General features: G+C 34.9%; 3 protein-coding genes, 1 long non-coding RNA gene, 1 other non-coding gene and 1 pseudogene across 5 annotated transcripts; 5 read left to right on the forward strand and 1 right to left on the reverse strand.

Moving 5' to 3' along the window:
- Positions 1 to 1,623: 1,623 nt before the first annotated feature.
- LOC18435842 (alpha carbonic anhydrase 5) lies at positions 1,624 to 4,788 on the forward strand. The gene is made up of 7 exons (XM_011625699.3): positions 1,624 to 1,752; positions 2,291 to 2,508; positions 3,265 to 3,374; positions 3,718 to 3,820; positions 3,920 to 4,090; positions 4,484 to 4,537; positions 4,630 to 4,788. The coding sequence occupies exons 1-7, from the start codon at positions 1,677 to 1,679 to the stop codon at positions 4,702 to 4,704; spliced, it is 807 nt and encodes a 268-aa protein (XP_011624001.2). The 5' UTR covers positions 1,624 to 1,676; the 3' UTR covers positions 4,705 to 4,788.
- Positions 4,789 to 20,091: 15,303 nt separating this feature from the next.
- On the forward strand, positions 20,092 to 21,755 carry LOC18435843 (alpha carbonic anhydrase 5). The gene is made up of 2 exons (XM_006845881.3): positions 20,092 to 20,388; positions 21,162 to 21,755. The coding sequence occupies exons 1-2, from the start codon at positions 20,146 to 20,148 to the stop codon at positions 21,300 to 21,302; spliced, it is 384 nt and encodes a 127-aa protein (XP_006845944.3). The 5' UTR covers positions 20,092 to 20,145; the 3' UTR covers positions 21,303 to 21,755.
- Positions 21,756 to 25,926: 4,171 nt separating this feature from the next.
- LOC110007395 (alpha carbonic anhydrase 7-like) lies at positions 25,927 to 30,272 on the reverse strand. Its single transcript, XM_088865331.1, has 5 exons — positions 29,980 to 30,272; positions 29,601 to 29,818; positions 29,423 to 29,532; positions 28,957 to 29,059; positions 25,927 to 26,222 (listed from the first exon to the last, which is right to left on the reverse strand). The coding sequence occupies exons 2-5, from the start codon at positions 29,718 to 29,720 to the stop codon at positions 26,196 to 26,198; spliced, it is 360 nt and encodes a 119-aa protein (XP_088721457.1). The 5' UTR covers positions 29,721 to 29,818; positions 29,980 to 30,272; the 3' UTR covers positions 25,927 to 26,195.
- Positions 30,273 to 49,557: 19,285 nt separating this feature from the next.
- LOC148782496 (uncharacterized) lies at positions 49,558 to 51,222 on the forward strand. The gene is made up of 3 exons (XR_016054557.1): positions 49,558 to 49,698; positions 50,662 to 50,771; positions 51,115 to 51,222. It is a non-coding gene; the product is annotated as an uncharacterized LOC148782496 (long non-coding RNA).
- Positions 51,223 to 51,320: 98 nt separating this feature from the next.
- Positions 51,321 to 52,201, forward strand: LOC18435844 (alpha carbonic anhydrase 7). Its single transcript, XR_016054556.1, has 3 exons — positions 51,321 to 51,488; positions 51,868 to 51,921; positions 52,015 to 52,201. It is a non-coding gene; the product is annotated as an alpha carbonic anhydrase 7 (transcript).
- Positions 52,202 to 66,911: 14,710 nt separating this feature from the next.
- On the forward strand, positions 66,912 to 68,068 carry LOC110007394 (alpha carbonic anhydrase 5 pseudogene; annotated as a pseudogene).
- The last annotated feature ends 4,021 nt before the right edge of the window (positions 68,069 to 72,089 follow it).

Here is a 72,089-nt window from a genome sequence, read left to right on the forward strand (position 1 = left end):
CCCGTATAAATATGCGGCTAGGTTTTGGACCAAGACGTGACTCATCAGGTGCAAAAATTGGACCCATACCCATATATATCGGGTCCCAGGTTTGGTTGGATCCAGTGCCACCCTCACTATGAGCTTCTTTTTTTGCTGCCTACAATGGTGAACAATAGAGAACTGATCTTTGAGGGGTGGGTGATTAGAGTTAAGTGAGAGAGAGACATTCGAGATCCAGAGAGAGAGAGAGAGCTATATCTTTAAGAAACTAAAACAGAGAGAGAATTGCAGATAGGGAGAATGGCGATGGGGTTTGGCTGATTGAGGAATCAGATAAAAACAAAAAGTATTGAAACAATTTTAAAGTTAAGGCTTTAGCTTTTGGGTAAATTAAAAATTCGAATCCAATACCCGTCAAGTCGAGTATAAGATGACCCATATCCGGATCCGAAATTATCCTGACATCTTTTATGAGATATCCGTAAGTCAAAAACTTGGTTCTATACCTGAAACCGTGCCGAATATACCAGACGGTTATGGGCGGGTCCATTGCTACCCCTAGGTATGACCATTAACTTCCACGTGATATAAAAGTTGGTACTACGGTGCAGGTTTGAATTCCGTGCACATCCACAGTACGGAATACAATTAATAAACCCCAATTCAGAAAAGTATCAAACACGTGCTTCGATCCAAGGTTGATGACGATCATGATCCCTTGTGAATTATTCCTATTCTTCTTTTGCGCACCTGTGCTATGATCCCGTAGGAGCAACTTATCCATTTGCTCCCTCATTTAAAAGATATACTTGGATAGTTTGTTTACCAGATAATTGGGGACCTCATATCATCAGTTGATATTTCTTGAAAAATAAAATTGGAGTTTGAACAATATTTAGATTTTGTTGTCAAGATATGGGGCAATGTAAATTCAATTTTGGGATGTTATTTTTCTCTAGCTCATACATTGTTTGTTAGAATTCTCTCTCTCTCTCTCTCTCTCTCTCACAGTTGAGTTGGTCTCTAAGTTGTCCTAGAGGATAAATCCCCATGATTTGGGTTCCTAAAGATACCCGTATCTTAGTTTTTGCCTGAGGGAGTGAATGGATAATTAGATCCCTCAGGAGCACAAAATCCTTTGGCTTTTCTCTTTTTCTAATCGCGACCATGGTATCTAATGCTAATGCGCGAGTAACACTATTATATTTTAAAAATAATGCACGAGTAACACTCCTATATTTTACTAGAGACATGGCGTCTTTAGACTTAGTCGAAAGAAAAAATTTTAATGTAATTCTTTTCCACACAAGTTAATTAGGACTTAGGATTTGAGATTAATATGTCAAACTCTCTGTCATTGCCGAGCCAAACCAGAACGTGTACAAAGATTTCCTTGTGTTTTTTCCCCTTTGTTTTTTTGAATATTTAATGGAAGGGCTATTCTAGAGGCAGAACTATAACAAAATATCGTCATATTCTAATGAAAAAATCACCCAATGAACCTTCTTAAATTATAAAATAATCTCCATGGTAAACATCGGCTAGCTTGTCATACTTTTTCCAGTTACCGTGTGGCTAAAGTCGTCTCATACTGTCCAACCTCTCCTCTCTATAAATAACAAAGATCTCAACTATAACCTTCCACAAACTCACTGTAAGCTTTCGTGAAAACAATAAGCTTTTGTTTTAGAAAGATGAATATGAAGCTCTCTTCTTCCTTCTTCATTCTCCTTTTCTTTTATCCTTTTCTGGTCTCCTGCGAAGATCATGGTAATCAATCGCATGGTTTTATTACTTAGTAGAATATCCATTAAAACCCTTTAAGCCCTCCATTTTCTTGGTTGTGATTCTCTTATAGCCCTTGTTGCTTTGCCCTTGCTTCACTCCCTCTTCTACTATTATTTTGACTAATTTCTAATCTCTAGACCACGAAGTAGTTTCCTTTGTTTTTGTTTTTTCTTGACAAATGAAAAATTTTACAATTTTTAATTTTTTTTCTAAGCATTCATTTAAAAAATTAATCAAGGAACCACAAATCACCTGAAAATGAATCTTAAAAGTCAATTTTCAAGATGATCATATTATTCAATTGCCCACTAGACAAAATCTCTCCTGTCTCTCTCCCTCTCTGTGTGGGGGTATTTTTATTCATTCGTTATTTTACATCATTTTCTTCTTCTTTTCTCATTCTGGTTTATTTTTATTGTGTTCTTTTCTCATTCTGGTTTATTTTTATTGTGTACTTTCTTTTTCTCAATGCTTCTCTCGAAATGCATACTCAAAATGATGTGGTTTGATGGTTTTGCAGTTGAGAAAGCTGAGTTCAGCTATGTGGAAGGTAGCAGCAATGGACCAAAATTTTGGGGCAGGGTCCGCCCTGAATGGGTGGCATGCTCCAATGGCACCACGCAATCACCCATTGATATCATTCATGCAAATGCCATATACGACCCCAACTTAAAGAGCCTAAAGGCTCGATATGAGCCTGCACATGCCACACTTGCAAACTCTGGCCATGACATTGGGGTATGAGAATCCGAAATATGATTGAGTTGATCCACTATCTTGGTTTTCATTAGTGGGGGGCAAATGTTGACTTGAAACAATGTTTTTTACAACATTGAAAACAAAAGTCTTTTACTTATTACTCACCTCTTCTTTTGGGTAAATTCAGTGGGTGAATTTAGGCCCCTACCAGGTTTTTTAAAATCCTTAGTAGTTTTCGAACTCGTAAGTGGGAATGGAAGCCACAATGTATACTGAAATATAAGGGGTGCTACCAATACGACCCTAACCCATTTTTCAAAGAGGTAAGTCAGTGGGGATTTGGGCCCTAATATTTCATGAGAATAGAGTCAAAGACTTCATCATGAGGCTTGACAGTAGTACCGCTGAGGCTCCATCCCATTCTCAAATTTATTGTTGTTGACCTTTTCATCAAAACTTTTAGGCACATCAGTTGGCGACGTTTCTTTATTCACTCCACCCTTTTTTACCCAAATCCATATCCAATGTACTAACCCAAGTAGGCATCAACACACCACAATATGCCTCACCTTGGGTGAGATTCATTGATTAAAACGTAAAAATTCAAGATTCAGCCAAATTCACAAGATTTTTTCATCCTTTTCATTACAATTATTTAAAATCAATTTCTCATACATCAAGATTTTTTCATCCTTTTCTTTACAATTAATTAAAATCATTTTCCCATACAACGTTCATAGTTATAACTTTTCTTGGATATTCATAGAGTTTCTATGTTTTGCTTGCTGACAACAGTTGGAATGGGAGAAAGGGAGTGCTGGTGCGATACACATCAATGGAACCCAATTCTTACTTGAGGAGTTTCACTGGCATTCTCCATCTGAACATACTTTAGATGGTTACAGGTCTGCCCTACTACTGTTGTTCAAGTTTTGAGTTGCTTTTTGTTCAATATTTACGATTTTTATGGCACTATTACTAAAACAACCACCACCAACTTCTTGTTTATTTAAAGTCTTCAAACGCTATGAAAGTATAGTATCGCCCTTGTTAAACCCTTAGTAGTCTAACCATTATGTTTTATAACAACAGCCTCATGTTCTTTTTGTAAAATGGCAGGTAGACCTTTTATTTTCTCAATAGATGCAAAAAGGGTCTCTGAACTCCACCATGCATTTAAATAAGTCTCTTGACATGAATTCACATGATAAGTATGTAGTAGCTGAATATTGTAGCCTTTGTCTGTAGATATGACTTGGAGATGCATATGGTCCATCGCAGCGCAGATGGACGAATTGCCGTAGTTGCAGTGATCTATAAAGTTGGGCTGCAAGATCATTTCCTATTGAAGGTGAGGTGATTTAGATTTATGAAAGCCCCTCTGGTTTCAAGTGGCATGAGGATTGAGCATTTGTTTATTCTAATGTTTCTGTGTGTTGGTTGTTGAAAGGTGATGGATGAGATTGACGATATCAATGATGAAAAGGGATCTGAAGAAAAAGTTGGATTAGTGAACCCGGATCATGCAATAGATTTGGAGAGAGAATCATACTATAGATACTTTGGTTCCCTCACCACTCCTTCCTGCGATGAGGGAGTCACTTGGACTGTCATAAAAGAGGTAAACATACCCTAAGGAGGCTATAATTACTTAATTGGGTTTGCATCCTCTACTTTTACATGAACCAATAGCCAAGTACATGTAGATAGGCCTAGCAATGAGCCATGCGACTCAACCTGGCCAGTCCCGGGGCGGGGTCAATACATGTGACCTATTCGGCCAGGACAAGTCCAGGGATTTCATACCTCAACACAATTTGCAGTGGCTCAGGCCCACACTGCTTGTTCTTTGTCGAGGCTACCTATTGTATTCCCCCCACACACACTCAAAGTGCCAACCATTACCCACTTTATCATTTGCTCCTTGTTTTCAAACTATCTGTTCCCCTATCTCATGTGAGTTGTTTAATGGCAAAAGGTGTAGACTTCTCATTTTTCTATTTTCTTGTTGCAGGTGAAGACTGTATCAAAGGCGCAGCTGCGAATGCTAAGGGCCGCTGTTGAAGAAGTGCGAAATTTCATTTAGCTCATGCTTTATTCACCAAGAAAAAACAATGGAAAAATTCTTTAGACTGATGTTTTTTTTTTTGTATTCGACAGGAATTTGAGAAGAATGCAAGGCCTATACAACCCCTGAACCAGAGACAAGTATACCTCTTCAAGAATGAGTCATAGAATGTGACACAAATATTATGTATTGTTTTCTTTTATTTCGATGTGTTTTCAAATTTTTTTTTCTGATGTAATTTTTTTTGATTAATAAATTCAATAACATTTGTCAAAAAAATGATGTATGTTTAAAATTTTAAAATAAGTAATGGGTAGGTCTTTTCCCACCCATTAATTAGGTAGTAGGCTGCATTCTATGTATGCAATGCTTTGATTTCAAGAAGCAAATACCACAAGATACATCCATATGATTATTATTTGTTGTAGAACAAGTACGTAGAGTGGTGGTAAAATAGAGGAATGTATGCTAAAATGGTTTGATTTTGAACCATTTATTGAACACGTCTACAATATTTTTTGGTTTTAAGATTAGATGTCCTGGGAAGTTGATGCTTGTCGAAGTATCAACATATAACAACGTACAATAGCAACCAAAAAATGTAATATCATGGTGAAAATGGAACACTGCCACTAGATAATGGTACACGTATGGGAATTAGATTTATTTGTTTGAATTTTTTTTTAAAAAAACGCGTGCAAAAGCAAATTGTCCATTTCCTCCCTCAGGAAAAACCCTCATTAGAAGTATTTAGGACCCCAAGTTTTGGGGATGTGACCCACTCAAACCAGTGATCAACATAGAAAAATTTGATAAGGAAACTTAAATTCGCACCCGATCTACATGAAAAAGGACATGTATTGCATACCGACCATTTTAGTTTTGGGCATTTATATATTGGTTTTAGACTTTGGTTTTCCTTCCAAGGCTGAGGTAAAGCAATGATATATATATATATATATATATATATATATATATATATATATATATATATATATATATATATATATATATATATATATATATATATATATATATATATATATATATATATATATATATATATATATATATATATATATATATATATATATATATATATATATATATATATATATATATATATATCTATAACATAGGCCAGTGGGCCTACAGCTACATACGACTTCAACGGTCTGAATTCAATCTGGGCCTACCCAATGATCATGATTGTATTTCATAGTTGAATTTTGGGACAATGTCGATGCCTCAGATATTTGATCAAGCCATTTTTAGAGCATTCTGATATTGGAAACATTAGACTATCCCATCATTCTTTATGATGAGTTTGAATTGGGCGTCAGTTGTTCGAAACATGGACCATTTTGACTTATAAAAGAAGAAAAACTTGGGTGGTCTGATACTGTTAACACCGAACCCGATACTCCCTCTATTTCTAATCTGGATCCCATGTAAAATATTTGGATCCTATCGGATTCAACCATTTTGATCCAATCATATCCAGATCCCATGTTACTTTTCAGATCCAGATAGGATCTGAGTGGATCCGGACCCTCTAAATTCTCTGCCCTATTACCACGCGGTTTTTATTGTTCGATTATTTCAGTCAATTATGCCGTTATACAAGTTTTTTTTGGCAATTAGTATTAATTTGATAATTAATCCATATTGGAGTGTTAATTTAGTCATTTAATGTAAAACACAGAAGTATGTAACCCGAACCAAAGCCACCAATAAAAAGAGGAAAATTTTTGTACGTATAGTTTTTTCCCAATTTATTATTGTATGCTCCATATTTTCTGAAAATTACATAGACACCACTCTGCCAACCCACGTCCTTTTTTTAGTTTTTCCTCCAGCCTGATATTTCCAATATCAGACAGGTAAGAAATTCACTTTTACTTTTTATCTTATAACTTTTCATTTTCAAGGCCTATTGGAAATCGGAAACGTAGAACACCCCTATTTCTTTGTCTTTTTGATATTGATAATGTTGGATAGCCCTAAAACCCACAACACATTCGACTTTAATGATACCGGACGTCTCCAAATGTTTGCCTTTGAGTTGTTTGATATTTTCAACCCCTCGAAGCTTTCTCTAGCTAAGAAACGAGGGGTCCAGTGTTAGCAACATCAATCAGCCAAGCATTTCCAAATCCTTGCCTTTGAGCGGTTAAATATTTTCAACACTGGTTAGGGACTCTTGCCTAGGAACATTGTGTTCGGTGTTAGCAGCATCGGATAATCTAAAATACCCAATTCATTCCCCTTGGCTGCCCGATATTTTCAACACTGGGCAAGCCTCTTGCTGAGGAATGAGGTGTCTAGCATTCGCAACATTGGACAACCTAAAGGCAAAGAATTAGAGATATCGGACATCATTAACATCGAACACACCATGGTTTTAAGGTTCCGACATTTTCCTTTGGGAGTGTTGGACAGGGCCCAAATCTAAGAAAAAACAAAAAAAAAAAAGAGTGGGCTGGTGTGGGTGGTGGTTTTACATTTTTCAAATGATAATGATGTGTTATCAATAAGTTCACAATGTGTAGTTTCGAGGTACAAGAACTTTTGACAATAATTAAGTGTTTTAGAAACTGGATTAGTGGGATACAGCCGATCACCTGTCCGTTCTGAGTAAGGTATCCAAGACTTATTTTGTATTACAAATAATAAAAAGCCAAAAAAGGAACGAGGGAGAATATGTGGGAAGCGGGCAAGACTAGGGTGATCACACTCCCTTATTCCAATCTTGCTTGGGTGGTTTTGACAGGAAAGTTCTTTTGTTAGTTGGGGATGCATACATCCCCGGACTATAGAACGTCCATCTTTAAGATGGACGTTAACGAAACAACAACCAAAATAGATAATGCAATAATAATAATAATAATATATTTTGGAAGTTTAAAATTTTATTTTCTCATTTTCATTTTCATTTTCATTTTCAAGATCACCCTAGGGTAGAACATGGATGTCTGAAAGTTTGAGTCGATGGAACCCATCTTTCTTAAGAGTGGACGATGCCTTGTTCTGTTTTTTTCAAAAAAAAAAAAAGTTATTATGATTAATCTCGAAATGACAAGGACTGTTTGGAGATTCTTATATTTAATTTTTTTTAACAATCATTATATGAACATTTTGTTAATGAGTTAGGTCTTTGAGTTGTTAATTAATAATAATAAGGAAAGCTGAACTAACGGGTAATCTCCCCTTAAAATATAGGGGCCGGCGGCCCATATTAGGAACCAAATATTTACGAAAACGATATGACTCCCTATATTGAAGTTGACTATGCATAGAAAGCCCATCCAATTAGGAATTACGATTGATAAAATATATTGAAATATGGAAAAAATTGTGTTTCTATGTGAGCTCTCCTCTCTCTGTCCGTAGAGGAAGGAACTGTAGTCAAACTAGAAATTCACAATGAGTTATATTCTATGGAATAAGGCTTCATAACCAACTAAACTTAACGCCCAAGAGATAAGATATGGAGATTGTCAAATCAATTTTTTCAAAATATGTGAAGTGTTGAACCCATTAATTGACAAATAAATTGTGTTTTGTGTAGGGCAATTTTAGTACTTGAGATGGACCTCACCATTTCAGAAAGTGTCGCATCTACCACATGGCTAGAGTATAACAACATGGGGGATATTGTAGAGTCCATGGAGCAAGATCCCCTGCTTGCAACTTTGCCTCCAATAAGTTCAAGGGGTCTGAAATAGAGCCGTGTGGGAATGAGATTTGGTGATGAAAATGATGCATATGAGTTTTACAAGGCTTTTGCATTAGTGGAAAGGTTTGGTGTTAGAAAGGAAAATACTCACAAGAATAAGGATGGAAAGAGAATTGATAGGGAATATAAATGTTCTAAGGAAGGATTCCGTATGGTGAATCAAGTGCAATCTAGAAAAATTTTGCCTCAGAAAAGATGTGGATGTGGAGCGAAGATGTGCATAAGCATAATTGCCAACAATGAAGGGGTTGTCAGAAGGTTTTTTAAGGAGCACAATCACAATCTTGTATCTCCAAGGACAGCTTGACTCATCCGTTCGCACCGAACAATATCGGATGCGACAAAGTTAATGATAAACTCCATGAGCTCTGCTTTGGTAAAATCTCATAATATATATGATAGCTTATTAGAGCAGGTTGGAAGGATTGGTAATTTACCTTGCTCCCAAAAAGACAACGAAAACCAATTATGAAACAAGAGAAGAAAATTCAAAGGGGAAGATGAAAATCGTGCGATGGAATGGTTAATCGATATGAAGAGATCGAAACCATCTTTTTTCTATACAGTGAAATTAGATGAAGAAGATTACATCGTCAGCCTACTATAGGTAGCTGCCAAGTTAAGGGTGTTCTACCATCACTTCTCGGATGTGGTCACCTTTGATACTGTCGTTTCATCTAGGAAAAAGTTTATATAAGATTTCAACCACATATTATAGAAGTGAGGTGAACCTAAAAAACCCATCCAAAAAAGTTGTTCAACTCTGAAATACTCACCAATAAATCATGTCAACTTTGAGATGTTGGATATGAAAACGGGCTCCAAAGCTTAAAAATAGTGCATCTTGTGAGCACCTAACCTAGATCACCTGTTTTTTTCATAAGGCTCTTTGATATACACTTCATTCCCAACAATTGAAAGCATGCTACTGAAGATTGGAACACTTACATTGCCAATCTGCATATTGTAATTTTCTTTGACCTACAAATGTTCTACAACTACAACATGAACCATTTTCTTACTTTCAACTATAACATTAAACGTAATAGGAAAATGAGTTGAATTCCACAATAGAAATAATTACATTAGTAAAAAAGGAATACAAAAACTATAACATATTTTGAATAAGGACTACAAAAATAAAAAATATGAGTGCAAGCAAGCACACATTTATTATACACAAGACATACAATAATTGCTGCAAATGCCCAAGGGGCACGGAGTAAAAATTGTTGTCAAATCAATTTTTTCAAAAATATGTGAGATATGGAGATTGTCAAATTAATTTTTTCAAAATATGTGAAGTGTTGAAGCCATTAATTGACAAATAAATTGTGTTTGATGTAGAGCACTTTTAGTACTTGAGATGGACCTCACCATTTTAGAAAGTGTGGCATCCACCACATGGTCAGAGTACAACAACATGGGGGATATTGTAGAGTCCATGGAGCAAGATCCCCTGCTTGCAACCCCGCCTTCAATAAGTCCACATTCTCGAAAACGGGGAGCATGCGTTGTCCTCCAAGGGGTCTGAAATAGAGCCGTGTGGGAATGAGATTTGGTGATGAAAATGATGCATATGAGTTTTAGAAGGCTTTTGCCTTGGTGGAAGGGTTTGGTGTCAGAAAGGGAAATACTCACAAGAATAAGGATGGAAAGAGAATTGATGGGGAATATTAATTTTCTAAGGAAGGATTTCATACGGTGAATCAAGTGCAATCTAGAAAAATTTTGCCTCAGAAAAGATGTGGATGTGGAGCAAAGATGTGCAGAAGCATAATTGCCAACAATGAGTTGGTTGTCACAAGGTTTGTGAAGGAACACAATCACAATGTCGTATCTCCAAGGAAATATCTACTCATCAGTTCTCACCGAACAATATCGGATGCGAGAAACTTAATGATAAACTCCATGAGCTCTCCTTTGGTAAAATCTCAGAATATCTATGATATCTTATTAGAGTAGGTTGGAGAGATTGGTAATTTCCCTTTCTCCCAAAAAGACATCGAAAACCAATTACGAAACAAGAAAAGAAAATTCAAAGGTGAAGATGGCAAACGTGCGATGGAATGGTTAATCGAGATCAAATCCATCTTTTTTCTATACAATGAAATTAGATGAAGAGGATTACATCGTCAGCCTACTATAGGTAGATGCCATGTCAAGGGTGTTCTACCATCACTTCTCGGATGTGGTCACTTTTGATACTGTAGTTTCATCTTGGAAAATGTTTATATTAGATTTCAACCACATATTATAGAAGTGAGGTGAACCTAAAAAACCCATCCAAAAAAGTTGTTCAACTCTGAAAAACTCACCAATAAATCATGTCAACTTTGAGATGTTGGATATGAATACGGGCTCCAAATCATAAAAATAGTACATCTTGTCAGCACCTAATCTAGATCACTTGTTTTGTTCATAAGGATATTTGATATACACTACATTCCCAACAATTGAAAGCCTGCTACTGAAGATTGGAACACTTACAAGGCCAATTTGCATATTGTAATTTTCTTTAACCTACAAATGTTCTACAACTACAACATGAACCATTTTCTTACTTTCAACTATAACATTAAACGTAATAGGAGAATGAGTTGAATTCCACAATATAAATAATTACATTAGTAAAAAAGGAAAACAAAATAAGTATGACATATTTTGAATGAGGACTACAAAAATAAAAAACATGAGCGCAAGCAAGCACACATTTATTATACACAAGAAATACAATAATTGTTGCAAATGCCCAAGGGGCACGGAGTAAAAATTGTTGTAAACGCCCTATGACACCGAGTATCGTATCATGGCCAATACTTGTTTCTGGATTGACCATGACACGTCCTTGTGATTCATGCATTGAATTCCACTGTTGTGTATTGCGATGCCTTAAATTGACATTTTGCACAGTGGTAACATATTCATCATACCATTGGAAGAACCCACATAATAGACACCTATAGTACATCCTATTTGGGTTATTAGGGCTTGTCGATGCTTTCGTAGCACAATCTAAACTTTATTTAGGGCATTGTCGAGGTGTATATCCTCGATTACTTGTAGAATCATATGACATTAATAGGGCCCACTATAAAAATGCAAAGATCATGACAAATTGCAAATGCAAAGCTAAATATGTAAATATTTATTTACTTCACTATGTGTATATCGTTGTGTATAGCAAATGCAAGGTCAAAGATAATGAAGGGACCAATAACACATGCTGTGAAATATCACAAGCCAAAAATGAAATTTAAAATTTTAACAAGAAGCCCTATTTCGTCATTCACAATCATTCAACTTCAAATCTCAAACTAAAAAACTTTAATTTTGTTCCAAAATGATGATAATGCCAAAGGATGTACAACGTATTATTTATCAACATACATACTGAAATTTCGTTGAAAGAAAAATACAAATCTACCTTTGAACTTTAGTCCAAAAGAATGGTATCAAATGATAGTAACCCATGAGCAGTCGTATTTATTTTTCTTCTGATTGATAATCTTTTAAATGGAGTTATTTTTACCACACATTTGAACCTCCTCTTATAAAAGTTCGGATGCACCCAAGATGAGAGAGATAGAGAGAAAAAATCTAGATGGCGATTTTGCAGAGATAGAACTGTGATGGCAAAGCAAAAGCAAATGTTGGAATCATTTGCAGGTAGTTTGGAGAGAGAGAATGGTGAAGAAATATTGGTAAATAAATCATAGTAAATATACAAGACGAAGAAATAATTTAATTCATAAAAATTTCAACCTAAATCCCCAATATTTGCTACTGGTGTACTTGATTTTGGGCGTCACAATCAAAATAATCGGCACAAAATGCAGAGTAAATGTACAAGATGAAGAAAAAAATAAATCCATAAGAATATAAACCTAAACCCCAAATAGTTGATACTGGTATATCTAATTTTGGGCTTTACAATCGAATTAATCGAAATCAGATCATACAAAATATACAAGATGAAGAAAAAATTAAATCTATAAGAATTTAATTTTCTGAATCAATCGAAATATGACCATACAAAATGTACAAGATGAAGAAAAAATTAAATCCATAAGAATTTAAACCTAAATCGCCAATATTTGCTGAATTAATCAAAATTAGATCATACAAAATGTACATGAAGAGGAAAAAAAAATAAATGCATCATAATTTAAACCTAAATCCCCAATTTTTGTTGAATTAATCGAAGTCAGATCATTCAAAATGTACAAGACGAAGAAAAAAATTAATCGATGAGAATTTAAACCTAAATTCCCAATATTTGCAACTTGTCTACCTGATTTTGGGCTTCACAATCGAAATAATCGAAATCAAATCATATAACATGTACAAGGAACACCAAAAAACTATCAAATTTAGATCCATAATAATTTAAACCTAAAATCCCCAATATTTGATCATACAAAATGTACAAGACGAAGAAAAAATTAAATCCATAAGAATTTAAAACTAAATCCCCAATTTTTGCTGAATAAATCTAAGTCAGAGCACACAAAATGTACAAGATGAAGAAAAAAATATATCCATGAGAATTTAAACCGAAATTCCAAATATTTGCTACTGGTGTACCTAATTATGGGCTTCACAATGGAATTAATCGAAATCAGGTTATACAAAATGTTCAAGGAACACCAAAAAACTATCACATTTAAATCCATAAGAATTTAAACCCAAAATCCCGAATATTTGATCATAGAAAATGTACAAGACGAAGAAAAAATTAAATCCACAAGAATTTAAACCCGAATCCCCAATATTTGTTGAAATAATCGAAATCAGATCATACAAAATGTACAAGACAAAGAGAAATAAATAAATCCAGAAGAATTTAAACCTAAATCCACAATTTTTGCTGAATTAGTTGAAGTCAGATCATACAAATGTACAAAATGAAGAAGAAAATAAATCCATGTTTTTACGGTAAATGCGCAACGGCCCAGATTCAATCTGGGCCAATTTGACGATCACGACCTCATTTCGTGTTTGAATTTTATTTTATTTTTCTGCAAATCCAAATCACATAAAATTTTAGATGTGCCTTCTTAATAAGGCCATGTTCGAACTTCTATGATTTGATATGAGGATTTTTCCTCTTGTTTTTATTAAGATTCGATTTCAGATAAACATCTGGCTTTGGTAAGCTACCTAATCACTAGATCCATCTAATTCCGACCCCTAACTACGCTTGCTAGCTCAAGAGTTGAGTTAAAGATCTCAATGATTTGATCAGGGCTGCTCAAAGTGCGAAGCTTTGATTTTGCTGAGTTGATCAACAATGGGTTTTTGAGGCATTTTCAATAAGAAAGCAATCATGGGAACGCATTGCTCAATGTCTTCTATGTTGTTAACCCTAGGAGCTGTTGGAGTTGGTAGAGTGAAATGGGAGCAGAAAGTGGTACAATTTCAAACAATTAGATCTCAAAATCTTTTTGTTTTTGGGCATGTAGGAGGGTTTTCTCAAAACGATATTTGCCCCCTTTTGATATAGTATTTGACGTACATAAGGAGAGCAATTGGTCCTCGAGATACATGAAAACATACTTGTATTTTTAAATGTTTCTAAAGTCTATGCACCTGAGCTCGGAACCCACATATTAAACACCAGAATCTTGATAGTTTGGAGAGAGATATAGACAAAATAAAGTAGAGAGAGAGAGTTTAGCTCAATGGTTTCCTTGCAGGTATTGCAGAGACAATATGTTCTTGAGAGGCTCAATAGTTGTTCTAAGTATCTTTCTCGTGTGGGATAGAGTCCCCATTATATAGAGCTATAAGGTGGCTGCTCATTAATTGTAGTGGTGTTTACTTGTACCACCAATAGCTACAAGTTACATGCAGCCCCTTAACTCACTTATTGTGATGGTTACATGTAACATCAACGACTATAAGTTATATGCACTTTACCTCTCTTGGTTATAATCTCCTTTTGTTTCCATCTCATCAACGTCTAGATGACCATTGGATGTCCCACACGCATCAATAGCTAGATGATCATTGGACCCCCCTACGAAACAGATTCACAAAAAGATAACGAGCCAAGAGCCTGACCTGCATACGTGCTCGGGCGAGGGGTGCCTCATGTGCGTATACGAGTGAAGTGTAAAGTGTGCCATTAAGTGCCATCGGCCTCACCAATGCATACACATATGCGTGTCGCACACATCGCATACTCCGCGCATGCACCTTCTCTCTCATTTATACTTAGAGTATATTGTATGGGAATGTGTACTCTTAAATACACCTCAATAAACTCTTTCCTCTTCAATTTGAGACTCAAACCCACATCCTTCTCTCTCTATAAAAACAATTTAGGAAAGAACAAGAAAACCAAATTTGTAGTTTTGAAATATGCTTAAGCATTTTTTAAAACAAAAATACTAACAGATCTAACAAATTCACTACTATACTACCCTTACCTAGCTCAAAGAAAAATTTATGATCCACACCATCTTTGGCTTTTATTTTGATTCATCACAGGGAAAATGGAGGACGCCCAATATTTTTCTCAATTCCTGTCTAAATCTTTATTTGAACACTAATTCTTGGGCCGATTTTTGTCTAAAATAAACTTATTGGTATTAATGGATCTTAAAATCATGGATTCAAATAGCATTAATACCCAAAAACCCAGTTTTTGTTTCCCCCAGATATGGTGGAACCATGATTTCATCTGAAATTGACTTGTTTTTAACATTGTTTTTGTTAAAAACTAGATTTCTAGGTTTGTTTTCATAGGTAAATGGTTTCTCACCCAATTTTCTTTTTTCCTAGATTCTCAGTTTCAGGCAAACTCTGTAGAAAATTACACTTGGAATATAAGTTTGTTTTGCTGAACATAACGTTTTATATAACATTGATATATTTTTTCTTTCCTTAAGCCATCTAGAGTGTTTAACATCTACAACTTGACCTTCCACATTCTTTGATATTGTATTCCTCATCCTCCCTTCAAATTCAAATTAACATTCGAAGCCTTTCCTTCATGAAAGTACAAACCCTGGTTCTACATATGGCATGGCGCACATCAAAATTCAAAACAACCATGCTTTCAGTAGATTTTTTTGTGTGCTTCCCCCTCTTTCTTTTTTTCTCTCTCTTCATCTTTTTTTTGCCTTTGAAGCCTACTTTTTTTTGTCATTGTTCATTTAAAGTGTCAATTTCTTCAATAAATACAAAAAATAGAGAAAAGTAGAAATTAAAAAGGGAAAAAAAAATCTTCGAACCATTCTACAACTAGAGAGATAAAATTAGAGTGGTTAGAGAGAAAGTGGTTCAAGAGAGGCGAGAGAGCGAGGGGAATCAAGGCTCCAATATATGTTTGCCCCACACTTGGAATTTGGGCGAGATCCATACTTTTCAATTATGTATACATTGTAGATCACTGGGGACGCCATATAACAATTGCGTCATTTGACATACCCCTATTATTTATAACTAATTAACTAGCTACATTATTAAGAAATTGTTTAGGGGTGGATATATGTAGCAAGAATAAAAATGGATTCTATTTCTAGAGAGATAGTAGGGAAGGTGAGGCGACTGTTGTGTGTTGTAGTAATTAATTGCATTGGGTCGTTAAACTCTCTTGACCACCTAATGAAGAATCACATCTCTCTACTCAATAGTTATTTCCTTACTCTAGAAATATTACCTATTTCTCACATTTGACAAGCAATTTTCACTACCTAGGTTTTCAACAATGATTACTTTCTCTATCAAGAAATAAATTTCTTGCAATAATTACTGTCCCTCTCTAAAACTAAAATGCTCCCTCTCTAGAATTAAAATGCAACTCTAGTGCATTGAACGATCGCTAGGTTAGTGCACTAAATAGGTGAGACACTCTATAATTTAGAACTTAGACACTCTTTTAAGAAGGATTTGTTTAGGGTTTGTGAATAGGATTTTTATAGTTGTCTGCGTGTGCGATTTTTTTTATTGAAATTGAGCTTGTCTTATAGTTCTTTGATCATTGCTGCAAACGATTTTTCATTGTACCGTGACCAGTTATACAACGATTTTTCATTGTACCGTGACTGGTTATACCTATAATTGTAGACATTTTCTTGTATTTTTGTTGTGAAATGCAATTTTATAAATGAATGGTACCCAATGGTGGATATCTAGCTCTATCTATATGCATTAAAAGCCAGGATCCCATCCCGTGGTTTGTTGAGGTTGGATTTTTTTGTTCTTTGTATTTTGTCGCTAGGCTTTCAAGAACTTCACAATTGTGGTTACATATTTCTTATTTGTAGTTGCAATATGTCCATGATTCTAACAATAGGATGAGTTATTGAATTTTATTTGAAGTGTATCATTGGAAGTCTTTGAAAGTGGAAATACAACGACGTTGTTTTTTTTTGGGCATTAACTCGGTGTACCTCAATCTATTATTACAAGGAGTGAGAAACTAGACTAATTATATGATTAGAGAGAGAGAGAGTAATGAACGGGAGACAGAGAGACAGAGAAATAAGAAATTATTACTGCAAAATATAGAAAGACAAAAGCGAGAGACGAGAACAATATCTATAGGGAGATAGACAATAAGAGAGGAACGAGAGATAAGAAATTCTAACAGCACGATGGAGAGAGACGAATTCTTATAAAATCTTAAAAAAAAATATCCAATGGTTTTTTCCTAAAAAAGTCCAAAAACGTTATTGTTATTCTTTTAGAACCTAAATGTTTTCTCGATTGCTAAGGACTTCGAAAGTGTAAGTATAGAGGCTGGCAATGAGCCGGTTAGCCCAGCTCGAATGGGCCTCCAAGCCCTAAAACCATAGCACATGGGATTCAAAATGGGGCTAGAGGGCCGAGCCAGTGACAGGTTAGGTTTGTGACATGGCTGGCCCGGTTTGGGGCAGCCCGACCCTTTTTTTGTTTTGTTTGTCTTTTATTCATTTTTATTGTAATTTTATTTTTTGTGGCATGCCTGGCCAAGACAAGGCCAATGCCAGGCTTGGACCGAGCCGCTTCGGCTTTGTTAGGGCTTGGCCAACCGGCCCCTTGGGGACTAGGGACGGCCCCAAGGGCCAGGGCTCGCCCGCTGCCCATTGCCACTCCGATCCGAGTACATCAAATGGTCAAAATTAATTGCAACCAACTTATACCATAAGTTAAAGGAAAAGGTTTATACTCACCCCTAAAAAATAAAATTAAGGTGAACCTCAAAAATTCACTAGAAGAAGTTGTTTCGTTACCTAAAAATATACTTTTTTAGCAAATATCTCCCAACCTAAAGAAAATAAAAAAGTCTAAACTACCCTCCTTTATTTTTACCCTGGCCTCTCTCTCCTCTTTCGTACAAAAAGGCGGTCCGACAGTACAAGTGGAAGTCTGGCACTGACAAAGAACGGTCTTGCAATAGGTCCATGCGGTTTGGCACTGTCAAAAGGCGGTCCAGCAATAGCCCTATGCGGTCCAGCAACAGGCCCATGCGGTCCAGCAACAGGTTGAAAGTGCGGTCCGGCAATGTCAAAGAGTGGTCCGGCACTTTTTTAGTTTAACGGGGTCCGGAAATGTCAAAGAGCGGTCTGCCAGCCCATGTGAGCCCACATGAATGTCCGGCCAAAATTAAATTTTTATGTTCGAAAAATGGTGTTTTCGTAAAAACATATACCTTTTTTTCCTTGGGGGATATTTACTAGAAATATGAGTTTTTGGGCAAAAAGTGAGAAAAAAAGTTTGGTTGGAAATAACTTGCATAGAAAGCCTAGTTTTGGGGGTTATTATTAATTTTCCCTAAAATAAACCCCCATTCCACATTATTAAATTATTTTGGATTTTCACCAAATTAGTGAAAAGTATTAAACGCGGGTGTTTAACCATATTTATCTAATTGGAGAAAAGTATCAAACACGTGCTTCTGTCGAAGGTTGAGGGGGATGATGATGCCCTCGTGTATTATACCTATTTTTCTCTTGGGCACGTGTACTAGGATCCCATAGGACTAACCTATCCATTTGCTCCCTCAGGTAAAATATACGCTTGGATAATTTTTTTGACCTGAAAATTTGGGTTTCTCTTAAGTTGATATTTTTGAAAAAGAAAATTGGGGTTTGAGCTATTTAATACGTAGATTTTGGTGCCATGGAACAATGTAGGTTCAATTTTGGGATGTATGTTTTGTCTTGCTCATACATTGTTTGTTAGAACTCTCTGTCCCTCGTCCTCTTCTTAGAGTTGATCTTTATGTCCTCCCACAGGATAAATCCCCAAGATTTGGGGTCCGAATGATACCCCTAGCTTACTTTTTGTTGAAGAGAGTGAAGGAAAATTGTTTCATGCAGGCTTGACAACATTTCTATATATGTGGTCCATAGATTATACAGCATCCATTTTAAAAATAGATGCAAGTAGGTGTTCCACCTAAAAACAATGGAAACTAATGGTTCAAATGTTTTTTTACTAGAATTATTATTTCTAGTTTTTAAAATTTATTTATTTATTCATATTCATGATCTCTATGTTAGAGATTACATGTTCTTAAAAATTAAGTCTTAAAATCCATCTCAAAAATAAATTCCTTAAGAGGCCCGCATTTCTACATATGCGTGCTTGGCCGCATAGAAATCGGGTCCGAGAGTGAATGGGATGTAAGCTCCCTCGGGAGCACAAAATCATTTGGCTTTTCTTTTTGCTAGGCTCGACCATTGTACCTAATGCTAATGCACGTGTAACATTGTTATATTTTAGAAATAATGAACGAAAGGCAATGAATCCACTTTAGTAATGGATTACGAAATGCAAACGTACTCACAAAGTTTATTGTTACTCGAGCAAAGAGACATGGAGTGTTTAGACTTATTCGAAATAGAAACTTTCAATGTAACTCTTTTCCACACAAGTTTGTTGGGACTTAGGAATGGAGATTAACATGCAAAACCAGAACGAGTACAAAGATTTCCTTGTGTTTTTATGGATTTTGAATAGAAGGGCTTTTCTAGAGACAATACGTGTTTGCAATTGAAGAAACTATCGTCATGTTGTAATGAAAAAATCACCCAATGAACCTTCTCTAATTCTTAATTAATCTCCAAAGTAAACTTTGGCTGGCTTGTCATACTTTTTCCGGTTAACGTGTGGCTAAAGTCACCTCGTACTCTCCATCCTCTCCTCTTTATAAATAAGAAAGAGATCAACTATAACCTCACTGTAAGCTTTCGTGAAAACAATAAGCTTTTGTGTTAGATGAATATGAACCTCTCTTCTTCCTTCATCATTCTCCTTTTCTTTTATCCTTTCCTGGTCTCCTGCGATGATCATGGTAATCAATCGCATGGTTTTATTACTTAGTGGAATATCCATTAAAACCCTCCATATTATAGCCCTTGTTGATTTGCCATTGCTTCACACCCTCTTCTACTATATATTTTGGCCAATTTCTTATCTCAAAACCACAAAGTAGTTTCCCTTATATTTTTTTTATTTTATTTTTGACAAATGGAATGTCTACAAAGTTCTCTTGTAGTTTTTTCTGAAGCATTAATTTACAAAATTAGTCAAGGAACCACTGATCCCCTAAAAATGATTCTTACAAGTCAATATTCAAGATGATCATATTATTCGAATGCCCACTAGAAAAAATCTCTCCTGTCTCTCTCCCTCTCTGTGTGGGGGTACTTATATTTTTATTTTTATTTTTATTTTTTGCTTCTTTTAAATGAGTTGAAAAGAACAACAAAAACCACAACAGTTTCTTCACTATATTTCGATCTCAGTTCACCCTCCTATGTGATAAGATAATATTCATTCATTATTTTGCATCATTTTCTTTTTCTTTTCTGGTATATTTTCATTGTGTACTTTCTTTTTCTCAATGCTTCTCTAGAAATGCATACTCAAAATGATGTGGTTTGATGATTTTGCAGTAGAGAAAGCTGAGTTCAGCTATGTGGAAGGTAGCAGGAATGGTCCGGAAAATTGGGGCAGGCTCCGCTCTAAATGGGTGGCATGCTCCAAGGGCACCATGCAATCACCCATTGATATCATTCATGCAAATGCCATATACGACCATAGCTTAAAGAGCCTAAAGGCTCGATATGAGGCTGCAAAGGCCAAACTTGCAAACTCTGGCCATGGCATTGGGGTATGAGAATCCGAAATATGATTGAGATGATCCGCTATCTTGGTTTTCATTAGTAAGGGGCAAATGTTGACTTGAAACGTTGTTTTTTACAACCTTGAAAACGAAGGTCGTTTACCTTTTCTTTGGGGTAAATACAGTGGGGAATATAGGCCCCTACAAGGTTTTTTAAAATCCTTAGTAGTTTTTGAAGTTATCAACGAGAATAGAAGCTACAACGTACTACTGAGATATAGGAAATGCTACCATCACGACCCTAACCCCTTTTCCAAAGGGAAAAGTCAGTGGGGATTTGGGCCCCTACTATTTCATAAGAATAGAGTCAGAGACTTCATCATGGGGCTTGACAGTAGTACTGCCAAAGGCTCATCCCATTCTCAAATTTGTTGTTGTTGACCTTTTCATCAAAACTTTTGGGTGCATTAGTCGGCGAGGTTTCTTTATTCACTTCCCCCTTTTTTACCCAAATCCATATCCAATGTATTAACCCAAGTAGGCATCAGCACACCCACAAAATGCCTCACCTTGGGTGAGATTCATTGATTAAAACATAAAAAATTCAAGATTTAGCCAAATTCACAAGATTTTTTCATCCTTTTCATTACAATTAATGAAAATCGATTTCCCATAAATCAAGATTTTTTCATCCTTTTCATTACATGTAATTAAAATCATTTTCCCATACATCAAGATTGTTTCATCCTTTTCATTGCATGTAATTAAAATCATTTTCTTGGATATTCATAGAGTTTCTATGTTTTGCTTGTTGACAACAGTTGGAATGGGAGAAAGGGAGTGCTGGTGGGATAAACATCAACGGAACCCAATTCGTACTTGAGGAGTTTCACTGGCATTCTCCATCTGAACATGCTTTAGATGGTTACAGGTCTGCCCTACCGCAGTTCTTCAAGTTTTGAGTTCCTTTTTGTTCGATATTTACGATTTTAATGGCACTATTGTTGAAACAACCACCACCAACTTCTTGTTTATTTAATGTCTTTAAAAGCTATGAAAGTATAGTATCGCCTTGGTTAAACTCGTAGTAATCTAACGGGAGCGAGAGCGGGAATGGCTCCGATTCCGGGAGCGGAAGCATCGGAGCGACATCTGCCCAAAGCTTCGGTGCTCGAGGTGCGAGTTCCGGTGAAGGTAAACATAGGCCAGTGGGCCTACAGCTACATACGAGCTCAACGGTCTAGATTCAATTAGGGCCTACCCAATGATCATGATTGTATTTCATTTTTGAATTTTGGGATAGTGTCGGTACCCCAGATATCGGATCAATCAATTTTTAGAGCATTCTGAAATTGGAAACATTAGTCTACCCCATCATTATTTATGATGAGTTTGAATTGGACGTCAGTTGTCCTGAACATGGACCATTTCACTTATAAAAGAAGAAAAACTTGGCTGGTCTGATACTGTTAACATCGAACCCCGATACTCCCTCTATTTTCAATCCGGATCCCATGTAAAATATTTGGATCCTATCGGATTCAACCATTCTGATCCAATCATATCCAAATCCCATGTTACGTTTCAGATCCAGATTAGGATCTGGGTGGATCCGGACCCTCTAAATTCTCGGCCCTATTACCACGCGGTTTTTATTGTTCGATTATTTCAGTCAATTAAGCCGTTATGCAAGTTTTTTTTGGCAATCAGTATTAATTTGACAATTAATCCATATTGGAGTGGTTGTTTAGTCATTTAATGTAAAGCATAGAAGTATGAAACCCAAACCAAAGCCTCCTATAAAAAAGAGGAAAATTTACGTACGTATCGTTTTTTCCCAATTTATTATTGTACGCTCCATATTTTCTGAAATTTACATGGACACCACTCGCTAACCGACGTCCTTTTTTTAGTTTTGCCTCCAGCCTGGTATTTCCAATATCAGACAGGTGAGAAATTCACTTTTATTTTGTATCTTATAACTTTTCATTTTCAAGGCCTATTGGAAATCGGAAACGCAAAACACCCCTATTTCTTTGTCTTCTTGATATTGATAATGTTGGATAGCCCTAAAACCCACAACACATTCGACTTTAATGATACCGGACATCTCCAAATGTTTGCCTTTGAGTTGTTTGATATTTTCAACACCTCGAAGATTTCTCTTGCTAAGAAACGAGGTGTCCAGTGTTAGCAACATCAATCAGCCAAGCATTTCCAAATCCTTGCCTTTGAGCGGTTAAATATTTTCAACACTGGTCAGGGACTCTTGCCAAGGAACATGGTGTTCGGTGTTAGCAGCATCAGATAACCTAACCTATCCAATTCATTCCCCTTGGCTGCACGATATTTTCAACACTGGGCAAGCCTTTTGCTTAGGAATGAGGTGTCTAGCATTCGCAACATTGGAAAACCTAAAGGCAAAGAATTAGGGATGTCAGACATCACTAATATCGAACACACCATGGTTTTAAGGTTACGACATTTTTCTTTGGGAGTGTTGGACAGGGTACAAATGATAATGATATGTTATCATTAAGTTCACAATGTGTAGTTTCCAGGTACAAGAGCCTTTGACAATAATTAAGTGTTTTAGAAACTGGATTAGTGGGATACAGCCGATCACCCGTCTATTCTGAGTAAGGTATCCAAGACTTATTTTGTATTAATAATAATAAAAAGCCAAAAAAGGAACGAGAGAGAATAGGTGGGGGCAAGACTAGGGTGATCACACTCCCTTATTCCAATCATGCTTGGGTGGTTTTGACAGGAAAGTTATTTTGTGAGTTGGGGGTGCTTACATCCCCGGACTATAGAACATCCATCTTTAAGATGGACGTTAAAGAAACGGCAACCAAAATAGACAATGCAAAAAAAAACTTAATAATATATTTTGGAAGTTTAAAACTTTATTTTCTCATTTTCATTTTCTATTTAAAGATCACCCTAGGGTAGAACATGGATGTTTGAAAGTTTGAGTCGATGGAACCCGTCTTTCTTAAGAGTGGACAATGCCTTTCTCCTTTTTTTCAAAAAAACAAAAAACGTTATTATGATTAATCTTGAAATGACAAGGACTGTTTGGAGATTCTTATATTTAATTTTATTTAACAATCATTATATGAACATTTGGTTAATGAGTTAGGTCTTTGAGTTGTCAATTAATAATAATAAGGAAAGCTGAACTAACGGGTAATCTCCCCTTAAAATATAGGGGCCGGCCGCCCAGATTAGGAACCAAATGTTTTCTAAAACAATATGAGTCCCTAAATTGAAGTTGACTGTGCATAGAAAGGCCATCCAATTAGGAATCACGATTGATAAAATATATTGAAATATGGAAGAAATTGTGTTTTTATGTGAGTTCTCTTCTCTCTGTGAGTAGAGCAAGGAACTGTAGTCAATCTAAAAATTCACAATGAGTTATATTCTATGGAATAAGGCTTCATAACCAACTAAACTTAACGACCAAGAGATAAGATATGGAGATTGTCAAATTAATTTTTTCAAAATATGTGAAGTGTTGAAGCCATTAATTGACAAATAAATTGTGTTTTATGTAGAGCACTTTTAGTACTTGAGATGGACCTCACCATTTCAGAAAGTGTGGCATTCACGACATGGTCAGAGTACAACAACATGGGGGATATTGTAGAGTCCATGGAGCAAGATCCCCTGCTTGCAACCCCGCCTCCAATAAGTCCACATTCTCGAAAACGGGGAGCATGCGTTGTCCTCCAAGGGGTCTGAAATAGAGCCGTGTGGGAATGAGATTTGGTGATGAAAATGATGCATATGAGTTTTAGAAGGCTTTTGCCTTGGTGGAAGGGTTTGGTGTCAGAAAGGGAAATACTCATAAGAATAAGGATGGAAAGAGAATTGATGGGGAATATTAGTTTTCTAAGGAAGGATTCCATACGGTGAATCAAGTGCAATCTAGAAAAATTTTGCCTCAGAAAAGATGTGGATGTGGAGCAAAGATGTGCATAAGCATAATTGCCAACAATGAGTGGGTTGTCACAAGGTTTGTGAAGGAACACAATCACAATCTCGTATCTCCAAGGAAATCACTCCTCATCAGTTCTCACCGAACAATATCGGATGCGACAAAGTTAATGATAAACTCCATGAGCTCTCCTTTGGTAAAATCTCAGAATATCTATGATATCTTATTAGAGCAGGTTGGAGAGATTGGTAATTTCCCTTTCTCCCAAAAAGACATCGAAAACCAATTACGAAACAAGAAAAGAAAATTCAAAGGCGAAGATGGCAAACGTGCCATGGAATGGTTAATCGATATGAAGAGATCCAATCCATCTTTTTTCTATACAGTGAAATTAGATGAAGAGGATTACATCGTTAGCCTACTATAGGTAGATGCCATGTCAAGGGTGTTCTACCATCACTTCTTGGATGTGGTCACCTTTGATACTGTAGTTTCATCTTGGAAAACGTTTATATTAGATTTCAACCACATATTATAGAAGTGAGGTGAACCTAAAAAACCCAAAAAAGTTGTTCAACTCTGAAAAGCTCACCAATAAATCATGTCAACTTTGAGATGTTGGATATGAATACGGGCTCCAAAATCATAAAAATAGTACATCTTGTCAGCACCTAATCTAGATCACCTATTTTGTTCATAAGGATATTTGATATACACTACATTCCCAACAATTGAAAGCCTGCTACTGAAGATTGGAACAATTACAAGGCCAATTTGCATATTGTAATTTTCTTTAACCTACAAATGTTCTACAACTACAACATGAACCACTTTCTTACTTTCAACTATAACATTAAACGTAATAGGAGAATGAGTTGAATTCCACAATAGAAATAATTACATTAGTAAAAAGGGAAAACGAAAAAAGTATAACATATTTTGAATAAGGACTACAAAAATGAAAAACATGAGCGCAAGCAAGCACACATTTATATACACAAGAAATACAATAATTGTTGCAATTGCCCAAGGGGCACGGAGTAAAAATTGTTGTAAACGCCCTATGACACCAAGTATCGTATCATGGCCAATACTTGTTTCTGGATTAACCATGACACGTCCTTGTGATTCATGTATTGGATTCCACTGTGGTGTATTGCGATGCCTTAAATTGACATTTTGCATAGTGGTAACATATTCATCACACCATTGGAAGAACCCACATAATAGGCACCTATAGTACATCCTATTTGGATTATTAGGGCTTGTCGATGCTTTCGTAGCACAATCTAAACTTTATTTAGGGCATTGTTGAGGTGTATATCCTCGATTACTTGTAGAATCAGATGACATTAATAGGGCCCACAATAAAAATGCAAAGATCATGACAAATTGCAAATGCAAAGCTAAATATGTAAATATTTATTGATTTCACTATGTGTATATCGTGTAAATATTTATTGACTTCACTATGTGTATATCGTTGTGTATAGCAAATGCAAGGTCAAAGATAATGAAGGGACCAACAACACATGCGGTGAAATATCACAAGCGAAAAATGAAATTTAAAATTTTAACAAGAAGCCCTATTTCGTCATTCACAATCATTCAACTTCAAATCTCAAACTAAAAAACTTTAATTTTGTTCCAAAATGATGATAATGCCAAAGGATGTACAACGTATTATTTATCAACATACATACTGAAATTTCGTTGAAAGAAAAATACAAATCTACCTTTGAACTTTAGTCCAAAAGAATGGTATCAAATGATAGTAACCCATGAGCAGTCGTATTTATTTTTCTTCTGATTGATAATCTTTTAAATGGAGTTATTTTTACCACACATTTGAACCTCCTCTTATAAAAGTTCGGATGCACCCAAGATGAGAGAGATAGAGAGAACAAATCTAGATGGAGATTTTGCAGAGATAGAACTGTGATGGCAAAGCAAAAGCAAATGTTGGAATCATTTGCAGGTAGTTTGGAGAGAGAGAATGGTGAAGAAATATTGGTAAATAAATCATAGTAAATGTACAAGACGAAGACATAATTTAATTCATAAATAAATCCAGCTATAATGGATAGTAATATAGGTGGAATTCTAGCCTTCAGATCTTCATTATGTGGTTCAGAATACATATCACCATATGATTTTGAATTTTTTTTATAAACCTAATTAAAATGAAAATTTGGTTGTACATATCTAACACTATTGTGCATAATACAAATATATATGAAAAAAGTATTTTCATTAATTTAAAATGACCAAATTACCCTAATCATTTTTCAAAGGTATTTCAGTCATTTTATATTTTGAGAAATATTTTTTATTTATGTTTTAATTTTGCCCCCTATGTTTTAGTACACATGTCTAAAATTACATTATGATCCGATTTCTACAAAAAAAAAATTAAAATTCATTTTGTGATATGCATTATGAACCACATGATGAAAATATGATGGCCCCTATTCCATCTATATTACTATTCACTATAGAGGTCCAGTTATTGTTAACTTTTTCCTATATATGAGTAAACCTTAGAATAGCTATACAACTATAATGAATAGTAATATAGGTGGAATCTTAGCTATTAGATCTTTATCATGTGGTTCATAATGCATATCACCATATGAATTTTAATATATGGAAATGCTGGCATAGACTCACTGGCTCATAGTTATATATGAGCTCAACGGCCCATATTCAATTAGAGCTGATCCAATGATCACAATTTCATTTCATATTTGAATTTTAGTTTTTTTTCATATATCTAAGTCACTTGAAATTTTGGGCACGCATTTTTTTAAAAAGAAAAAGTTTATATAAGGATGCAACCTTGCAATGTAGAACTACAGATGCACCTAAAAAATCCATCGGAAAGGTAGTTTTAATGTTGAAAAACCATTTGATTGATCATATTGATATTGAGATGTATGACCATGAAAAATAAAAAGATTTTAAGTATCAGAAATAGTGCATTTCACAATATATTATCTACACCGTCCATTTTCATGATTTTCATATGTTTATAGATCTACTTGATTTTAACCATTTTTGAAATTTAAAATGTTATAATTAGACATAAAAATAGATTTTAAGATAATCTTAATAATATTTTACATCAAAATTATATACCATGATAAAATTTGAAGGTGCACCTTACCTCTACAGCTACGAATGCATCCGTATGCCAACTGCACCTTTTTAAAAATAGGAGAATCTAATAAAAATATCAAAAAAATAAATTGAAAAAATAAATTGATTAAAATACATTTGAAAATATATTAAGTGCATCTTGATGAGAAGAATAGACACTTAAAATTTTATATGATTTGGATTTGTAGAAAAAAATTAAAATTAAAATATGAAATGAGATCGTGATCATCAGATCTGCCCAGATTGACTGGGCCGTTGGGCTTATATGTAATTATGAGCTAGTGGACGTACGCCAACATTTCTGATATATATATATATATATATATATATATATATATATATATATATATATATATATATATATATATATATATATATATATATATATATATATGGGACTAGCCAACTAGCTCATATGAACATATGAGCCCAACGGCTCAGATTGAATCTGGGCCGATCTGACGATCACTGATGTCCGGTAGTATTTGAATTTTATTTATTTTTTTACAAATTCAAATCACTTAAAATTTTAAGCAAGTGTATATAAAAAATAGATGAATATTTAAAAAATATCAAAAAAATATTTTACATGAAATAAATTGACCAAAATACCCCCGAAAAGCTTCAGGGGGTCTTTTGGTCTTTTTTTTACGAATAATTTTTTTACATTTTTATTAGGTCCGCCTTTATGAGAATAACACACACCTAAAATTTTAAGTAATTTGGATTTGTAGAAAAAAAAAAATTCAAGTACTACCAGACATCTGTGATCGCCAGATCGGCCCAGATTCAATCTGGCTCATATGTTCATATGAGCTAGTGGGCTAATCCCAGCTTTTTCATATATATATATATATATATATATATATATATATATATATATATATATATATATATATATATATATACATAAATTTTTAAAAAAATTGACCTGCTTCAAGAAAGGGTGTATACAACATTTATATTTATATTGTATACCATCTATAAATATAATATAAATATAAATATAAATGTAGAAAGGCGTCGTATAGGATTATTACTCATTTAATAAATGATGAGTTAATATGAAGATTTTTTTTTCTCAAATTAAAGATGAATCCCCAAAATTTAAGATAGAAAGAGTAGGGGTATCGCCATATGCTTATATTCCCGAAGAATAAAAAATGGGCAAAAGGAGACCATTGAATTTTGTCCATTGTTGTAGAAGTATAAGCGGAGAGAAATGGATAGACCCTATTTTGAAAGAAGAAAAAAGCCGGAGAGAAGTGTGTTATACGTTACATCAACCAAGAAATCATGATTGAGAAAGCGGTGGAGGCTCTCAGCACGAGGTCGGCACATTATCATTGCTCTAGAGAGAGAGGGTTTTAGAGAGGAAGGCCGTTAGAGAGAGAGGGTTTTAGAGAGGAAGGCCGTTAGAGAGAGAGAGTGAGAAAGATTATTACGCTCTAGAGAGGGACGGTTTTAGAGAGAGAAGGCCGTTAGGGAGAGAGAGAAAGAAAGATTATTACCTCCTCAAGAAAAGAATCAGGTCTGCCAATTTTGTACGTAATCCCAACAACGACTACCTTCCGTACTTTGCTCTCGTGAACCAAGTGCACTTCTAATGAGTATCTAATCAAACAAATCCCACCGTCAATTTGGTCAATAAAGGATGCGGTGGCCAAGTTCGCGCATGTAAAAATACGGGTCCCTTAATAAATTTATTTTCAAAATAAAATTCTAAAGAATATATAATCTTTAACATGTTGAGAATGAATATAAAAAAATAAAAATAATAATTTTATTAAAAAAACATTTGAACCGTTTGTTTGTCCGAATTGTTTCTAGATGAACCATGTATTTGTATCCATCTTTAAAATGGATTGATGTTTTTACCTCACTCAGTCCAGCGCGAATGTAACAATTGTTTATCATTTAATCAGAAGTGTAAAAAGACAGAGACACATACACAACATAATTGATTAATTAATATACCTTGAACCATTGAAAGTGTGCTCGGAGGGTGAATGCCAATGACATTGTTTCAGAACATACTCCCTGTGGTTTATTTCAAGTGTTCCAGCTCCACTTTCCTCCCACTTAAGCTGCCACAACAATTTATGAACGAGTAAAGACAGAAGAATGTTCAGTTGGGTGAGACAGAGACAGATACCATTATATCATGGCCTCTGTTCTCTAGGATTGCTTTAGCGGGCTTATATTCCCTCTTTAAGCGCCCCAGATTTGGCAGAACCTCCACCCTTTCTTGAAGCAGGTCAATTGGAGACTGCATATCCCCATTGCTACAAGCCGCCCATTAGGGATGGAGCTCGCCCCAGTGCTTCGGCCCCTTCTCACTGCCTTCCAAATAATCAAACTCTCTCTCATCCTCTACCACCCATTAAACCAAAACATCATATGAGAGAGAGAGGTCAAAAAAGCGAAAACCAGAAATAAAGTTGCGAAGAGGAGATCAAAAAATATTATGGGGATAGAGGAGAGAGAGGGGAAACACAAAAATTGCAGTATACAACGAGGGTGGCAGAGATTACCAATTTCCTGAGAAGCCGAAGGAACGGATTGTGTTATGATGAAAAAAATAATGAAAGAGGACCTGAACCAAAGGCTAGTCCTGCATAGATCCATGGCGATCCTCTCTCTACAAAATGTGTTACTCATTATCTCTCGCTCTAACTCAAACGAATATGGATGTAGCGTCCCCCTTGGGCTTCAAATATATGTAGGCTCGAAGATTTGGTTGTGGGTTTCTTCTTTCGAGGAAGATGAATTGAAATCCACAAAACATTAAAAAAACCAGGGAGGAGGAATTGATAAAGGGTTTTCAAAGTTCGTGCCATCGTGATGGCTACAATAAATTACGTAATATTTTTGGTAATTAGTTGTCGTTCGTTGTTATTATTATTTTTTTTTGTCATTTCTTCTTTTGGGGGAAGGTAATTTGGGGAAAAAAGGTATCAACTTTCCAACAATGTTTGGGGAAGGTAATTTTTCCAACAATGTTTGGGGAAGGTAATTTTGGGAAAGAAGGTATCAACTTTCCAACAATGTTTTAAAAATCCCCCGGATCTTGTCAAAAATCGGAACCCAACGCGGAGTCGGGCGATCTAGATCCGAAATCACCCGGCCTATCTCGAATCTGGCCAAAAATCGGGATTAGGCATTTTAACGGTACAAAAGTGGTGTATTACTAAAATTGAGAGGAACTGCGCTGCCAAGGTCATATTGAAACTATCAAAGCTTGCTTCAAGCACAACCTCTTACACTCGACTGAAAAGGGTGGAATTTATACAAGTTGTGCCTTTCCTTCGATGTCGTTGTGGGACAAATCCTTATATTTTTTCTTCTACTGTAATATTGCTTGCTCTGGGTAAAATAAGAAGATGACAATATAGTATTGGTTGGTGTGGGTAAAATAAGAAGATGAAGATGATGAATCGTTGGATGTGAATGAAGAGAGTCGAACCTTCCAACTTTTCTTACACCCGCCTCACTTTTTATTCATGAGTAATTTAATATTAAATGGTACATTTTTTAGGCAAAAAATGTATTTTGATTTTTTTAATATCATAATAATAAAATTTATGGGAGGTTTTATTTTTGTTTTTAATCATATGATATGGAAGTGTTTTCTAATAATTTTTTTAGCATGTTTATTATGATATTATAATTAATAACTATATATTGATAACCAAATCTTATATTTTATTTATTAATTTATTTGTATTATAAATTATATAATATATTATTTTTCTTATAGTTGTCAATAAAAATATTTAAATTAGATGATATTATAAGAAATTTTAGATTTTTTTATTTATAAATATTTTATTAAATATAAACAAACAATTTCAATTTCAGTATATAATATTATAGTTAGTTAGGTTGTAATGTATTATTTTTGTTTATTAATTTATTAAACCAAATATTATATTTTATTTATTAATTTATTTACACTACAGGTTATGCAATGTATTATTTTTTATTATAGTTGTAAATTAGATTTTTAAATAAGATGATATTATAAGACAAATTTCAAATTTATTCTTATTTGTATAGTAAAATGATTATAAAATAATAAATAAGAAAATACAAACCAATAATTATAATTTCAATGTCTAATATTGTATATAATTAGATTTTAATAAATGTTTGATGAGAATCTTCGTGCATAGAAAGAACATCTCAGTATTAACATATTGATACAAAAAAATAAAAGTTATTAATGTAGTTAGTACCCTCATTTCTTATTGGATTCCTAAAAAATAACATTTATAATGGTTTTTAATAATTTTTTTGAATTTTTTTAAGACTGAATCTGACCGATTTGGCCGATTCCCAATTCAAAACACCGATTCACCGATCCGGATGGATTTCTGAAATGCCCAATCAGGGGTACCGATCCGTTTTTAAACCACTGCTTTCAAAGATGACAATCGGTCACTGTGCAAGTATTACTTGCACCGATTTTACCCGAATTTAATTCTGTAAAAATAATAAGATAAAAAATAGGGAAGTTTACATATGCAACTGGTTAAATTTATAGAATTTACCCAAATTTTATGGAAACACTTTGGTCTATAATTTTCTAAATTTTACATTAAGATCATTCTTTTTTGTGTATTTTTATTTTTCCTAGTTTTGCAATTGAACTATATTACTATTTTTATTATTATTTTTGATTTTTGGGTTAGTGCCGATGCTCCAGATATTAGATCAAGCCTTTTTTAGGACGGTCCGATATTGAAAACATTAGACTACCCTATCATTCCTTATGATGAGTTTGAATGGGGGCGTCTATTGTCCGAAACATTGACCGTTTTCACTTATAAAAGAAGAAAAACTTGGGTGGTATGAAGTAACAACGAACGCATATACTCTCTCTGTTTCTAATCCGGATCCCATGTATAATATTTGGATCCGATCCTAGATCCCATGTATACTTTTTGGATCTGATCGGATCCAACCATTTTGATCCAATCATATCCAGATCCCATGTTACTTTTCGGATCCAATCCGGATTTGGGTGGATCCGGACCCACTAAATTCTCTACCCTATTACCATGCGCTTTTTATTGTTCGATTATTTCGGTCAATTACGCCGTTATATTTTGGCAATCGCCAGTAATTTGACAATTAATCCATATTGGAGTCGTTGTTTAGTCATTTAATGTAAAGTACAGAAGTATAAAACCCGACCCAAAGCCTCTTATAACAAAAAGGAAAATTTATGTATGCATCGTTTTTTCCCAATTTATCTTTGTATGCTCCATATTTTTTGAAATTTAGATAGACACCATCCAATATTCAACATTGGGCAAGCCTCTTGCTGAGGAACAAGGTGTCTAGTGTTCGCAACATTGGGCAACCTTAAGGCAAAGATTTGGAGATGTCAAACATCACTAACATCGAACACACCATGGTTTTAAGGTTTCGACATTGTCCTTTGGAAGTGTTGGACAAGGGCCCAAAGCTAGAAAAAAAAAAAAATGGGGGGGGGGGAGGGGGGGGGCGCGACGGGTTAGGGTGGGTGATTGTCTTGCATTTTTCAAATGATATGTTATCAAAAAGTTCACAATGTGTTATTTCGAGGTATAAGATGTTAGGATATGGATATCTCGGGTTCATATTGATGTACATCATTATGTATGTATATGTATATATCTCTTGATAATGTTAGGTCTATAGAAGATAGAGACCTAGTTACTTGGTCATCAAGTTATCATACCATATTTATCTCATGTAATTGTGTGATTGTCCTCTATATATAGAGGTACTATTTGATGTAAAGGTTCATCCAAAATAATGAAGATGTAGCCGGTTGAACTTTGGATCCGTGGACGTAAGGCTTCAGCCTGAACCACATAAATGTTGTGTTCTCTGTTTTTCTCTTTCCATTCTATGAGCCCACAAATTATAACTTGGTATCAGAGCAAGGTTCACGATTTGAAATTTCGTCTGGAGCTTGTTGTTCAAGTGCTCTAGATGGGTGAAATCCTCAGTCTTAGCCACACCCTCTCTGATGTTGTCTTTCTCTCTCTTCGCCTTCTCCTCGTAATTGAATATAGCAAGTGCTCGCTTAACTGCTAGACGTCCGAGGAGCTTATAGCACAGAGACTTGGCTTATACAATAGCACAAAGGCCTCTATTGTTCACCTTCTCAGCGTACAATTCCACATTGGTCTGACGAAAATTAAACTTTTTTTTTGCACCACAGATGTCAACTCCCTAATCCTTTTACCCTTCTCCAAGTGTTTCTGAAGGAGAAAGAGTTTCTTCTCCAAGAATTGCAAGTTGAAGAAGTAGAGAAGAAAAAAAAAAAAAAAGAGTGGTATTTTTTTTTAAGATGTGGGCTATTGATATGATTGTACTGAAAAGAAAAAAATAAATAAATAAATAAAATTGAAAAAGTAGAAAAAAAAAAAAAGAGTATTATTTTTTTTAAGATGTGGGCTATTGATATGATTATACTCAAAAGAAAAAAAAAAAAAAAAAAAAAATTGAAAATGTAAAAAAAAAAAAAAAAATGGGTGGTATTTTTCAAGATGTGAGCTTTTGTCTAGAAACCCAATTTCATTGGTATTTTTTTTTATATGACTTTACTCAAAACAAAAAAAAATTGTATTTTGCAAATTGGGTGTTTCTTCGCATCCACACGCAACTTAAGGGGGACAGTATACGAGATATGGAGAATAGGTGATATGGAGATGAGATGAGTAGAAATGAATCAACATCTATAATGTACACATTATGTGGACAAGAACATCAGTTCTGGTATTCGCGTATTTTTCAGTTGTCTTGCACTCTATTTACTCCTAGCGCCTTGCCATGCAGCAGAGGACTTCGTCATACCATTGTTGTAATGACATCGTCAAGGGGAGCACATACATTCATGATTAACGGATTTTTTAAGGAGAATTTTTCATAAATCTTCAGTGTTTATTGGCACTTTATTTGTCGCATAGCCGTCTTTGTTGTGCCTTTGTAGCTCTTTTAGTGGTCTTTAGAGTAAGTTTGGTGATCACGTGTCCTGGATTACATCTTTTCGCTCTTACATACTATTCAAGCACTCCAGCGAAAGCAATGCAAGTTTCTTTGGCAACTTTTTGGTTTCAAGACTCCAATTCCAGTTTGATGATCAAGAGTTTCGAAGTTGTGGTTGATGATAAAGAGTTCCGTCTCCAGATGAGGAGATGAAGATGATCAAACTTCTCGATCCTGGTTGATGATCAAGAGTTTCATTTCCAGATGAGGAGATAAAGATGATCAAATTTTTCGATCCTGGTTGATGATCAAGTTTTCCGTTACTTGATCCCAATGGATGATGGAGTTTTCTATTGCTCCATCATGTCTGATGATTATCAAGTTTTTTGTTACTCGATCCCGGATGTTCCGAAGAAGAGAGAAAGAAATATGATTTTCTTTTAGAGACAGAAAGTATCTACAAAGAAAAGAAGCCTTTGAGAGAGAAGATCTTCAGTGAAGAAAACCCTAGAGAGAGAAAGTCTCTAGAAGAAAGTAGAGAGCCAAATAAATGTTCTTTCTTGGAAGACCATGGTAACCTGTGAAATTTATCATGAAATTGATCACTACTTTTTTCTTTGGCAACTTAGTATTGCTCAAACTCCAGCTGCTTTGTGTCAAAGCATCTTGAGTTTGAAAGAGAATGTTAGGATATGGATATTTCGAGTTCATATTGAACAATATACATCAAGTATATATCTCTTGATAAAGTTAGGTCTCTAGAAGATAGAGACCTAGTTACTTGGTCAACAAGTTATCATACCATATTTATCTCATGTAATTATGTGATTGTCTTCCATATATAGAAGTACTATTTGATGTAAAGATTCATCCAAAATAATGAAGATGTAGCCGGTTGTGCTTTTGGATCCATGGATGTAAGGCTTCGACCTGAACCATGTAAATGTTGTGTTCTCTCTTCTTATCTCTCCATTCTATGCTCCCACGAATTCTAACTCAAGGGCCCTTGACAATAATTAAGTGTTTTAGAAAAAAATTATATAAGGATGCAAACTTATAATGTAGAACTACAGATGCACCTTAAAAATCCATCGAAAAAGGTAGTTTTAATGTTGAAAAACCCTTTGATTGATCATCTCAATATCGAGATGTATGACCATGAAAAATAAAAGGATTTTTAGTCTAAAAAATAGTGCATTTTACAACATATTATCTGCACCGTCTATTTTCAAGAATTTCATATGTTTATAGATCTACTTGATTTTAACTATTTTTGAAATTTAAAATTTTATAATTAGATATAAAAATAGATTTTGAGACAATCTTAAAAACATTTTACATCAAAATTTTATACCATGATAAAATTTGTAGGTGCACATTAACTCTACAGCTACAGATGCATCCGTATGCCAACTGCACTTTTTAGAAACTGGATTAGTGGGGTACATCCGATCACTCGTCTGTTCTAAATACGGTATTACGAATAATAAAAAGCCCAAAAAGGAACGAGTGAGAATATGTGGGAACCGGGCAAGACTAGGGTGATCACACTACCGTTCAAAAAAAAAAAAGACTAGGGTGATCACACTCCCTTATTCAAGCCTGCTTTGGTGGTTTTGATAGGAAAATTCTTTTGTGAGTTGGAGATGCATACATCCCCGGACTATCGAACGTCCATCTTTAAGATGGACGTTAAAAAAATGGCAACCCAAATAGACAATACAAAAAAATATAATAATATATTTTGGAAGTTTAAAATTTTATTTTCTTATTCTCATTTTCATTTTCAAGATCACCCTAGCCTAGAACATGGATGTCTGAAAATTTGAGTCTATGGAACTCGTCTTTCGTAAGAGTGGACGATGCTTTGCTCTTCTTTTTTTGTTTTTTGTTTTTTTTAAAAATTGTTATTATGAATAATCTCGAAATGACAAGGACTGTTTGGAGATTCTTATATTTAATTTTATTTAACAATCATTATATGAACATTTTGTTAATGACTTAGTTATTTGAGTTGTCAATTAAAAATAATAAGGAAAGCTAATCTGACGGGTAATCTCCCCTTAAAATATCTAGCTGGCGGCTCAGATTAGGAACCAAATGTTTATTAAAACAATATGACTCCCTATATTTAAATACCTGTTTTTTTTCGTTTTGACAGAAATGCAAGATACATTTTAGAATGCCTTTTTCCAGATATTTGACGTAGAGAGAGTTGGGCGCCCTACTCAACTAATTATTTTATTTCAAGCAGTATATTATCGGACTTTTGAATTTATTTGCACCCAAAGTGGGCCGTACGCTACTATTATATATGATAAAATAAATTTGTTTGATACGATGTGGTAATTGAATATGAAAACATGAGTTTTGTTTTTCATAGTGGAGATGGTTGTTGGTTTCATCCATTAGTTTGTTTTCCAAAGTCAAAATTTTGGAGAGCCTTTTTTTTCTCTCCTTGTGGTAAAAGTATTCACATTGTTTTAACTTATTAAAAAAATGATTATGCAAAAATGAGATAGAGTGATTCATTGAGAATGGGTGGGGTGAACCGTATGCATATAACTAGTGAATTTACACAAGCGGTATCTAAAAGTATACTAAAAATAATTCTGAAATATATTAATCGTGATATCAAATAGAAGAAACTGGTAAAAGAAAAAAAAAAGAATAATTAGAAGAAACATTCACTAATAAAAAAAGAGATTGTTTTGGTGCGCTATGGGACACATTTGTTATACTGTGTCTCCTGAGATCTAAACTGTCCATACTTTGGAAAGTGCAAATTGTTGTAATCGATTGGCAAAACATCAACAGGGGTGTGTCAAAGTTATATTTATTGTGTATTCAAATCAACATAAACAAGCATTGGAAATAACATGACATCAAAATAACATTATGGAATGAAAAATACAGCAGCAAGCAACCCACTTAGCACAAAGATTTAACGTGGTTTGATCACAAAACATGACCCACATCTACAGAAGAATGATGTGAGGCTTTACTTATTTGTTTGAAGCAGATTACAAGAGAAATTAAATTCTAAAGCCCCAAATTCTAGCAGCTTTAACTCTCACAAAAAAGGGCCCAAAATAGTGTCCGAACACATAACAATGTGTACTTTCTTTCTTTAAAATACAGCTTGCAATAGGGTCCCAAAAACCCAAGTTATGAGATTTGGTGCTATCCAAAATCACTCACATAAGAAAATCCCATATTATGTAGGATTGAGATATTATCATATTATGTGGGATTAAGATATTCCCATATTATGTAGAATTGAGGTATTTGCTTATTATGTGAGATTGATATTGATATTTGATAAGTTTTCTAAATGAAATAGAAATGCAAAAAGGTTTAGAACTCTTGGATATATCTCTTGGTCTATTGAGATATATGTAACATCAATAAGAAGTTTTATATTTAGTATGGATTCCTAACTTTACATACATGGGATGAAAGTGTAAAGAATTTGTGTGCCCTATTTGAGTCACCATATAGGAATAGTAGTTTCCTCTAGAGAGAGAGGGGGGCAAGGCCTCTTATGCATGAGATGCAAAGCTTCATCTTAGAGAGAAGAGAGCTTCCTATGGAGAGAAACATTATGATGGTGCCTCTTGCAGAGTGAGAGAAGAGAGCTTCATATGGAGAGAAACATTGTGATGGTGCATCTTGCATAGTGAGAATGTGGTTTCTTGTAGAGATGCGGTTTCCATGAAGATTTTGGGTATTTCCCTTTTGGTGAGATAAAATCTTGTTTGCTCTCAAAGTTCTAGTCTCTTCTTAAACAATGGTCTAGTTATAAAATAGAGATGAGAATAGAGATGAGAGATCGGCAGCAGTGCCGTTTGGGAGAGTTGGTTTCAAAGGGTTTGCTCGACTTAAATTTTTGTCGAGGTTTAGATAGAGATCTTTATGTTCCAAAATATTTAATGTAACTTTCATTGGTATAGTAGATTTTAGTTTTCGTATCCGTAGATGTAGCCTTTCTGGGGTGAACCACGTAAATCTGTGTTATTGTGGCATGTGTTTCATGCTTTATTTCTCATAGTTTATTTGTCGAAAATCAACCGAACGGGTTTAGACCTTCCGTGCACAACACAAGTATATACCAAAAACTTTCTATTTTCTCTCTCTACAAAACCAGGGCTAGCAGTACCCACCGTGTGTACTCTCATTTTCTTCTTTCTCTAACTCTTTCTCTCTCTAAACAAAAGTGAAACAAACACCTTTAAAGAGGAAAGTTCCTACAACATTATAACCATTGGATTAGATGCATGGATTAGATGCAATCCAACGACCAAAAATGAGGGAGATGAAAAGTCAAAAATAAAACCCAAGTATCTGTAATAGAGAATGTTGTATATGCAACACTGAAAGTGAGTCATCCTCACCCTCTGATATTGTACTTACTTTGGCATAGCCATCCTTGCTTTTTGCCTTTACTTATTCTTCAAAGTGTAATAATCTTTTCTTGTATGACCAGGCTTCTTGCAATACCAGTAAGTAACCTTATTGCCCTGTGACTTGGCTTGTCTTTGCTATGAGATTGACCCTTATTAAATCAATAGGGTTGGTCTCTATGTTGTGTTCTTCCCCTATCTCCTGTTGTCAATGCAAGATTTGATTCAGCAATCATTTGTGTGGATGTCTTTTTAGTCTCTTCATTTAATAATGAGCAACAACATCTTTCAAATTAAATTTATTACCCATTGTATTTATCACAGTGGTAACCAAGGTTTCCAAACTAGTAGGTAAATAACTTAGCATAAGTAAACATGACACTTATTCATCCAAATTCAATTTCAAAGGCCTCAATTATGTAAAAAGTCAATTAAATTCACTCACATGCGCTCTAATTTTTGCATATTCTTTCATTTTCAAAAGAAACAACTTTTTTATGGCTTGCATTTTATTTGCATTAGAGGGTTGCTCAAAATATTGCTCTAAAGATTGCTAAAGCTCTGCAAATGTTTTACATTGACAAACATCATTGAGGGTGAAATACATGATCTTATGGCTACCATATATTTTCGATTAAGAATATCCTATTCCCAATCTTTCATTCCAATAGGTGTAGCTTCTTTACCTTGAAGTGGCTAATCCAATTCTTTTCTAACAATATAATCTTCTATCATCATTTTCTATATTGGCCAATTATTTTGATTTATTTTGTCAAATTGTATTGCCCTTTCCAATTTTAAGAAAATTACAGTAAATAAATATAATTGCAAGAATCCCTTTCTTCACAAACACAATGAAGAACAAAACCCTAAGTTCTGATACTAGTTGTTGGGACTGATTGGTGAAAAATCAGCAAGGGTGTATCAAAGTTACAGCTATTGTGCATTCAAAACAACATAAACAGGCATCAAAAATAACATGGTGTCAAAAGAATGTTATGAAATGAAAAATACAACAGCAAACAACTCATAGAGCACAAATATTGCATAATGTAACCTACATCCACGTGAGAATGACGTGAGGCTTTACTTACTTGTTTGAAGGAGATTACAAAAGAGATTAAGTTCCAAAGCCCCAAATTCCACCAGCTTTAACTCTCGCCAAAAGGGACCCAAAATAGAGTCCAAACACAATAGTGTGCACTTTCTCTCTCTAAAATATAACGTGCAATAAGGTTCCTACAACTGGTATCAGAGCACATGGTTCGGTACATGACTAGTGTTTATGTATTCGATTGATAAAAAACATTTGGAAACATATGCATAATATTTTATTTGAGGTAGATAAATATGATTGTAAATACTATTTTTTTCAAAAATGATGAAGAATTTATTTGAAAAAAGATGAAAAATTCAAAAAAATTATACAATGGAAGTTGGCATGGTGAGATATCAAGGTGGAGATTGTTGGATATGGTAATTATCCAAAAGCATCTACTTAGGAAATTCCGTATTATGTGAGATTGAGATTGATATTGATAAGTTTCCTAAAGGAAATATAAATCCAAAAAGATTAGGACTTTGGGATAAACCTCTTGCTTCTTGAGATATATGTAACATCTATACAAAGTTTTCTATTTAATGTGGATTCGTAATTTTATATATATGAGATGAAAGTGCAGAAAATTTGTGTGTCCTATTTGAGTCAGCATATGGGAAAGGTAACTTCCTCTAGAGAGAGAAGTAGGGGCTTCCAGTGCATTAGAGGCAATGCCTCCCTTTAGAGAGAAGAGAGCTTCATACGTAGAGAAACACCATAAATGTGCCTCATGTAGATTGAGAGGCTGGTTTCTTGTAGAGAAGCTGTTCCCATGAAGATTTTGCGTGGTTTCACTTTTTAGAGAGAGAAAGTCTCAATTACCCTTAACGTTCTCCTCTTGGATAGTGGTTTAGCGGTGGAATGGAGATGATCTATTCTTGGACGATGGTTTAGCTATAAAATAGAGATGAGAAATTGAAGGGTGGTGCTGGTTGGGAGATTTGGTCTAAAAGGCTTTACGCGACTGGTTTTTGTCGAGGGCTACAGAGGTAACTCTATGTCGCAAAATCTGTAATATGACTTTCATTGGCATGGTGGATTTTAGTTTACTGTGCCCATGTAGCCCTCTTAAAGTGAACCACACAAATCTTTGTGCTCTTGTGGTATGTGTTTCGTGCTTTATTTGTCGTATTATGGCTTGTAGTGTCTCCTGTTTTATTTCTAGTTAGATAAGTACAGGATCTTGATGGGATCCAATTTTTGGGATTCTTATTTCTGGATCTAAAAAGACTTAAAATCCTAACACAAAATCCAAATAGCTAGAGGCGGGTCCTTTATTTGCTTCTTCCCATTTAGCTATTAAATCTCTCTCTCTAGAAGACACAGTACTCTTCACCACTCTCTAACAGTAACAATGCTTTCTCTCTCTCTCTTTTGAAGTCACGGTGTTTTATCTCTTATTCTCTTTGCACTAAGTAATCTTTGAGCTTAGGTTCACATCTTCCAATCAATAATGGGTTTTTGAGGCATTTTCAATAAAGAAAGCAACCATGGTATTGCATATCTCAATGTCTTCTATGTTGCTAACCCTATGACTGACTAATTCATTACTATTCTACCCATACCTAGCTTAAGAAAAAAATTTGAAATCAATACCTTTTTGTGTTTTTGTTTTGGGTGTGGTTTCTACAAGGTTGCAACCTTACATTCAAATTTTATCATAACGCGTAATTTTGTTGTAAAATCTTTTTTGGATTATCTTAAAATCTATTTTCATATCTAATTAGAAAAATTTTAAATTTCAAAAATATTTAAAATCAAGTAGATCTATAAACATAAGAAAATCCTGAAAATGGTCAGTCTAGATAATGTGTTGCAAGATGCACTATTTCTGGAACTCAAAATTTTTTATTTATTTTTTCATATTCATATATCTCAATGTTGAGATGATCAATTACATGGTTTTTCAACATTAAAAAAACCTTTCCAATAGATTTTTGAGATCCACCTATAATTCTACATTTTAAGGTTGCAACCTTATATAAACTTTTTCCGTTTGCTTTTATGGATCCGATTTCAAGATACTAGTGGGGTTCCGCCAAAATGAAGGTTTTAAAATCCTTGAAGGTAGCTGTATATTCGATTCATCATAGGGAAAATGGAGGACATCCGGTCCTTTTACTCAAATCCTTTCTAAATCATTTATTTGAAAACGAGTTCATGGGCCCATATTTGTGTAAAACTAGCTTATGGGTATTAATGGGTCTTGAAACCATGGATTCAATAGGAATAAAACACAAAAACCCCACTTTTCTTTTTCCCCAAATATGGTAAGACCAATGACTGGTTTTTAAAATTGTTTTTGCTAGAAATTGGATTTCTCAGTTTGTCTTTATAGGCAAATAGTTTTTCTTCTTATTTATTTATTTATTTATTTTGGAGAATTCTCAGGTTCAGACAAACTGTGTCTATTTCCTCTCTTCTTCTAGTACCCTCACCGCTCTTTGAGCTTAGGTTCACACAAACTGTGTCTATTTCCTCTCTTCTTCTAGTACCCTCACCGCTCTTTGAGCTTAGGTTCACATCTTCCAATCAATAATGGGTTTTTGAGGCATTTTCAATAAAGAAAGCAACCATGGTATTGCATATCTCAATGTCTTCTATGTTGCTAACCCTATGACTGACTAATTCATTACTATTCTATCCATACCTAGCTTAAGAAATTTTTTTGAAATCAATACCTTTTTGTGTTTTTGTTTTGGGTGTGGTTTCTACAAGGTTGCAACCTTACATTCAAATTTTATCATAACACGTAATTTTGTTGTAAAATCTTTTTAGGATTATCTTAAAATCTATTTTCATATCTAATTAGAAAAATTTAAAACTTCAAAAATATTTAAAATCAAGTAGATCTATAAACATAAGAAAATCCTGAAAATGATCGGTCTAGATAATGTGTTGCAAGATGCACTATTTTTGTGACTCAAAATTTTTTATTTATTTCTTCATATTCATATATCTCAATGTTGAGATGATTAATTACATGGTTTTTCAACATTAAAACAACCTTTCCAATAGATTTTTGACGTGCACCTATAATTCTACATTTTAAGGTTGCAACCTTATATAAACTTTTTCTGTTTGCTTTTATGGATCCGATTTCAAGATACTAGTGGGGTTCCGCCAAAATGAAGGTTTTAAAATCCTTGAAGGTAGCTGAATATTCGATTCATCATAGGGAAAATGGAGGACATCCGGTCCTTTTACTCAAATCCTTTCTAAATCATGTTTATTTGAAAACGAGTTCATGGGCCCATATTTGTGTAAAACTAGCTTATGGGTATTAATGGGTCTTGAAACCATGGATTCAAATAGGAATAAAACATAAAAACCCCACTTTTCTTTTTCCCCAAATATGGTAAGACCAAAGACTGGTTTTTAACATTGTTTTTGCTAGAAATTGGATTTTTCAGTTTGTCTTTATAGGCTCATAGTTTTTCTTATTTATTTATTTATTTATTTTGGAGAATTCTCAGGTTCAGACAAACTGTGTCAAAGATTACTCTTGGAATCTCAGACTCATTTGCAGTACATAACATTGATAATTTTTTCATTCCATAAGCCATCTAGAGTGCGCAGTATCCGCAACTTGACATTCCAATGCTCCTTTTAACAATAGTCACCCCTGGGCCTTGGAAGCCCAAAAGAGATCGTACGCAGCTCTTATACATGCGCACTACTACGACATAGATGGGCACATGCCAAGATAATATGGGACCAAAGCATTTGCGCATATGTGCACACACTACCAGGACATTGTTACCTCTCACTCTCTTCTTCTAGTCTAGCACATTGGATCGTTACCCTTGAAATGTGGGTGATTGATTTTCATGGATATCTCTAAGAGGAAAAATTCAAAACTCTTACAGCACATCAATTGCACTCAACAAGCAAACAGACGTGCATCTTTCTAGCTTCTGAAACGGCAATCAGAAAAAACAATAAAAAATAAAAATAAAAAAACTTAAATTTCAAGTAGACATCCAAATCTCCCTTTTGTCGATAGAGTTTGCAAAACGATGGTATGCATTACAAGTCTCGTGCAACAGTCATCAAAACATTCATAATAAATAGCATTTCTCTTTGAAATAGAGTATCTTTACTCAAATACTTCATTAAAATATAGTGCATTTGCTCGCTTTCTAAGGTCCCTACACAAAATAGCATGTACAGTTCATTTACCCACTATGCAACTACTTCTGAGCTCTTGGAACACAAAGCTGGAAAACCAGCTAGCTATTAGACTTCTTAGTTGAGAATGTAGTTCCATTTGATCTGAACTGTGAGTAGCTGTCATTGTGAGTGAAGCTGCAAATAAAAAAAAGGAACAATAAAATCCTAAAAGTTTGAGACAGACACCCGTACACAGCAAAGGATACATAATTTCTGCATTTTCTTTGGGGTTGCTACAATCTTAAATTAAAAAGAAAAAAGGGAAGATTAAAGTTTCACTCATCTGTGTATGAGAAATTATTAAGCTTAATTAGTAACCAACATTCAATATGCATACCACTAAGGGACTTCCTCTATGTATTTATGCAGTCCTTATTCTTTGTATCATTAATAAGAGAATCATTTGCTAATGATAGAGACAAAAGGAGGAAAATGAAACTAAATATTAAGAACAAGCTTCTTATCTTCTTTCTAACTATATTCAATTGGATTTGGGGGTATTGAATGAATCCATAGAGGTAGATGTATACCAGAAAAGCACTGTCACTGTAAGTGAATTCTCATAATTCCAACTCGTTGAAAATTAGTCACTGGTTAGTCACCCATTTACAGGCGTATGTTTTTTTTAGCACAAAAACCCCCACCAAAATTAGTAATTTGCAAAGTTCGAGTCTATTTTAGTTAAAAAATCAAACAAGCCAAACAATCAGTTGCAGGTTTAGGAGTTTTTTTGGATTAAAAAAAAAAAAAAAAAAAAACAAATCACATATATGCATGTTTGGGGGGTTATTTCTTTATTTATTTTTTGAGAGAACAAGCTCTAGAAACGACATGGACTCTCCTTTCTTAAAACCCATGGCATGTGACTAGTGAGCAAGCCAAAATAACCTAATCTTGCAAAGTAGAAAGAGAACGGTTAATGAACAAACACAAACATATTTCTCTTGAAGGACCTAGATTAGAGAGACCTCTGTAAGATTAGTGAGAGAGAATTTTATAGATCAGATAGACCCCTCTAAAGCCTCAATTTTAACGAACCAGCAGTATGCAAAGAAAATATTAAAGGAAGAAAGAATGCAACCCCATTTACAAATAGGATGTGAGATGCACAAAACTGCAGATACCTCTATTAAATCAAAATTTTAACATAAAGTTCTCAGAAATCTACAAAGTACACATGAGATTTAGAGAAAGAAGCCTCAATCAAATATTTTACTTACCTGAATCCCTTGAGCTTGAACTTCAAAGGGCACCCAAATCATTCAATGTGCAGAACAAAAATAAACATGAAACCCAAAAGTGGTTTCGATGTGAGTAGAGAGAGAGAGGTGATGGCTGCAGCCCTATAGAAACTTCATCCCTTTAAATTTACTTTTTAAATTTACTTATGATTAAGTTTTTCTTGGTCTAAGATTTATAAAAAGTATTCAATACTGATTTTTATACTATCCATTCATGCATGCCATAATTTCATGATTGCATTATTTAGTTGCAACCTGCAAACGACTAAATTTTCACAATTTGAATTTAATATTTTACAATATCAAAATAAAATATGTTTTCTTTATTATTAAAAAATAATAATAGTATATTATATATTTTAAAACTTATGTCTCATTCACTTTTAAAAATTATAAAAATACTTAATGTTGTTTTCCATAAAAATTTTCAAAGTCTGCAAATCGCTTATGGCATATTTCTTATTCTTCATAAAAAAAATTTAAAAGCAATTATGCCTATATTTCCATCTGACAACAATGCCATTATTTTATTTCTATGATGTTATAGATTTCAATGTGTTTCAACCACATAGTTATATGATTATTTACATAATTATTTATTTCATTATTACGTACAACACATGTAATGCAACTACCACCTGTAATTGTAGATATATATATTTTATATTGTCGAATGTGATTCTAGGAGTGAATTGCAATGAATGATCAACATCTATCTCTATCTGCATTCAATAAAAGCCAAGATCCCATCCAATGATTTGTTGAGATTGGATTCTTTTGTTCTTTGTGCTTTGTCGCTAGGTTTTCGATAACTTCACAATAGTGTGTACATATTTTTCATTTGTACACGAAATATGCCCGTGGTTCTAAAAATTGGATGAGATACTGAATTTTGTTTGCAAGTGTACCATTACGAAGTATTTGAAAGTGGAAATACAAGTATATATATATATATATTTGGCAATAACTTGGTGTACTCAATCAATAGTTACAAAAAATGAGAAACTAGTTTAATTATAAAATAGAAAAGACAGAGAGAAACGAAAGGGAGATAGACATAGAGAGTAACGAAAGGGAGGTAGACGTAGAGAGACAAATAAAAAATATAGAGAAATAGATATAAGCGAGAGACGAGAACCATAACCATAGGGAGAAAGACAATGAGGGATTTGAGAGAGAAATCAGAAATATTTGAGGGAGAAATCAGAAATCCTAACTGTATCATGTAGAGGGAGAAAGAGGGAGATAATAAATCTTAACCTAATTCACAAGAAGTACAAAATCTTAAAAAAACATCTCCAATGGTTATTTCCTTTAAAAGTCCAAAAAAATTTATTGTTATTCTTCTAAAATCTAATGGTTTCCTTCATTGCTAATATTTTCAAAAGTTTGAGTATTGAGGCAGGCACAGAGCCGGTTGGCCCAGCTCGACTAGGTCACCCAAGCCCTAAAAACATAGCATTTGGGACACAAAATGTAGCCAGGGGGCTAAGCCAGTCCTAGGTTAGGTCTGTGACATGGCCGGCCGGTTTGGGATGGTCCAACCTGTGTTGCTTTTTTTTTTTTTTTTTCTTTTATTTATTTTTATTTATTTTATTTTGCTCAGCATGCCTAGCCTAGACAAGGCCAATGCCAGATTTTGACCAAGGCTCCTATGGCTTTGTTAGGGTTGGGCCCAAAAAATGGATTTTAGTCTTGAAAATAATACATCATGTAATGCATTTTTTGGCCCGTCAATTTTCAAGATTCTCAAGTGTTTATAGATCTTCTAAATCGACACTATTTTTTAAATTTCAAATTATATAATTATATATGAAAATAAATTTTCAGGCCATCACAAAGATTCCTAGTAATGAAACAACGTCTTTTAATACCATTTGAAGATGTGCCATAGTTTGATTATTTAGCGCCTCGGCCTTATACAAACCACAACCTTATATTGTCTATAGTCTATACTATTCCTTTACCATATGGTTTAACTAGGGTTGGCAAATGGGTTGGGTCCAACCGGCTGGACCCGGACTCGGACGTACTCGGGACCAGGTTTTGGACCCATACCCGACCCGTCGGGTCCAAATATCGAGTCCCGGATCTGGTCGGGTCCATTGCCACCCTCACTATGGCCTTCTTTTTTTGTTGCCTACAATGGTGAACAACATGGAACTGATCTTTGAGGGGTGGGCGATTAGATATTAAAAAGAGAGAGACATTCGAGATCTAGAGAAAGAGCCATGTATCCAAGAAACTAAGAGAGGGAGAATTGAAGAGAGGGAGGATGGCGATGGGATTTTGCTGTTTGGGGAACCAGGAAAAGATGAAGGGAAAGATGAAAAGTATTGAAACGAATTAGAGCTTTGGCTTTTGGGTAAACTAAAAATTCGGGTACGAGTACTCGCCAGGTCGGGTATAGCAGGACCCATACCCGGACCCGGGACGATACGGGTATCCTTTATTAGATCGAGGCCCTACCGGCGGATCCAAAACTTGGACCCATACCCGAACCCATGTCGGGTATACCTGGCGGGTATGGGTTGGGTCTCGGTCCATTGCGACCGCTAGGTATTAACCATTAACTTTCGCATGATATAAAACTTGTACTAAGGTGTGGGTTTGAATTTCGTGCTCACCCATAGTACGTAATAGATGAAATAAATAAACCCAATTCAACATTATTAAGTCATTTTGGATTTTCACCAAAGAGAAAGCTTTTTATGTTCCCCCTACAACATAGAAGTTCTATTCTCCCCTTTATCCAACCATCTATTTTTTAATGGAGGCTAATATTGCCCCAATCACATTGTCACGTCTCTACACTAGTTTATTTTTAATTTATTTCTATAAACTATTTTGACACCAAATTTTAGACGTCCAATCCTCTATTAAACTCGCAATAACGAAAAAATATAAAAAAAATATTTTCAATAAAATAAAAAGACCAAAATACCCTTGAAAGTTTCAAGGGGTATTTTGGTCAATATGTTTTATCGAAAATTATTGTTAATATTTGTTATAGGTGTGCCCCAATGAGAAGATGACACGTACCAAATTCATGTTCAGAAAATTTGTATTTAAAAAAACTAAAAATAAAATACTTTGAGACGTCGGATCTAAGATCAAACGATGAGTGGCTCTCTTGATAAAATGTAGAAGGCTGAATGGTAGGGAGAGGATAGAAGTTCTATGTGTTAGGGAGACCATAGGAAGCTTTCCTTTCACCAAATTGGAGAGAATTATCAAACGTCGTACGTTGAACCATGTTTATCTAATTGGAGAAAAGTATGAAGCACGTGCTACGATCCAAGGTTGAGGAGCCCTTGTGTATTATTCCTATTCTTCTTTTGAGCACGTGTACTATGATCCCGTACGACCAACCTATCCAGTTGCTCCCTCAGGTAAAAGATATACTTGGATAGTTTGTTTACCTGAAAATTTGGGACCACATAAAAATCATCAGTTGATATTTCTTGAAAAAATAAATTGGATCGAACTATTTAATACTTAGAATTTGATGCCAAGAAATGGGGCAATGTACATTCAATTTTGGGATCTTATTTTTCTCTGGCACGTACATTGTTCGTTAGAATTCTCTCTCTCTCTCTCTTTCTCTTTCTCTTTCAGAGTTGAGTTGGTCTCTAAGTTGTCCTAGAGGATACTCCCCAAGATTTGGGATCCTAAAGATACCCGTATCTTAGTTTTTGCTTAAGGGAGTGAATGAACAATTAGATCTCTCAGGAGCACAAAATCAATTGGCTTTTCGTTTTTCTAAGCTCGACCATTGTATCTAATGCTAATGCACGTGTATCACTTTCATATTTTAGAAATAACGAAGGAAAGGTAATGGATCCTTTTGTAGACTTAGTAGAAAGAGAAAATTTTAATGTAATTATTTTAAAAACCAGTTTTTTAGGACTTAGGATTTGATATTAATATGTCAAGCACTCTGTCATTGCTGAGCCAAACCAGAACGTGTACAAAGATTTCCTTGTGTTTTTTCCCTTTTTTATTTATTTATTTTATGCATTTTTTATTTTTTTTAATATTTATTGGAAGGTACGTGTTTGAACTGTAACAAAATATCATCATATTCTAATGAAAAAAATCACCCAATGAACCTTCTTAAATCATAAAATAATCACCATAGTAAACATTGGCTAGCTTGTCTAACGTGTAGCTAAAGTCACCTCATACTTTCCAACCTCTCCTATCTATAATAGGTTAGAGCTCAACTATAACCTCTAAGATTTTCGTGAAAACACTAAGCTTTTCTTGTTAGAGACACGGATATGAAGCTCTCTTCTTCCCTCTTCATTCTCCTTTTCTTTTATCCTTTTCTGGTCTCCTGCGAAGATCATGGTAATCAAACCGCTTGGTTTTATTACTCAGTGGAGTTTACATTAAAACCCTATAAGCCCTCTATTTTCTTGGTTGTGATTCTCTTATAGCCCATGTTGCTTTGCCATTGCTTCACACCCTCTTCTACTATATATTTTGGCTAAATTCTATTCTCAAAATCACGAAGTAGTTTCTTTTATTTTGTTTCTTTTTTCTTTTTGACAAATGGAAATGTCTACAAAGTTCTCTTCTAGTTTTCTCTGAAGCATTCATTTACAAAATTAATCAAGGAACCACTGATCACCTAAAAATGACTCTTACAAGTCAATTATCAAGATGATCATGTTATTCGAATGCCCACTAAACAAAATCTCTCCTGTCTCTCTCCGTCTCTGTGTGGGGTTATTTTTATTTTTGTTTTATTTTTTTGTTTCTTTTGAATGAGTTCCTTAAGAACAACAAAAACCACATCAGTTTCTTCACTAAATTTCGATCTCAGTTCACCCTCCTCTTTGATAAAATAATATTCATTTGTTATTTTGCATCATCTTCTTCTTCTTTTCTCATTCTTGTTTGTTTTCATTGTGTACTTTCTTTTTCTCAATGCTTCTCTAGAAATGCATGCTCAAAATGATGTCGTTTGATGGTTTTGCAGTTGAGAAAGCTGAGTTCTTTATTCACTCCACCCTTTTTTACCCAAATCCATATCCAATGTACTAACCCAAGTAGGCATCAACACACCCACAATATGCCTCACCTTGGGTGAGATTCATTGATTAAAACGTAAAAAATTCAAGATTCAGCCAAATTCACAAGATTTTTTTATCCTTTTCATTACAATTATTTAAAATCAATTTCTCATACATCAAGATTTTTTCATCCTTTTCATTACAATTAATTAAAATCATTTTCCCATACAAAGTTCATAGTTATAACTTTTCTTGGATATTCATAGAGTTTCTATGTTTTGCTTGCCGACAACAGTTGGAATGGGAGAAAGGGAGTGCTGGTGCGATACACATCAATGGAACCCAATTCTTACTTGAGGAGTTTCACTGGCATTCTCCATCTGAACATACTTTAGATGGTTACAGGTCCGCCCTACTAGTGTTGTTCAAGTTTTGAGTTGCTTTTTGTTCAATATTTACGATTTTTATGGCACTATTACTAAAACAACCACCACCAACTTCTTGTTTATTTAAAGTCTTCAAAAGCTATGAAAGTATAGTATCGCCCTTGTTAAACCCTTAGTAGTCTAACCATTATGTTTTACAACAATAGCCTCATGTTCTTTTTGTAAAATGGCAGGTAGAACTTTTATTTTTTCAATAGATGCAAAAAGGGTCTCTGAACTCCACCATGCATTTAAATAAGTCTCTTGACATGAATTCACATGATAAGTATGTAGTAGCTGAATATTGTAGCCTTTGTCTGTAGATATGAATTGGAGATGCATATGGTCCATCGCAGCGCAGATGGACGAATTGCCGTAGTTGCAGTGATCTATAAAGTTGGGCTGCAAGATCATTTCCTATTGAAGGTGAGGTGATTTAGATTTATGAAAGCCCCTTTGGTTTCAAGTGGGCATGAGGATTGAGCATTTATTTATTCTAATGTTTCTGTGTGTTGGTTGTTGAAAGGTGATGGATGAGATTGACGATATCAATGATGAAAAGGGATCTGAAGAAAAAGTTGGATTAGTGAACCCGGATCATGCAATAGATTTGGAGAGAGAATCATACTATAGATATTTTGGTTCCCTCACCACTCCTTCCTGTGATGAGGGAGTCACTTGGACCGTCATAAAAGAGGTAAACATTAAGGAGGCTATAATTACTTAATTGGGTTTGCATCCTCTACTTTTACATGAACCAATATGTAGATAGGCCTAGCAATGAGCCATGCGACTCAACCTGGCCAGTCCCGGGGCGGGGTCAATACATGTGACCTATTCGGCCAGGACAAGTCCAGGGATTTCATACCTCAACACAATTTGCAGTGGCTCAGGCCCACATTGCTTGTTCTTTGTCCAGGCTACCTATTGCATTCCCCCCACACACACTCAAAGTGCCAACCATTATCCACTTTATCATTTGCTCCTTGTTTTTAGACTATCTGTTCCCCTATCTTATGTGAGTTGTTTAATGGCAAAAGGTGTAGACTTCTCATTTTTCTATTTTCTTGTTGCAGGTGAAGACTGTATCAAAGGCGCAGCTGGGAATGCTAAGGGCCGCTGTTGAAGAAGTGAGAAATTTCATTTAGCTCATGCTTTATTCACCAAGAAAAAACAATGGAAAAATTCTTTAGTCTGATGTTGTTTTTTTTTGTATTCGATAGGAATTTGAGAAGAATGCAAGGCCTATACAACCCCTGAACCAGAGACAAGTATACCTCTTCAAGAATGAGTCGTAGAATGTGACACAAATATTATGTATTGTTTTCTTTTATTTCGATGTGTGTTCAAATTTTTTTTTCTGATGTAATTTTTTTTTATTAATAAATTCAATAACATTTGTCAAAAAAATGATGTATGTTTAAATTTTAAACTAAGTAATGGGTAGGTCTTTTCCCACCCATTAATTAGGTAGTAGGCTGCATTCTATGTATGCAATGCTTTGATTTCAAAAAGCAAATACCACAAGATACATCCATATGATTATTATTTATTGCAGAACAAGTACATAGAGTAGTGGTAAAATAGAGGAATATATGCTAAAATGGCTTGATTTTGAACTATTATTGAACACGTCTACAATATTTTTTGGTTTTAAGATTAGATGTCCTGGGAAGTTGATGCTTGTCGAAGTATCAACATATAACAACATACAATAGCAACCAAAAAATGTAATATCATGGTGAAAATGGAACACTGCCACTAGATAATGGTACACGTACGGGAATTAGATTTATTTGTTTGAATTTTTTTTTTAAAAAACTACGTTCAAAAGAAAATTGTCCATTTCCTCCCTCAGGAAAACCCTCATTAGAAGTATTTATGACCCCAAGTTTTGGGGATGTGACCCACTCAAACCAGTGATCAACATAGAAAAATTTGATAAGGAAACTTAAATTTGCACCCGATCTACATGAATAAGGACCTGTATTGCATACCGACCATTTTAGTTTTGGGCATTTATATATTGGTTTTAGACTTTGGTTTTCCTTCCAAGGCTGAGGTAAAGCAATGATATATATATATATATATATATATATATATATATATATATATATATATAAAATAGGCCAGTGTGCCTACAACTACGTACGAGTTCGATGGTCTGGATTCAATCTGGGCCTACCCAATGATAGTGATTGTATTTCATAGTTGAATTTTGGGATAGTGTCGATGCCTCAGATATCTGATCAAGCTATTTTTAGAGCATTCTGATGTTGGAAACATTAGACTACCCCATCATTCTTTATGATGAGTTTGAATTGGGCGTCAGTTGTTCGAAACATGGACCATTTTCACTTATAAAAGAAGAAAAACTTGGGTGGTCTGATACTGTTAACACCGAACCCGATACTCCCTCTATGTCTAATCCGGATCCCATGTAAAATATTTGGATCCTATCGGATTCAACCATTTTGATCCAATCATATCCAGATCCCATGTTGCTTTTCAGATCCAGATAGGATCTGGGTGGATCCGGACCTTCTAAATTCTCTGCCCTATTACCACGCGATTTTTATTGTTCGATTATTTCAGTCAATTACGCTGTTATACAAGGTTTTTTTGACAATCAGTATTAATTTGACAATTAATCGATATTGGAGTGGTTTTTTAGTCATTTAATGTAAAGCACAGAAGTATGAAACCCGAACCGAAGCCTCCTATAAACGGAGCAAAATTTTTGTACGTAACGTTTTTTCCCAATTTATTATTGTATGCTCCATATTTTCTGAAATTTACATGCACACCACTCTGCCAACCCACGTCCTTTTTTTAGTTTTGCCTCCAGCCTGGTATTTCCAATATCAGACAGGTGAGAAATTCACTTTTATTTTTTATCTTATGACTTTTCATTTTCAAGGCCTATTGGAAATCGGAAACGCAGAACACCCCTATTTCTTTGTCTTTTTTATATTGATAATGTTGGATAGCCCTAAAACCCACAGCACGTTCGACTTTAATGATACCAGACATCTCCAAATGTTTGCCTTTGAGTTGTTTGATATTTTCAACCCCGCGAAGGTTTCTCTTGCTAGGAAACGAGGTGTCCAGTGTTAGCAACATCAATCAGCCAAGCATTTCCAAATCCTTGCCTTTGAGCGGTTAAATATTTTCAACACTGGTTAGGGACTCTTGCCAAGGAACATGGTGTTCGGTGTTAGCAGCATCGGATAATCTAAAATATCCAATTCATTCCCCTTGGCTGCACGATATTTTCAACACTGGGCAAGCCTCTTGTTGAGGAATGAGGTGTCTAGCATTCGCAACATTGGACAACCTAAAGGCAAAGAATTAGAGATGTCAGACACCACTAACAATGAAAACACCATGGTTTTAAGGTTCCGACATTTTCCTTTGGGAGTGTTGGACAGGGCCCAAATCTACGAAAAGACAAAAAAAAAAAGGGTGGGCTGGTGTGGGTGGTGGTCTTATATTTTTCAAATGATAATGATATGTTATCAATAAGTTCACAATGTGTAGTTCCGAGGTACAAGAGCCTTTGACAATAATTAAGTGTTTTAGAAACTGGATTAGTGGGATACAGCCGATCACCTATCTGTTCTGAGTAAGGTATCCAAGACTTATTTTGTATTACAAATAATAAAAAGCCAAAAAAAGAAACGAGGGAGAATATGTGGAAACTGGGCAAGACTAGGGTGATCACACTCCCTTATTCCAATCTTGCTTGGGTGGTTTTAACAGGAAAGTTCTTTTGTGAGTTGGGGATGCATACATCCCCGGACTATAGAACGTCCATCTTTAAGATGGACGTTAAAGAAACGGCAACCAAAATAGACAATGCAAAAAAAAAATTAATAATATATTTTGGAAGTTTAAAATTTTATTTTCTCATTTTCATTTTCATTTTCATTTCAAGATCACCCTAGGGTAGAACATGGATGTTTGAAAGTTTTAGTCCTTGGAACCCATCTTTCTTAAGAGTGGACAGTGCCTTGCTCTTTTTTTTTAAAAAAAAAAAGTTTTTTTATTATGATTCACCTCGAAATGACAAGGACTGTTTGCAGATTCTTATATTTAATTTTATTTAACAATCATTATATGAACATTTTGTTAATGAGTTAGGTCTTTGAGTTATCAATTAATAACAATAAGGAAAGCTGAACTAACAGGTAATATCTCCTTAAGATATAGGGGCCGGCGGCCCATATTAGGAACCAAATGTTTACTAAAACAATATGACTCCCTATATTGAAGTTGACTGTGCATAGAAAGCCCATCCAATTAGGAATTACGATTGATAAAATATATTGAAATATGGAAAAAATTGTGTTTCTATGTGAGCTCTCCTCTCTCTGTCCGTAGAGAAAGGATCTGTAGTCAAACTAGAAATTCACAATGAGTTATATTTTATGGAATAGGGCTTCATAACCAACTAAACTTAACGACCAAGAGATAAGATATGGAGATTGTCATATCAATTTTTTCAAAATATGTGAAGTGTTGAACCCATTAATTGACAAATAAATTGTATTTTGTGTAGGGCAATTTTAGTGCTTGAGATGGACCTCACCATTTCAGAAAGTGTGGCATCTACCACATGGTCAGAGTATAACAACATGGGGGATATTGTAGAGTCCATGGAGCAAGATCCCCTGCTTGCAACCCTGCCTCCAATAAGTTCACATTCCCGAAAATGGGGAGCATGCGTTGTCCTCCAAGGGATCTGAAATAGAGCCGTGTGGGAATGAGATTTGGTGATGAAAATGATGCATATGAGTTTTACAAGGCTTTTGCATTAGTGGAAGGGTTTGGTGTCAGAAAGGGAAATACTCACAAGAATAAGGATGGAAAGAGAATTGATGGGGAATATAAATATTCTAAGGAAGGATTCCGTACGGTGAATCAATTGCAATCTAGAAAAATTTTGCCTCAGAAAAGATGTGGATGTGGAGCGAAGATGTGCATAAGCATAATTGGCAACAATGAGTGGGTTTTTACAAGGTTTTTTAAGGAGCACAATCACAATCTTGTATCTCCAAGGGCAGCTCGACTCATCCGTTCTCACCGACCAATATCGGATGCGACAAAGTTAATGATAAACTCCATGAGCTCTACTTTGGTAAAATCGTAAAATATCTGTGATATCTTATTAGAGCAGGTTGGAGGGATTGATAATTTCCCTTGCTCCCAAAAAGACATCGAAAACCAATTATGAAACAAGAGAAGAAAATTCAAAGGGGAAGATGACAATCGTGTGATGGAATGGTTAATCGATATGAAGAGATCCAATACATCTCTTTTCTATACAATGAAATTAGATGAAGAAGTTTACATCGTCAGCCTACTATAGATAGATGCCAAGTTAAGGGTGTTCTACCATCACTTCTCGGATGTGGTCACTTCTGATACTATAGTTTCATCTTGGAAAAAGTTTATAAGATTTCAACCACATATTATAGAAATGCGGTGAACCTAAAAAACCCATCCAAAAAAGTAGTTCAACTCTGAAATACTCACCAATAAATCATGTCAACTTTGAGATGATGGATATGAATACGGGCTCCAAGTCTTAAAAATAGTGCATCTTGCGAGCACCTAATCTAGATCACCTATTTTTTTCATAAGGCTCTTTGATATACACTTCATTCCCAACAATAGAAAGCCTTCTACTGAAGATTTGAACACTTACAAGGCCAATCTGCATATTGCAATTTTCTTTGACCTACGAATGTTCTATCACTACAACATGACCCATTTTCTTACAACATGACCCATTTTCTTACTTTCAACTATAACATTAAACGTAATAGGAGAATGGGTTGAATTCCACAATAGAAAGAATTACATTAGTTAAAAAGGAACACAAAAAAACTATAACATATTTTGAATAAGGACTACAAAAATAAAAAACATGAGCGCAAGCAAGCACACATTTATTATACACAAGAAATACAATAATTGTTGCAAATTCCCAAGAGGCATGGAGTAAAAATTGTTGTAAACGCCCTATGGCACCGAGTATCGTATCATGGCGAATACTTGTTTCTTGATTGACCGTGACACGTCCTTGTGATTCATGCATTGGATTCCACTGTTGTGTATTGCGATACCTTAAATTGACATTCTGCACAGTGATAACATATTCATCACACCATTGGAAGAACACACATAGTAGACACTTATAGTCCATCCTATTTGGGTTATTAGGGCTTGTCGATGCTTTCGTAGCACAATCTAAACTGTATTTAGGGAATTGTCGAGGTGTATATCCTTGACTACTTGTAGAATGAGATGACATTGACAGGCCCTACTATAAAAATGTAAAGATCATCACAAATTGCAAATGCAGAGCTAAACATGAAAATATTTTTTGACTTCACTATTTGTGTATCGTTGTGTATAGCGAATGCAAGGTTAAAATTTAAAATTTTAACAAGGAGCCCTATTTCATCATTCACAATCATTCACCTTCAAATCTCAAAAAAAAAACTTGAATTTTGTTCCAAAATGATGATAATGCCAAAGGATGTACAACGTATTATTTATCAACATACATACTGAAATTTCCTTGAAAGAAATACACAGATCTACCTTTCAACTTTAGTCCAAAAGAATGGTATCAAATGATAGTAACCCATGAGCAGTCTTATTTATCTTTCTTCTGATTGATAATCTTCTAAATGGAGTTATTTTTACCACACATTTGAACCTTCTCTTATAAAAGTTCGTATGCACCCAAGGTGAGAGAGATAGAGTGAACAAATCTGGATGGAGATTTTGCAGAGATAGAACTGTGATGGCAAAGCAAAAGCAAATGTTGGAATCGTTTGCAGGTAGTTTGGAGAGAGAGAATGGTGAAAAAATATAGGTAAATAAATCATAGTAAATGTACAAGACGAAGAAATAATTAAATTCAAAAAAATTTCAACCTAAATCCCCAATATTTGCTTATGGTGTACTTGATTTTGAGCGTCACAGTCAAAATAATCGGAAAAAAGTTCATAGTAAATGTACAAGATGAAGAAAAAAATAAATCCATAAGAATATAAACCTAAACCCCAATTATTTGCTACTGGTGTATCTGATTTTGGGCTTTACAATTGAATTAATCGAAATCAGATCATGCAAAATATACAAGACGAAGAAAAAATTAAATCTATAAGAATTTAAACCTAAATCCGCAATATTTGCTGAATTAATCTAAATATGATCATACAAAATGTACAAGATGAAGAAAAAATTAATCCATAAGAATTTAAACCTAAATTCCCAATATTTGCTGAATTAATCAAAATTAATCATACAAAATGTACAAGAAGAGGAAACAAAAATAAATCCATAATAATTTAAACCTAAATCCCCAATTTTGGTTGAATTAATCGAAGTCAGATCATACAAAATGTACAAGCCGAAGAAAAAAATAAATCTATGAGAATTTAAACCTAAATCCCCAATATTAGCTACTTTGTCTACCTGATTTTGGGCTTCACAATCGAAATAATCGAAATCAGATCATATAAAATGTACAAGCAACACCCAAAAGCTATCATATTTAGATCCATAATAATTTAAACCTAAAATCCCCAATATTTGATCATACAAAATGAACAAGACAAAGAAAAAATTAAATCCATAAGAATTTAATCCTAAATCCCCAATTTTTTGCCGAATAAATCGAAGTCAGAGCATTCAAATGTACAAGATGATGAAAAAAATAAATCCATGAGAATTTAAACCTAAATCCCAAATATTTGCTATTGGTGTACCTGATTTTGGGCTTCACAATCGAATTAATCAAAATCAGATTACACAAAATGTTCAAGGAACACCAAAAAGCTATCACATTTAAATCCATAAGAATTTAAACCCAAAATCCCGAATATTTGATCATAGAAAATGTACAAGACAAAGAAAAAATTAAATCCACAAGAATTTAAACCTAAATCCCCAATATTTGTTGAATTAATCGAAATCAGATCATACAAAATGTACAAGACAAAGACAAAGAAAAATAAATAAATCCAGAAGAATTTACACCTAAATCCCCAATTTTTGTTGAATTAATTGAAGTCAGATCATACAAAATATACAAAATGAAGGAAAAAATAAATCCATGTTTGTACAGTAAATGCGCAATGGCCCAGATTGAAATTTGAGATGTGCCTTCCTAAAATTGGCGAATCTAATAAAAATATCAAAAACATATTTTATAAGAAATAAAGTGACCAAAATACCCATGAACTATTTTGGGGGTATTTTGGTTAATTTAATTTTTGTGAATTATTTTTGTGATATTTTTATTAGGTGTGCCATGATGAGAGGAACACACGTCAAAAATTTCAAGTGATTTAGATCTTTAGAAAAAAAATTAAAATTCAAACACAAAATGAGGTCATGGTCGTCTCGAGACCATCAGATCAGCCCAGATTCAATCCGTGTCGTTGGGCTTATTCTTACAGATACACTCGTTGACGTACCGTAGCATCTATATATATATATATATATATATATATATATATATAAATGGCTCCATTGGACTCCACGTACCTGTCGTCAGATATTGTAGTTCATATACAGGAAAAGTGATCTGCTAATCCGGTTAGCCTTTCTTTTGTTGTGAACACCTTCTCTCTCTCTTGAGACCCTGCTTCTTTCTCTAACCCTGCTCGCTTCCCTCACATGAGTTTGAGTATTGAAGTGCTCGCAAGGTTTGGTCGAGTAGACTGCCAGAATGGGCAGGAAGGTGGGTTGCTGGCCTTATCCTCTTCATTTGATCTCTCTCTCTAAAATAAATATGATGTCGTTCTCTTGAAGTTTTTTTTGGACTTGTATCCTCTGTAAAATAAATCTGGCGTCGTTCACTTAAGGTTTTTTTTTGGATTTGGGAGTAAAGTATGTGAATGGCCTGAGGTAATTGGGATTGAAGATTTGGGGTAGAGAGATGTAAAGGATATGTGAGATATCCTCTCAAGCTGATGATCTCTCTCTATTTAGGATAACTAGATTAGTATCTGTAACTAGCTTGATGATCTCTCTTACTTCCTCCTCCTTTGAATTTGTTAATATGGTCCTTGAACCGTTCATGTGCAAAACCTAATCATCTATTTCATAGAGAAAATGGAGAAAAAACATGTCTATATGGGAACCACCCTTTTTTCGCCATCTCTTCAATTTCTCTATTTTTACAGTAACAAATCAGCAGCAAATTAAGTAATGACATTGGCCTTTTTCCCCATCCTTTACATCTTTGCATGCACTTAAAGAGCATTGAAGTAATCTACAGGACTATAGATTCCATACTCATCCTTCTAGTAAGTGGTTTGCTCCACCATTTTAGCTCGACCATAAGAGATAATAAGGCCATGTTAGAACTTCTATGATTTGATATAAGAATTTTTCCTCTTGTTTTTATTAAGATTCGATTTCAGATAAACATCTGGCTTTGGTAAGCCACCTAATCACTAGATCCATCTAATACCGACCCCTAACTACGCTTGCTTGCTCAAGAGTAGAGTTAAAGATCTCAATGATTTGATCAGGGCTGCTCAAAGTGCGAAGCATCGATTTTGCCGAGTTGATCAACAATGGGTTTTTGAGGCATTTTCAATAAGAAAGCAATCATGGGAATGCATTGCTCAATGTCTTCTATGTTGTTAACCCTAGGAGCTGTTGGAGTTGGTAGAGTGAAATGGGGGCAGAAAGTGGTACAATTTCAAACAATTAGATCTCAAAATATTTTTGTTTTCAGGCATGTAGGAGGGTTTTCTCAAAACGATATTTGCCCCCTTCGATATAGTATTTGATCTGCATAAAGAGAGCAATTGGTCCTCAAGATACATGAAAACATACTTGTATTTTTAAATGTTTCTAAAGTCTATGCACCTGAGCTCGGAACCCACATATTAGACACCAGAATCTTGATAGTTTGGAGAGAGATGTAGACAAAATAAAGTAGAGAGAGAGAGTTTAGCTCAATGGTTTCCTTGCAGGTATTGCAGAGACAATATGTTCTTGAGAGGCTCAATAGTTGTTCTAAGTATCTTTCTCGTACGGGATAGAGTCCCCATTATATAGAGCTATAAGGTGGCTGCTCATTAATTGTAGTGGTGTTTACTTGTACCACCAATAGCTACAAGTTACATGCAGCCCCTTAACTCACTTATTGTGATGGTTACATGTAACATAAACGACTATAAGTTATATGCACTTTAACTCTCTTGGATATAATCTCCTTTTGAATTCATCTCATCAACGTCTAGATGACCATTGGATGTCCCACACGCATCCATAGCTAGATGATCATTGGACCCCCCTACGAAACAGATTCACAAAAAGATAACGAGCCAAGAGCCTGACCTGCATACGTGCTCGGACGAGGGGTGCCTCATGTGCTTATACAAGTGAAGTGTAAAGTGTGCCATTAAGTGCCATCGGCCTCACCAATGCATACACATACGCGTGTCGCACACATCGCATACTCCGCGCATGCACCTTCTCTCTCATTTATACTTAGAGTACATTGTATGGGAATGTGTACTCTTAAATACACCTCAAGAAACTCTTTCCTCTTCAATTTGAGACTCAAACCCACATCCTTCTCTCTCTATAAAAACAATTTAGGAAAGAACAATAAAACCAAATTTGTTGTTTTGAAATACGCTTAAGCATTTTTTTAAAAAAAAATACTAACGGATCTAACAAATTCACTACTATACTACCCTTACCTAGCTCAAAGAAAAATTTATGATCCACACCATCTTTGGCTTTTATTTTGATTCATCATAGGGAAAATGGAGGACGCCCAATATTTTTCTCAATTCCTGTCTAAATCTTTATTTGAACACTAATTCTTGGGCCGATTTTTTGTCTAAACTAAACTTATTGGTATTAATGGATCTTAAAATCATGGATTCAAATAGCAATAATACCCAAAAACCCCAGTTTTCGTTTCCCCCAGATATGGTGGAACCATGATTTCATCTGAAATTGACTTGTTTTAAACATTGTTTTTGTTAAAAACTAGATTTCTAGGTTTGTTTTCATAGGTAAATGGTTTCTCACCCAATTTTCTTTTTTTCTTAGAATTCTCAGTTTCAGGCAAACTCTGTAGAAAATTACACTTGGAATATAAGTGTGTTTTGCTGTACATAACGTTTTATATAACATTGATATATTTTTTCTTTCCATAAGCCATCTAGAGTGTTCAACATCTACAACTTGACCTTCCACATTCTTTGCTATTGTATTCCTCATCCTCCCTTCAAATTCAAATTAACAATCGAAGCCTTTCCTTCATGAACGGTCAAACCCTGGTTCTACATATGGCATGGCGCACATCAAAATTCAAAACAACCATGCTTTCAGAAGATTTTTTTGTGTACTTCCCCCTCTTTCTTTTTTTCTCTCTCTTCATCGTTTTTTTGCCTTTGAAGCCTACTTTTTTTTGTCATTGTTCATTTAAAGTGTCAATTTCTTCAATAAATACAAAAAATAGAGAAAAGTAGAAATTAAAAAGGGAAAAAAAAATCTTCGAACCATTCTACAACTAGAGAGATAAAATTAGAGTGGTTAGAGAGAAAGTGGTTCAAGAGAGGCCAGAGAGCGAGGGGAACCAAGGCTCCACTATATGTTTGCCCCACACTTGGAATTTGGGAGAGATCCATACTTTTCAATTATGTATACATTGTAGATCATTGGGGACGCCATATAACAATTGCGTCATTTGACATACCGAAACCCTATTATTTATAACTAATTAACTAGCTACATTATTAAGAAATTGTTTAGGGGTGGATATATGTAGCAAGAATAAAAATGGATTCTATTTTTAGAGAGATAGTAGGGAAGGTGAGGCGACTGTTGTGTGTTGTAGTAGTTAATTGCATTGGGTCGTTAAACTCTCTTGACCACCTAATGAAGAATCACATCTCTCTACTCAATAGTTATTTCCTTACTCTAGAAATATTACCTATTTCTCACATTTGACAAACAATTTTCACTACCTAGGTTTTCAACAATGATTACTTTCTCTATCAAGAAATAAATTTCTTGCAATAATTACTGTCCCTCTCTAGAACTAAAATGCTCCCTCTGTAGAATTAAAATGCAACTCTAGTGCATTGAACGATCGCTAGGTTAGTGCACTAAATAGGTGAGACACTCTTCATTGTACCGTGACCAGTTATACAACGATTTTTCATTGTACCGTGACTGCTTATACCTATAATTGTAGATATTTTCTTGTATTTTTGTTGTGAAATGCAATTTTATAAATGAATGGTACCCAATGGTGGATATCTAGCTCTATCTATATGCATTAAAAGCCAGGATCCCATCCAGTGGTTTGTTGAGGTTGGATTTTTTTGTTCTTTGTATTTTGTCGCTAGGCTTTCAAGAACTTCACAATTGTGGTTACATATTTCTTATTTGTAGTTGCAATATGTCCATGATTCTAACAATTGGATGAGTTATTGAATTTTATTTGAAGTGTATCATTGGAAGTCTGTGAAAGTGGAAATACAACGACGTTGTTTTTTTTTTGGGCATTAACTTGGTGTACCTCAATCTATAATTACAAGGAGTGAGAAACTAGACTAATTATATGATTAGAGAGAGAGAGAGTAATGAACGGGAGACAGAGAGACAGAGAAATAAGAAATTATTACTGCAAAATATAGAAAGACAAAGCGAGAGACGAGAACAATATCTATAGGGAGATAGACAATAAGAGAGGAACGAGAGATAAGAAATTCTAACAGCACGATGGAGAGAGACGAATTCTTATAAACTCTAAAAAAAAATATCCAATGGTTTTTTCCTAAAAAAGTCCAAAAACGTTATTGTTATTCTTTTAGAACCTAAATGTTTTCTCGATTGCTAAGGACTTCGAAAGTGTAAGTATACAGGCTGGCAATGAGCAGGTTAGCCCAGCGCGAATGGGCCTCCAAGCCCTAAAACCATAGCACCTGGGATTCAAAATGGGGCTAGAGAGCCGAGCCAGTGATAGGTTAGGTTTGTGACATGGCTGGCCCGGTTTGGGGCAGCCCGTCCCTTTTTTTGTTTTGTTTGTCTTTTATTCATTTTTATTATAATTTTATTTTGTGTGGCATGCCTGGCCAAGACAAGGCCAATGCCAGGCTTAGGGCTTGGCCAACCGGCCCCTTGGGGACTAGGGACGGCTCCCTAGTCCCCAAGGGCCAGGCTCGCCCGCTGCCCATTGCCACTCCGATCCGAGTACATCAAATGGTCAAAATTAATTGCAACCAACTTATACCATAAGTTAAAGGAAAAGGTTTATACTCACCCCTAAAAAATAAAATTAAGGTGAACCTCAAAAATTCACTAAAAAAAGTTGTTTCGTTACGTCAAAATATACTTTTTTAGCAAATGTCCCCCAACCCAAAGAAAATAAAAAAGTCTAAACTACCCTCCTTTATTTTTACTCTGGCCTCTCTCTCCTCTTTCGCACAAAAAGGCGGTCCGGCATATTCTTAGGGCGGTCCGGCAGTATAATGTCGGTCCGAAAAATAACAGTGGCGGTCCGACAGTACAAGTGGAAGTCTGGCACTGACAAAGAACGGTCTTGCAATTGGCCCATGCGGTTTGGCACTGTCAAAAGGCTGTCCAGCAATAGCCCTATGCGGTCCAGCAACAGGCCCATGCGGTCCAACAACAGGTTGAAAGTGCGGTCCGGCAATGTCAAAGAGTGGTCCGGCACTTTTTTAGTTTAACGGGGTCTGGAAATGTCAAAGAGCGGTCTGCCAGCCCATGTGAGCCCACATGAATGTTCGGCCAAAATTAAATTTTTATGTTCGAAAAATGGTGTTTTCGTAAAAACATATACCTTTTTTTACTTGGGGGATATTTACTAGAAATATGATTTTTTGGGCAAAAAGTGAGAAAAAAAATTTGGTTGGAAGTAACTTGCATAGAAAGTCTAGTTTTGAGGGTTATTATTAATTTTCCCTAAAATAAACCCCCATTCCACATTATTAAATTATTTTGGATTTTCACCAAATTAGTGAAAAGTATTAAACGCGGGTGTTTAACCATATTTATCTAATTGGAGAAAAGTATCAAACACGTGCTTCTGTCGAAGGTTGAGGGGGATGATGATGCCCTCGTGTATTATACCTATTTTTCTCTTGGGCACGTGTACTATGATCCCATAGGACTAATCTATCCATTTGCTCCCTCAGGTAAAATATACGCTTGGATAATTTTTTTGACCTGAAAATTTGGGTTTTTCTTAAGTTGATATTTTTAAAAAAGAAAATTGGAGTTTGAGCTATTTAATACGTAGATTTTGGTGCCATGGAACAATGTAGGTTCAATTTTGGGATGTCATGTTTTGTCTTGCTCATACATTGTTTGTTAGAACTCTCTCTCCCTCGTCCTCTTCTTAGAGTTGATCTTTATGTCCTCCCACAGGATAAATCCCCAAGATTTGGGGTCCGAATGATACCCCTAGCTTACTTTTTGTTGAAGAGAGTGAAGGAAAATTGTTTCATGCAGGCTTGACAACATTTCTATATATGTGGTCCATAGATTATACAGCATCCATTTTAAAAATAGATGCAAGTAGGTGTTCCACCTAAAAACAATGGAAACTAATGGTTCAAATGTTTTTTTACTAGAATTATTATTTCTAGTTTTTAAAATTTATTTATTTATTCATATTCATGATCTCTATGTTAGAGATTACATGTTCTTAAAAATTAAGTCTTAAAATCCATCTCAAAAATAAATTCCTTAAGAGGCCCGCATTTCTACATATGCGTGCTTGGCCGCATAGAAATCGGGTCCGAGAGTGAATGGGATGTAAGCTCCCTCGGGAGCACAAAATCATTTGGCTTTTCTTTTTGCTAGGCTCGACCATTGTACCTAATGCTAATGCACGTGTAACATTGTTATATTTTAGAAATAATGAACGAAAGGCAATGAATCCACTTTAGCAGTTGGATTACGAAATGCAAACGTACTCACAAAGTTTATTGTTACTCGAGCAAAGAGACATGGAGTGTTTAGACTTATTCGAAATAGAAACTTTCAATGTAACTCTTTTCCACACAAGTTTGTTAGGACTTAGGAATGGAGATTAACATGCAAAACCAGAACGAGTACAATGATTTCCTTGTGTTTTTTCCTTTTTTTATGGATTTTGAATAGAAGGGCTTTTCTAGAGACAATACGTGTTTGAAATTGAAGAAAATATCGTCATGTTGTAATGAAAAAATCACCCAATGAACCTTCTCTAATTCTTAATTAATCTCCAAAGTAAACTTTGGCTGGCATGTCATACTTTTTCCAGTTACCGTGTGGCTAAAGTCACCTCGTACTCTCCAACGTCTCCTCTTTATAAATAAGAAAGAGATCAACTATAACCTCACTGTAAGCTTTCGTGAAAACAATAAGCTTTTGTGTTAGATGAATATGAACCTCTCGTCTTCCTTCATCATTCTCGTTTTCTTTTATCCTTTCCTGGTCTCCTGCGATGATCATGGTAATCAATCGCATGGTTTTATTACTTAGTGGAATATCCATTAAAACCCTCCATATTCTTGGTTGTGATTCTCTTATAGCCCTTGTTGATTTGCCATTGCTTCACACCCTCTTCTACTATATATTTTGGCTAATTTCTTATCTCAAAACCACGAAGTAGTTTCCCTTATATTTTTTTTATTTTATTTTTGACAAATGGAATGTCTACAAAGTTCTCTTGTAGTTTTTTCTGAAGCATTAATTTACAAAATTAGTCAAGGAACCACTGATCCCCTAAAAATGATTCTTACAAGTCAATATTCAAGATGATCATATTATTGGAATGCCCACTAGAAATAATCTCTCCTGTCTCTCTCCCTCTCAGTGTGGGGGTACTTATATTTCTATTTTTATTTTTATTTTTTGCTTCTTTTAAATGAGTTGAAAAGAACAACAAAAACCACAACAGTTTCTTCACTATATTTCAATCTCAGTTCACCCTCCTATGTGATAAGATAATATTCATTCATTATTTTGCATCATTTTCTTTTTCTTTTCTGGTATATTTTCATTGTGTACTTTCTTTTTCTCAATGCTTCTCTAGAAATGCATACTCAAAATGATGTGGTTTGATGATTTTGCAGTAGAGAAAGCTGAGTTCAGCTATTTGGAAGGTAGCAGGAATGGACAGGAAAATTGGGGCAGGCTCCGCTCTAAATGGGTGGCATGCTCCAAGGGCACCATGCAATCACCCATTGATATCATTCATGCAAATGCCATATACGACCATAGCTTAAAGAGCCTAAAGGCTCGATATGAGGCTGCAAAGGCCAAACTGGCAAACTCTGGCCATGGCATTGGGGTATGAGAATCCGAAATATGATTGAGATGTTCCGCTATCTTGGTTTTCATTAGTAAGCGGTAAATGTTGACTTGAAACAATGTTTTTTACAACCTTGAAAACGAAGGTCGTTTACCTTTTCTTTTGGGTAAATACAGTGGGGAATATAGGCCCCTACAACGTTTTTTAAAATCCTTGGTAGTTTTTGAAGTTATTAGCGAGAATAGAAGCTACAACGTACTACTGAGATATAGGAAATGCTACCATCACGACCCTAACCCCTTTTCCAAAGGGAAAAGTCAGTTGGGATTTGGGCCCCTACTATTTCATTAGAATAGAGTCAGAGACTTTATCATGGGGCTTGACAGTAGTACTGCCAAAGGCCCATCCCATTCTCAAATTTGTTGTTGTTGACCTTTTCATCAAAACTTTTGGGCGCATCAGTTGGCGAGGTTTCTTTATTCACTTCCCCCTTTTTTACCCAAATCCATATCCAATGTATTAACCCAAGTAGGCATCAACACACCCACAAAATGCCTCACCTTGGGTGAGATTCATTGATTAAAACATAAAAAATTCAAGATTTAGCCAAATTCACAAGATTTTTTCATCCTTTTCATTACAATTAATGAAAATCAATTTCCCATACATCAAGATTTTTTCATCCTTTTCATTACATGTAATTAAAATCATTTTCCCATACATCGAGATTGTTTTATCCTTTCCATTGCATGTAATTAAAATCATTTTCTTGGATATTCATAAAGTTTCTATGTTTTGCTTGCAGACAACAGTTGGAATGGGAGAAAGGGAGTGCTGGTGGGATAAACATCAACGGAACCCAATTCGTACTTGAGGAGTTTCACTGGCATTCTCCATCTGAACATGCTTTAGATGGTTACAGGTCTGCCCTACCGCAGTTCTTCAAGTTTTGAGTTCCTTTTTGTTCGATATTTACGATTTTAATGGCACTATTGTTGAAACAACCACCACCAACTTCTTGTTTATTTAATGTCTTTAAAAGCTATGAAAGTATAGTATCGCCTTGGTTAAACTCGTAGTAATCTAACGGGAGCGAGAGCGGGAATGGCTCCGATTCAGGGAGCGGAAGCATCGGAGCGACATCTGCCCAAAGCTCCGGTGCTCGAGGTGCGAGTTCCGGTGAAGGTAAAACATAGGCCAGTGGGCCTACAGCTACATACGAGCCCAACGGTCTAGATTCAATCAGGGCCTACCCAATGATCATGATTGTATTTCATATTTGAATTTTGGGATAGTGTCGGTACCCCAGATATCGGATCAATCAATTTTTAGAGCATTCTGAAATTGGAAACATTAGTCTACCCCATCATTATTTATGATGAGTTTGAATTGGACGTCAGTTGTCCGAAACATGGACCATTTTCACTTATAAAAGAAGAAAAACTTGGGTGGTCTGATACTGTTAACATCGAACCCCGATACTCCCTCTATTTTCAATCCGGATCCCATGTAAAATATTTGGATCCTATCGGATTCAACCATTCTGATGCAATCATATCCAAATCCCATGTTACTTTTCAGATCCAGATTAGGATCTGGGTGGATCCGGACCCTCTAAATTCTCAGCCCTATTACCACGCGGTTTTTATTGTTCGATTATTTCAGTCATTACGTCGTTATAGAAGTTTTTTTTGGCAATCAGTATTAATTTGACAATTAATCCATATTGGAGTGGTTGTTTAGTCATTTAATGTAAAGCATAGAAGTATGAAACCCAAACCAAAGCCTCCTATAAAAAAGAGGAAAATTTACGCGCGTATCGTTTTTTCCCAATTTATTATTGTACGCTCCATATTTTCTGAAATTTACATGGACACCACTCGCTAACCCACGTCATTTTTTTAGTTTTGCCTCCAGCCTGGTATTTCCAATATCTGACAGGTGAGAAATTCACTTTTATTTTGTATCTTATAACTTTTCATTTTCAAGGCCTATTGGAAATCGGAAACGCAGAACACCCCTATTTCTTTGTCTTCTTGATATTGATAATATTGGATAGCCCTAAAACCCACAACATATTCGACTTTAATGATATCGGACATCTCCAAATGTTTGCCTTTGAGTTGTTTGATATTTTCAACACCTCGAAGATTTCTCTTGCTAAGAAACGAGGTGTCCAGTGTTTGCAACATCAATCCGCCAAGCATTTCCAAATCCTTGCCTTTGAGCGGTTAAATATTTTCAACACTGGTCAGGGACTCTTGCCAAGGAACATGCTGTTCGGTGTTAGCAGCATCAGATAACCTAACCTATCCAATTCATTCCCCTTGGCTGCACGATATTTTCAACACTGGGCAAGCCTCTTGCTGAGGAATGAGGTGTCTAGCATTCGCAACATTGGAAAACTTAAAGGCAAAGAATTAGGGATGTCAGACATCACTAACATCGAACACACCATGGTTTTAAGGTTACGACATTTTTCTTTGGGAGTGTTGGATAGGGTACAAATGATAATGAAATGTTATCAATAACTTCACAATGTGTAGTTTCCAGGTACAAGAGCCTTTGACAATAATTAAGTGTTTTAGAAACTGGATTGGTGGGATACAGCCGATCACCCGTCTATTCTGAGTAAGGTATCCAAGACTTATTTTGTATTAATAATAATAAAAAGCCAAAAAAGGAACGAGAGAGAATAGGTGGGGGCAAGACTAGGGTGATCACACTCCCTTATTCCAATCATGCTTGGGCGGTTTTGACAGGAAAGTTATTTTGTGAGTTGGGGGTGCTTACATCCCCGGACTATAGAACATCCATCTTTAAGATGGACGTTAAAGAAACGGCAACCAAAATAGACAATGCAAAAAAAAAGTTAATAATATATTTTGGAAGTTTAAAATTTTATTTTCTCATTTTCATTTTCAATTAAAAGATCACCCTAGGGTAGAACATGGATGTTTGAAAGTTTGAGTCGATGGAACCCGTCTTTCTTAAGAGTGGACAATGCCTTGCTCCTTTTTTTAAAAAAAACAAAAAAACGTTATTATGATTAATCTTGAAATGACAAGGACTGTTTGGAGATTCTTATATTTCATTTTATTTAACAATCATTATATGAACATTTTGTTAATGAGTTAGGTCTTTGAGTTGTCAATTAACAATAATAAGGAAAGCTGAACTAACGGGTAATCTCCCCTTAAAATATAGGGGCCGGCGGCCCAGATTAGGAACCAAATGTTTTCTAAAACAATATGAGTCCCTAAATTGAAGTTGACTGTGCATAGAAAGGCCATCCAATTAGGAATTACGATTGATAAAATATATTGAAATATGGAAAAAATTGTGTTTCGATGTGAGTTCTCTTCTCTCTGTGAGTAGAGCAAGGAACTGTAGTCAATCTAAAAATTCACAATGAGTTATATTCTATGGAATAACGCTTCATAACCAACTAAACTTAACGACCAAGAGATAAGATATGGAGATTGTCAAATTAATTTTTTCAAAATATGTGAAGTGTTGAAGCCATTAATTGACAAATAAATTGTGTTTTATGTAGGGAACTTTTAGTACTTGAGATGGACCTCACCATTTCAGAAAGTGTGGCATCCACCACATGTTCAGAGTATAACAACATGGGGGATATTGTAGAGTCCATGGAGCAAGATCCCCTACTTGCAACCCCGCCTCCAATAAGTCCACATTCTCGAAAACGGGGAGCATGCGTTGTCCTCCAAGGGATCTGAAATAGAGCCGTGTGGGAATGAGATTTGGTGATGAAAATGATGCATAAGAGTTTTACAAGGCTTTTGCCTTGGTGGAAGGGTTTGGTGTCAGAAAGGGAAATACTCACAAGAATAAGGATGGAAAGAGATTGATGGGGAATATTAATTTTCTAAGGAAGGATTCCATATGGTGAATCAAGTGCAATCTAGAAAAATTTTGCCTCAAAAAAGATGTGGATGTGGAGCAAAGATGTGCATAAGTATAATTGCCAACAATGAGTGGGTTGTCACAAGGTTTGTGAAGGAACACAATCACAATCTCGTATCTCCAAGGAAATCTCTACTCATCAGTTCTCACCGAACAATATCGTATGCGACAAAGTTAATGATAAACTCCATGAGGTCTCCTTTGGTAAAATCTCAGAATATCTATGATATCTTATTAGAGCAGGTTGGAGAGATTGGTAATTTCCCTTTCTCCCAAAAAGACATCAAAAACCAATTACGAAACAAGAAAATAAAATTCAAAGGCCAAGATGGCAAACGTGCGATGGAATGGTTAATCGATATGAAGAGATCCAATCCATCTTTTTTCTATACAGTGAAATTAGATGAAGAGGATTACATCGTCAACCTACTATAGGTAGATGACATGTCAAGGGTGTTCTACCATCACTTCTCGGATGTGGTCACCTTTGATACTGTAATTTCATCTTGGAAAACGTTCATATTAGATTTCAACCACATATTATAGAAGTGAGGTGAACCTAAAAAACCCATCCAAAAAAGTTGGTCAACTCTGAAAAACTCACCAATAAATCATGTCAACTTTGAGATGTTGGATATGAATACGGGCTCCAAATCATAAAAATAGTACATCTTGTCAGCACCTAATCTAGATCACCTGTTTTGTTCATAAGGATATTTGATATACACTACATTCCCAACAATTGAAAGCCTGCTACTGAAGATTGGAACACTTACAAGGCCAATTTGCATATTGTAATTTTCTTTAACCTACAAATGTTCTACAACTACAACATGAACCATTTTCTTACTTTCAACTATAACATTAAACGCAATAGGAGAATGAGTTGAGCTCCACAATAGAAATAATTACATTAGTAAAAAAAAAAAAAGTATACCATATTTTGAATAAGGACTACAAAAATAAAAAACATGAGCGCAAGCAAGCACACATTTATTATACACAAGAAATACAATAATTGTTGCAAATGCCCAAGGGGCATGG

This window comes from Amborella trichopoda, chromosome 4, assembly GCF_054954075.1.
Source record: "Amborella trichopoda isolate Santa Cruz 75 chromosome 4, AtrichopodaSantaCruz75HAP2 v2.0, whole genome shotgun sequence".
Taxonomy (NCBI): Eukaryota; Viridiplantae; Streptophyta; class Magnoliopsida; order Amborellales; family Amborellaceae; genus Amborella; species Amborella trichopoda.

Coding starts and splice junctions, on each gene's coding strand:
- LOC18435842 (XM_011625699.3), top strand. CDS start 1,677: ATGAATATGAAGCTCTCTTCTTCCTTCTTCATTCTCCTTTTCTTTTAT. Junction 3,375..3,717: donor CATACTTTAGATGGTTACAG/GTCTGCCCTACT, acceptor CTTTGTCTGTAG/ATATGACTTGGAGATGCATA. Junction 4,091..4,483: donor CTTGGACTGTCATAAAAGAG/GTAAACATACCC, acceptor TTCTTGTTGCAG/GTGAAGACTGTATCAAAGGC.
- LOC18435843 (XM_006845881.3), top strand. CDS start 20,146: ATGATGTGGTTTGATGATTTTGCAGTAGAGAAAGCTGAGTTCAGCTAT. Junction 20,389..21,161: donor ACTCTGGCCATGGCATTGGG/GTATGAGAATCC, acceptor TGTTGACAACAG/TTGGAATGGGAGAAAGGGAG.
- LOC110007395 (XM_088865331.1), bottom strand. CDS start 29,720: ATGCAGTCTCCAATTGACCTGCTTCAAGAAAGGGTGGAGGTTCTGCCA. Junction 29,533..29,600: donor ACAGAGGCCATGATATAATG/GTATCTGTCTCT, acceptor TTGTTGTGGCAG/CTTAAGTGGGAGGAAAGTGG. Junction 29,060..29,422: donor CACACTTTCAATGGTTCAAG/GTATATTAATTA, acceptor TTGTTTGATTAG/ATACTCATTAGAAGTGCACT.